Raw genomic sequence first — 70,266 nt, forward strand, 5'->3', positions numbered from 1 at the left:
GACTCTTTAAATATATGTAAAGTATTATATTGTTTACAGTTGATGCAGCCTAAAAGCCATAATGAAAATATTAATTTTTAATAAAAATTATTTTATAAAGAATTTAGTAATCGATTTTAATTTCATTTAAAATTACATTTAATTAATTTATAGTATAATTAACATCAAGTTTAGTATGATTAGACTACATGAATGATCAGTTTTTTGTGTGTTTCTTCAGCTCAAGCTGCACTACAATGTTAAAAGTAAAATATATAATTAATGTACCATGACAGTGATTAATGGTAACCAATTAGGGAGCATCATCCAGTGATAAAGACTTGAGTTTTGCTAACCTTAATTAAAAATTATTGATAATATTTATGAATTTTTATATGTGAATATTATAATTTACAAGAAATTAAACTGGATATATCCCTATATATATATATATTAAGTTAATTTATCATCTTCAATCAAATACATAGTGATCGAGTAACTAACTGTATATTTGCTAGTCTCTAATTTTCCTTTCGAAAATAAATGAAGGGGAAAAAATGAAAGAATAACAGCCAGCAGCAATGCAGCCTAAGTTGCAGGTATGAATGAGGCAGCCAATATCTAGCACAATTTGAAAGGGAAATGTCATTGGCTGCAGCTGCAATCCTCGTTTTCCCAAATAGCTACGCAGACAGACAAAATATGCCTAATTGCGGTTGCCCTTTAAAATATATAAATACACACACACATATATATCCCATAAAAACATGTCAGTTAAATGCTATGGGGACCAACCTATAGCTAATGGTTTTTTTTGGGGATTGATTTTGAATTTAATTGAACTTCAATAAGTTAAATTTAGAAATTAAATTGATTAAAATTAGATGGACTAACATTAATATTAAATCAGATCTGAATCAAGCAATTCAGTTAAATTAAAATTCTTTTTTTAAAAAATTAAAAAATTTTAATTGTTAAATTTAATTAAAATAAAAATTAAGGAGCATTCTACATTCAATTCCAATCCTCTTAATTCAAGTAAATTCTAGCTCACCTTTTCTTGTGTTCATCTAATAGTAGCCCCACACAAGAGAAATGGCCAAAATTCTATAAATTTTGTTTAGTTATAATTACACAAGAAGCAATGTAAAGAGTGCTACTGTTCCCCTTGTCAAGGTGCAATGTATTTATGTGTCCTAAAAGAAGGGCTTGTCCTTTTCATTTAAAGATGAGGGTCTCTGTTTTTGAAGGAGGGAACCTATGAATGAATGATTTGGGGGACCAACATAATTTTTTTTTTTTTTTTATCTAATTATGGCCTATGGTGCTTTCAGAGCCAATGCACTTATCCATAATCTATAGGGATCAAATAATTTTGGTAATTAGGATTAGGGGATGCGTAGATGTGTGGCTCAATCACTCATGCTTTCTAAAGGATTTGATCTTGCTGGATTTGATATGGTATTCAAATATGGCACAAATCCACGTTCTCGCTTAGAAAAAGGTATTGGGATGGGGACTTTGTAGTATGCATGTTCATTACATGATCTAATATTTACACATATCCGAAATCCGTCTTGTGAGGTCTATGTAATCATGTAGAATTTGGAATTACTCTGAACAGTCAAGTAAATGTCAAAATTGATGAATATTATTGAAAGCAAAGGAGACATTGAATGGGAAGTTGTTTCATTTCATGTTTATAGTAGATATAGCTTTCAAATCACATGCTACTACAGAGCCTAATAATCCTAGAATTAGATAGCTAATTTACAAATTGCATTTATGACATAATCATTCACTCGCTATGGGGGTAAACCTTATCATCTTAATTACCTAATTTAGTGGGATTAGGCCATTATGCTTTGCTTTTGTCCTACCTACTAATTGGATGCATGTGTTTTGCCCTTCTCTTTTCTCCTCCTCATGGTTACCACCTCACAGCCTACCTCTCTCTCTCTAGCCGCCCTCCAGATTGCCTTTAGCCAGCCTCTTTTTTTTTTTTTTTTTTTTTTTAAATAAATAAATATATATATATTTATTGGAAATGAGACTTTTTTAACGTTTAATGTCATTTTTTTAAAAATATAAATTAAAGTTTTGTCTCGTTATTAATATGATGATGGTTGACGTCTGATTGAATAATATTTTCTTCTTAAGAGAGAAAATCAATTCATCTTTTCAAGAGAGAATACAAAAATGTTATTACTATTGCCTGCTTTTAATTTTGATTGTACAGTTTTAGGAGCAATGGCGTTAAGTCTTTAGTTGACTCATTGGAATAAAAAATATGCCAAAATTAAAAGGAATAATTGTCTTCTATAGACAGGCGTATTTTTGGAGGGCCATCAGACCATTTCTATTTTCTCTTGAATTGAAATTACTGATTTTGATTTAAAATTTAGAAATTCAAATTGAATTACTTTCAATTTTGATCAGATCTTAATGATTGATTTTATTTTTAAAAAAATTATTTTTTTTTTTAAAAAAAAATTACTTGAAACCATTTGATTCAAGATTAGTTTTAATCAACTATATTTTATTTTTAATTTCAAATTAAATTAAAGTCGATTTGGGATCGTGGCAAGTCTACATACATAATACATTGAATTGAAGGTGAAGTGATGGAGGCAGTGAATTTTCAAGAACTACCATTCATAATTTTTCTTTAAAAAAAAACAGAAAGATAATTGGTTAAACAGTCAAATTGGAAGCAACTTGCATGGTGAACTTCATGCTTACATGACTTGGTTCCTAGTGGCTGTCTTTGTTAAATTTCATATCGAGTAAGGATTATTGTCTTACATATAAACCAAACCATATTTGATGTGATATATAAAGATTCACAAAATGTATTACTCATCAACCTTAACCAATTACTATATTTATTCGCTGTCCCCCTCACATTGAAATGAATTGAAGAGTTGGATGACTACATCACACAGACTCCCCCCCTGAATGCTCATCATATCCTCTGTTTTAAAATCGATTTGGGCCTCTTTCTGGGCTGGGCTTTTTCTATTTGCAAGCTTACGACGCCGTTCTGTGCATGTCGATTTAACTGAAGGAAACACGACGTCGTTGCTGCTTGACCCAGGGGCCTGCCACCAGATAACTGTCTCTGTCCTTTCCCCACCTACGCTCCTGTGCAAGTCTTCTGATCATCTTCCTCTTTCTGAATTCCTAAACACACTGTAGTCAGAAAGTAGAAACTTTAAGCTCTAAAAGACGTCTCTTTGCTTTCATCTATCTTTTATTTATAAGAGAATGGCGTCTTCTTCATTATCAACAACAGAGAGAAGAGGAATACCGGGAGCTCAATTTGTAGAAGATGTCGAAACCTATCTCACCCAATCTGGCCTCGATGTCAACTCCGCTCTTTCCTTCCTCCAAGAAAGGTACTCCTTTTCCTTTACTGTGCTTCCTATTTTCATAGCTTTTCATAGTTTACAGGACTTTTTTTTTTTTTTTTTTTTTTTAAATCCAATCGATTTTTGGGTTATTGTGATTTTGCAGGCTTCAGCAATATAAGTTAGTCGAGATGAAATTTCTTGCGCAGCAGAGGGATCTTCAAGTGCTTACTTCTTAATTGTTTTGTATAACTACTTTCCATTGTTTTCATATTACCTGTACGGTTGCTAGGATTCAGATGAAATTTAGTGGGAATTCTCCCGTTGCTTACCTGATACTAGCTTACCGAGAGAAACAGCGTGTCAAACACCAGAAAACATGCTTTTCCGCACGTGTTTGTGCATTTTTCATCTTACGTATTTTAATGAGGAAATGGCTTGTGTTTTTGTGAAGCTCGGCTAGATCACCCAGCATGACTATGTTATCACATTTGAGAATTTCCCTTGTAAAGTTTGAGCCTTTTATCTGACTTTCTTGAAAGCATTCCACATTTATGTTAAAGTTGTTTTGAACATGACCCACAAGTAGGGACCTTGTTTTAAACATAGATGGGAAATCCATTATCTCATTTGTGGGATTAGGCAAATGTTCAATATCACTAATTGATTCTAGTTTTTGCATCAGCACATGAATGTTTAACATATCCTAGTTTCTTAACAATGCATGTCATTTCCATACTGTTATTGGGATAATTTGATGCACTATCCAGTCATCAGAGACTTGACCAGAAACTGAGTCACTATGCTCAAGTGAACTTTTGTTTTCATACCGTTTTACTTTGTCAGATTCGTAATGATTTTGAATAACATTCTAATCCTATTAATGGTGTCAGGCAAAGATCCCTGATATTGAGAAATGTCTAGATGTCGTTGCAACTTTACAGGCTAAGAAGGGTACTGCTGAGGTTCGTTATTGTGTACAAGTCATTTGTATATTTTGTAACTTGGTTTAGGAATGTACCACTTGCTTGTTTTTGTGAACTTGCTTTGTTCATGTTATCATATTAACTTATTTTTTTTCCCTAGTGCATGCCCATCTAGGCAAAACGCTATTCTTATTTATGTGGCAGATTGTTTAGTAGGGTTATGGGAGAATTTATACTATAGATTAGTGTTCCTGATCTGATCTTAAAGAATTCTGTCTACGACACAGCTCCTATAGGAAGATTTTAGTAAATGGATGTCTTTTTTCAACAATATCTTCCTGATGGATGAATTCTTGTGTTATTAGTTGCACTTGCATAACTCATGCCAATCATTATGTTGGGGAACCAAAATTAATAGAAGAAATGTCACAGCCTTCCTGTAGGATAATCTTCATGAGTTTCCTTCATTGGCTAGAAATAAGCAAGCTATATCCGCATTTAAGGCTTGCTTACTGAGAATGCCTTCCTTTTCTAATTGTCTCATTTGTGCTGTCATTGGTTAGCATGCATACACAATGCATGACATCTGTACTCAGTCTCAATCTGGAATAATATGTATCCTCCTCTTAAGTTGAAGTCTAGGTTTGTAAATCTGTAACTCTACCTGTAATGCAGACATGGATAAAATAATATTCTGGAAGTATTTTTGTATAACTATCAATTTTATTTATTTAAGTTTTTTCTTATAAGATTATTCTTTAGCAATTTTATGTAGTTCCTTTTCTGAAACTCTATTTAAGTTATGGTTTTACTCTTATTTGGACTATTTAGGATTTTCTTATTTAAAGCCCTCAAAAGAGTTGACAAGCCTTCATAAATACAAATGTGGTCTCGCTGTTTTCTGAGGACTTGAATTTGATGAATGCACTGAGATATTGACAATTTAAAAAGAGTTACTTTATTTTGTTTTGAAATAATTATCCTCTCTCTCTCTCTCTCTCTCTCTCTCTCTCTCTCTCTCTCATTCACAAACACACACTTGTGGTGATTTCAACATTGATGCAGTAAACCCCATCAAACTGTTTCAGCTGCTAAAATGATGTGTTTGCTATTTTCCGCATGTTGACTTGTGCTTCATGCAAAAGAGTTGTTGGAATCCCTGATTTGTTGTTGTAGCATATTAGTAGGATTTTATTTGATTATTCTTTCCTATTGTACTATTTTTTCCTATTTATTTTAGTTTTCTTATTAGGATAAATCACTTGTATATAAATACGAGTCATGTATAAAGAATTTCATATATGAAAAATATAGAAATTTCTCTCAAATACATTAGTTTCATCATGGTATCAAAGCTTTCGATTAATTGGGGCGGGCTTTAGTACTATTGATTGGTACTGTTTACATGCACTGCCCACGCGTACTGGTTACAGGGGGTACTGTTCATTGGCACTGTTCAAGCACGTGGACCTCTGACTTTTTCAAATGTACCTCGTGTGTTGCGCTTCTACCCAGCCCTTGTCCTTGATCTGACCACAACCGAATATATCTGAAACAATGGATTACTCTGAAAGAACAAATGATATTGGCATTTTTTCCAATAAAGGAGTTCAATCCCTAAGGCTTTTGTTGTTTCGGCTTGAATCTCAATCTTTCACAATTGGCTCTTCCAATTTTGTCAAATTAAGTAGTGCTTTTCTTGTCAATCTTAATAAATTTTGTTTAGTTATAGATTTTGGAGCAAATAAATATTTGACGAGCTCTTCAAATAAATTCTTTACCTATTCTCTATGCTTAAGAAAAGAAAAAGTCCATATAGCGGATGGTTCCTTAACGATTTCTGGCACAGGTTCTATTACATGCACTGCCAATATAAATCTCACTTCATTTCTTCATGTTCCCAGCTTTTTTTAATCTTTTATCTGTTAGTTCCGTTATCCTAGCTCTTAATTACAAAATTGAATTTTTCCCTACTCATTGCATATTTCAGGACTTGAAAACAGGAAAAATGATTAGCAGTGGTAGATTGCGAGATAGCCTATATTTTCTAGATGACGGTTGTAGTTCCTCAAATCCTGAAGCAAACTAGGCTTTATTAGGAAAGTTTATGAGTGCTAATGAGGAAATTATTTAGTGGCATAAAAGATTAGGACATCTATCTTTTCCTGCTGTAAAAAGGTTATATCCTAATTTGTTTAAAAGTTGCAATTCAGAATTACTAGTTTGTGATGCTTATAAATTTGTTAAACACACAAGGCAATCTTATCTTTCAACAGATAATAGAAGTTTGATCATTTTTATGACTATTCATTCTGATATATGGAGATCTACCCAAACTACTTTTTTGTCTAAATGTAAATGGTTTGTCACTTTTATTAATTGTTGTATCAGGCTGAGATGGGTTTATTTGATGAGAACAAAAAGTGAAGTGTTTTCTTGCTTTTAACAGTTTCACAAAATGATTTGCATACAATTTGATGCTAAGGTTAAAATCTTGAGAACTGATAATGGCACAGAATATGTTAATGGTATTATTTGTGCTTATTTGGATTAAAATGGTATAGTGCATCAAACTAGTTGTGTTAAGACTAGTGAACAAAATGGGTGTCTGAAAAGAAAAATAGACATTTATTAGAGGTGACTTGATCTCTTATGTTTATTATGAATTTACCTACACCTTATTGGAGGAATGCTATTCTTGCTGCAACATATCTTATCAATAGAATGCCTCTAAGAACATTGAATTTTAAGAGCCCTTTAGAGGTTTTACAATGCCATAATTCTTATACTGTTCCTTCAAAAATTTTTGGATATCTCTGTTTTGTCCACAAAATAAATGTTGGAAAGTTAGAACCTAAAGTTCTTAAATGTGTGTTTGTAAGTTGTTTTGGTACTTAAAAGAGCTATAAATGTTATCATCCTCTTACCATGAAATATTTTGTTAGTATGAATATTACCTTTCGAGAATCTGATTCTTATTTCCTTGTCAAGTCACCTCATCAAGGGGAGTATAATGAGTACAAGGCATGGCCATCTCCAAATAAAAGTCTTTACAGATGCAGATTGAGCTGGATCTCTTGATGAAATGAGGTCTATAACAGGTTATTGTACTTTTATCAATAGTAATCTAGTCACTTGGAGAAGTAAAAAGTAAAATGTGATAGCTAGATCCAGTGCAGAAGCAGAATACAGAGTTACGGCATAGGGCATCTGTGAGCTATTATGGTTACAGAAATTGATGGAAGAAATGAAGCTATCAAGTATCAATAGTTTATCCTTATTGTGTAATAATAAGGTTGCCATCAATATAGTACACAATCCAGTCCAACGTGATCGAACTAAGCATACAGAGATTGACCGACACTTCATAAAGGAGAGAATAGTTGATGGAATTTTGAGTGTCTCACATGTGTCCTCAAAAGAATAATTGGTTGACATGTTTACTAAGGATTTAGGTAGCAATTTGTTTCATACTCTAGTTTGCAAGTTTATTATGTGTGATATACAAGAACTAACTTAAGGAGGAGTGTTGGAATCCTTGATTTGTTGTTGTAGCATAGTATTAGGATCTTATTTGATTATTTTTTTCTATTGTACTATTATTTCCTATTTATTTTAGTTTTCTTATTAGGATAAATCTCTTGTATATAAATAGGAGCATGTAAAAAGAATTCATATATGAAAAATACAGAGATTTCTCTTAAATACATTAGTTTCATCAAGTCTTCAGCTGGTTGAGTTGTGTGCTTGTATTCCCGTACTTATTCAATAAATAGGCCCTAGTTAAGCAGCTCATGTCCATTAATAGCTTGGACTACTTGCAATCTCATATTGGTCTTAAAAAATCTTGTCATGGTCTTATTTCTAGCATGCTTTAATGTGAAAACGAGATATTTATATGGGAATCTGAAGACTAACCTTGTGAACATCTGTATATTAGCATGATTGGTGTATTTTAATTGGAGCAATAATGGGCTGTTGTCACAGTAACTTCCTCGTGTCAGACACCAATAGCTCCTTTTACATTAAAAAGGATCAAGTTACTCCAATGGGGTTCCTTCTTTTAGGTGCTTGGCTTCCAGTCAGTCACATCAAATTGGCTGGCCTCAGCTAATCACTTTCCATTCTCTTTGAGGAAACCTACAGTTAAATCTCCTGACAGACCAGACCTAAGCAATGCTTCTCTTTGTTTGCCACATAATTTGAAAAAGGAATACAAGTAACTTAGTTCCATTTAGTATTTGCCAACAAATTTGCTTACAACAACGTCAAAATTTGGTGGCATGCCAAGATTCTCCTTCGGTTAGTTTATAAATAATGTGTCAAAAAGCTTAGATGGCCAAAAAGTAGTCAATTTTTGTTGGCTACATGTTGCTGACTGACAAAGAAATTACCATAGATTTGTTAGATGGTAGGTCCTTTGGGCCATTAATTTTATGACTAGAGACTTTGAGTTAACTTAGATATTCATATTAGCTGTTGAGTAGTTGTACTTTCACACAGAAACTCCTGGGATAGTGCCTTTATTATCTGAGAGATGTTAAAGCTAAGGCAGTTATCTTTTCATTGGCTTTGTTTGTTTGATACAGGCACTTGTTGCTGATTTTGAAGTCTCCCAAGGCATATATTCGCGGGCTTGCATTGAGGCTGCTGATTCAGTATGTTTGTGGCTGGGAGCAAATGTCATGTTGGAATATTCATGTGAAGAGGTTTGTGCCTTTTATTTTCAGCAATGTAAGAAAACCTCTAGTTTTGCCTGAATGATGCAGTCATCTGTAACTTTATGATGCAGGCCACTGCTCTTCTACAAAAGAATTTTAATAATGCTAAAGCTAGTCTAGAAGTTCTTGTGGCTGATTTACAATTCTTGAGGGATCAAGTCACAATAACACAGGTATTATTAATGTTAATATAAAGTTGTTTATCTTCTTCAAGTGATGATTAGATAGTCTAAGCTTGAATAAGATTCTACAAGTGTGATATAGATCTTACACTGATTGGCATAATAATTAATAACAATGTGAATGTTAAACATGCACGAAGCTCAAAATGCTTCAAAACGTTAGATTCATGTATCTTATTCGCCCAGAACAAATTGTCAGGGTTTTTTGCCCATTTGTCAGGTTACTATGGCTCGAGTGTATAATTGGGATGTTCACCAGCGTAGAATGCGAAAAGCTGCTGATACTTCTACAGATTAAGGAAACAAAAGTCTACTGCAGCCCAGATTCAGAGGTGACAATATATATTCTTGTTGAGAATGTTGTCCTAATTTCACATAGTTTAGTTTAGGCGGATGGAGTTGTCTTTTGTATTTTTGGTGATACAAATTTTGGTTCGTGGGTTTCCTGCATCGCTCGTTTGAAATTCTGGATGAAGCTTATTATATTTTTTGTACCAATTTTTGTACATCATAGGACTTCTCTGCTAGAGCAGTAGTGTCTTTGTTTCCCCCGACTTCTAGGTTCATTGGCATGTTATATGTTGTGTATTAGATCCATATGTCCAATAACATGTCCAATTTAGATCCATATGTGCATGTTAAATTTATTTTCTGTTAACCAACTGGCTGTAAGCTGTGGATAAAAAATTGAAAATCTGGGTCGCTTGTGAAATGATTGGATCCGAGCAAGACCCTTGTGTGAGAGAGGTATTGGCAAAAGTTTTATAAAATGAAAGGACAAGGAGTCTTCATCACTGGATCTGTGCTTATGTAAGCATCTTATCCTTCCTCGAAAGGATAGTAGATGTGGATGTTTTCTATTATAAAATTGCATTTTTTAGTCAAAAATGGCATGATCTTAACCTTGGTGTTTGATCAAGTCAAAAATTTGACATGATTCTGTATTTTGAAGGAATCACTAGCAGTGCATTTCACAATTGGGTTGGAAATCTTCTGTTCTATAGATTTTTTTTTCCTGAACAGCTGTTTTAAAAGACTTTGATACATGAGGTTGGTGGGATTATTATGCTTTTTGTTCATGATAAGCATTTTTATTTATAAAATTGCTTCACATGAAGTTGAATGATGCAATGTGGACTAGCAGGGGTGGCAGCTTTGCTGCTCATAACGGCTAGAGTTTTCACACATGAACCTCAAAATCTATAGGTCCATGGATCTGGCAAACTCTAAAGCTCACCACGTGTATGTGTCTGGGAGATGCAACGAGTCCAGCGTGTTCATATTTTCTCACTGCACATTTGTGCTGCCTGTGAACAAGTCATTTTATTACGGCCCATTTTAAATTCCATTTCCTTAGCCCATAGAAGCAAGGGCTGCGGGGCTTCAATATTGATGCTTCCCCATTTATTTGTCGGCTCAATTCTGCTGCATTATTCATATGTCGGTAAATCCTTGTCTAAAATGTCGGTTGTGATGTTCAAAATGTCAGGATTGCATTTTGGTTAATGGGTGGTTCCAAACTGTCACCTAATCCTCTCTTATCTCACACATAAGCATTTCCTTTCCATTACCATCCAAAAACGTAACAATAATCCATTTATTTTCAAGGGAAAAAGACACAGAGATTAAAAAGACTGATGTTGGCCAGTGACCCGCTAAAGCTTCTTTCTTCTAAGCTTCGACATTGAAGCAGACCCAAGAAAAGTGAGAAGAACAAAGACATGGAATGGCAGTCAAGATTAAATTTTTATTGGAGAAGCAACTAACAGATGTCTAATTTCATGCCCAGTTGACTATTGTGAAAGGAACTGGTTAAAAGGGTCCAATACGTTAGATGATGGTTCAAATCTTCCACTGGCATGGCATGTGGTTTTGACATCCTTCAAAAGTCAGCAATGCCATGCATCTCCATTTCTTCCCCTTCTTGTGCTGACATTCTGTTTCTTATGATTTTTTTTTTATTTTTTTTTTGTATATCCAAAATTACTTGTAATAAATCTGTGTATCAATTTTAATATTGAGTTTAATGCTCTTTTATGATCTGATATCCAGATTTCTCTCCCAGTAAATCTGGATTATTGTCACGGGTTAGATTGCTTCTTCCGAGAGAAGAAATTCAATTTATAGTAAACTGTAGTCTACCCAGAAATTAAAATAACTATACAAGTGGGATTTTTGGTTCATTTGTTCTAAACGTAAGCATGTCATGAGGGAATTGATATTTGTAGAATTAGTTAAAATATATATATATATAATCAAGAATTAATGTTCAATTTTAAGTCAATTTGACTCAAAATCTTATTGTTCAACTAGTATTTTTTTTTTTTTTTTTTATGGGGTTCATATTCAACTTGTGCTAATAGGATAACATCTCAACTTGAAGACAAAATATCTATAGACATCATTGACATAGGTTACATATTTTTCTTTAATCAATATCAATACCCATAATGAATTAAATAATGAAGTTCTATGTGAGAAAAAAAAATGATTTTAAACAATTTTCTTAAATTTATTTAGTTTTGATGAAATTTAAAACTTTATAATTTTAAATATAACTCTTTTATATATATTTAAATTGATATTTTATTGTTTTTTGAATCCCAGAGCACGTACACCTGACTTGGATGGAATCATAGCTGTAAGGCGAAAAGGAAGGAGAACGAATCAGAAAATTTTATAGAGACGTGCACGCAAAACGAGGGTGATAAATTATCCTCCACGCAGGCGCAGCGTTGCGATTTTAAAGTCGTTTTGTCCTCTTGTGCATCTACGCGTTTAGCGTTTCAATATTTTAATGGCTAAAAATGTTGACTTTGACTCCCCATGGATGGAATCAATAAACCTAATTAATTAATTAATTAATTCAGTCTCAAGCTAAACAATGGTTTCAGCAGATCACTGTATTATACCCTTCCAATTCCCGCAATCATCGCTCCCTCTTTTCTTCGTTTAGAACAACTGAATTAGTCAACGGCTTTGAGTTTCCTCCTCAACCATTCCATTTAATGAACTCATCTATTTACTCTAAAAATCCATTTATTTTATGAAAGATATTATATATATAAAATAAATATAGACTATATATTAATATTATAACCAAATAATGAAATATATATTCATGGAAAATATTTTTTTAGAAAATAATTTCTTTCAGTAATTAGCCTTTGATTTTTTTTTTTATGTAATTTTACAATTCCATTGGTAAAGGGTTATACGTATAAAATACCCTAATGTCAAAACAAAACTTTGACACTACACTAGAGATTAAGAAATTAATTAAATCCTTGAAGGTGAGTAAGGAGAAGATTAAACAATTAATACTCGTAAGAATTCTTGTAAGTGTCAAAGAAAAAAGTTGGGAGTTGTTGGTTTTTGGGAAAGAAAGAAAGCTATTTCAACCAAACTTTATCTTTGAATTTAATTAAGGTGTTGAGGTATATACATATCATAGTCATAGAAGGTTCATAACACTTGCAAGCCTTTTGCCAATTACGTTTGAGTTATTGACTAGGTCTAAAGCTGCAAAGCTTGAGTAGGTTGACCCTCAAGACTATAGTCTAGAGGAAAGAGAGAGCAGTAATAATAAGATATTGAAGTTGTGAGTATAGGATAAGTTGAGGTCTAAAAGCTATGCATAGTGGAAAGTATAAAAAAAATGGACACTTAACCCCACAAACAAAGGGGAAAATCTAGCCAGGATCTAGGCTTCAGCAATAAAAATTAATAAGATATATAAAAGCAATAAGTGGTTGTTCTCTATAATAATCTAACTCTTTTCATAACGTAATAAGAAGTTGAAACTTTAGTTTACAAACCACCATTAGTGGATCGATGATGTGAACATTAATCTAGAAACAGAATCAATGAAAAAAAAAAATTAATTAAACCAAATAATAACAATAACATAAAGAGATATTATTAACTTTTTTTTTTAATTTAAACCTTAATTAAGTAATGGTTGAGCGATTATCTTATAATAAAATTTTAAATTAAGACATATCTTTAATTACTTTTAAAAGTTAACATATCTCAAATATTTCTTTCTTAAATTTTTTTTCCAAAGCAATCTTAAATTAATGTTTTAATAATTGAGTGTCCGCCATATAATATTAAATATTAAAAATAAGGTCAGTTGAGAGAATCATTGTAATCTATAATTAATTATACCATTTAAATTTGCTAGCTTTAGTGTAATAAGATAAAAAGAATTCTCTTACTGCCAACACGCAAATGATCAAATGAATATATTTTGAAATGAAGAGCAAATGATCAAATGAATATATTTTGAAATGAAGAGGTCGTCGGTGATAAAATATGAAGAACAACAAAAAGATTCGTCATAGAAACCCTAACTGACTGGAGGTAGTTGTGGGCGTTTTTGAAATCAGTCCCACAAAGTCTAATAATGATTCCTTAACCTTTTTAATTTGTTTCACTTCATAATTAAGCTCTACGCATCATAGATTATTATTATTATTATTATTATTATTATTAATGATGGAATTATTAAATTAAAGGGTAAATGGAAAAAAGATTAGGCGAGTGTTATTTTGAGTGGTTTTCAAAAGGTTTGACCAGTGGAGAGTGTTGACCTTATTGCGTTTAGATTCCCAAACAAAAACATATGGATCGCAACAGTTACACACCGTTAACGTTTTATAGGACCCACAGTCCAGAATATTTCAGAGCGGGTGTCTCATCCTCATGGTTTTACACTTGACAACCAACGCGTTATTTTCCTGCTGTACTTACCACTCGCTCTCGTTCTCAGATTACGCTTACGCTGCTTCTGTAGCTAGCGTTGTGAATCCTGGCGCATTACTATTGAAGCCATGGTTTAAGAATATATATATATATATATATATATATATATTTGGTTAAAAATATTAATTAAAAAATTAAATTTAATATATTTTAAATTCCTATTAACATTTAAAATATATGTTTTTTCAAAAAGTATATTTTTAATTTCTTAGATAAATATATTTAAAAATATTTTTTTTTAATAAAAACTTTAAAAATAACACTGAAGAGATAGTAAGAATTGGCTAGTCTTTGTCCAATTATTGTGTTCAATTAGTGTGTTGTCTCTTTCATAGATGCCATACTTTCCCCCTAAGCAACTCATCACACACATCTTCTCCAAATTATGTGTATCCTCCACAGTCTTTATATTGTAAATGAAAAAGAAATAATTAATTATAAAATTTAATTCATTAAGTATATTTTTTTAATAAAAGGGAAGATTAAATGGGTGGTTGGCATGATGAAGTTACATATGAGAAAAGTGTTGTTGGGGTGAAATGACATATAAGTGAAGCAGAGAATGTTATGGAAAAACATTTGATTAAAAGAGAAGAAATGTAATTAATTAGAAAGAAGGTAATATATATATATATATATATATTAAAGAGAAAAGATATGAAGATGAGGGCGTGTTTTGGAAGCAAACCCTAAAACAAGAGAATATACGAAAACCGCGTAAAAGTGCATGTGCTTTGAAACAATGTCCCTGATTTATTATTATTATTATTATGAAATGAAAAGCATCAAAATATAGCCACATTTATTTGGATCCAACACTGGGCTGCTATACAGAGCTTACACGTGCATGTCCCACTTCCATCAAATTGAACTACCTCTGCCCAATCATCATCAAAATCCCACCTGCATTGCACCTCAATAATTTTTCAAAAATAATTTCAATTTAATGGCATAATAATTATAATAAATTATTTATAATAATGAACCGCTAAATCTATAAAAGAAAAATCCCACAATATTTCCTCTCTTTGAATGGATTGATGCGAAAGTTTTTGGAATTATTTTCTCTAATATCCAGGTTGTACCTATTGAAGTGACCACTCTAGCTTTTCATGTACAATCACATGTAATGCAAAAGAAGATAATTATGGGTTATATATATATACACGTATGACATGATGAAGGGCCTACATCATGCACATATAATTTGCTTTCAACAATGTTAGTATCTCTTCACATTAAATTAATTACAGATTAATTAATACAAATAATATAAAATATTGTGATTCATCACTTAATATGATTTTTTTTTCTTTTCAATGTAAAAAAAAAAAATTATAAAATTTGATTATTTTTGCATTTTTTTTTACCTATTGTTGTCAAAATGTTGAAGCAAATTAAGAAGATACTTCATTGATGATTATTGTCAAAAGAGAAATTAAACAAGAGGTGGAACTTCCGCATAGTAAATAAAGGACATTAATTTCCACTAAATCAATTTTAAAATGAATGGTAAATAGCTTTTGATTAAAACGGTGTGGATTGCGGTCAATAGACGGTGTTGGCTTGTCGGGGAGAAAACACAGCTTTGTGACGCGTAGATTGTTTCATGTCAGAAGATGGACTACACGTGCCAGAAACTTCTCTCACACTCTCCAAACACTGTTATCTTTATATTTTTTAATAAAAATTAATTGAACATTTAACAAAATTTACAGTTGCGTTGCACTGCTGAATAATTCTTCATTTTCAATGAAATATACACCGTTATAACATCAAAATGGATTGCAATTTTTTTAATATTTGAAATTTCTTAAAAAAGGAATGAAATTATTAGGATTTAAATTCTTATTTTGTTATATTAAGATAAGGCAGAAAAATCTGTCACTAAACCATATATTAATTTATAACAAAAATGAAATGGAATAATTATAAATTGCAAAATTTTTGTTACATTCAAGTGATTTGACATTAAATGATTTTAGCTCTAGTAATTAAGTAAGGTAATGTTGGAATTTTGGAATCCAATAAAATTTTGACAGATAACAGACTCTAACTTGCAGAATTAAAAAAAAATATATATATATATATATATATATATATATATATGAACCATAGTATCTCATGGCATTTAAAAAATTCGAAGCTTTGCCTAAATTATTGCCACTGAGGGGTATTTGGGTAATTTAAAGTAATAATTTTACCGTTTAAAATAAAGTTAGACGGAGGAGAGAAGAGAGAGCCTCCCCGCCCGCGAGATGAACTCAAAAAAACATGGGCGGTGGCAGCGATCACATGTGGACGAGCTATGGAAACTTTCTTCTCACTGATCTACGTGTCGATTACAGTCAACCGGTGAAAGCAGTCAAAATATCCGCGTAAGAAGATGAGGACACAGCAGCGGTCCACCAGCAATTAATGCAAAACACCGGCCCAAATCCACTACCTCCGTACCAGAGTTAACCGGCAAATGGCGGTCATGAGGCAATGGGAAACCTCATTAATCCAAGCTGTTGTCCAAAATCTCAACCCAAAGTGTCTATTCACACTAGGCCAAAAACAGTCTCAATCGCTTCTTCAGTCTTATTATTATTTTCTTTTTTGTTAATAAAACTTGAAAAAGGAGAAGGTAGAGAAAAGGAGAACAAGTGCCATACTCAAATGAAGAAGCAGAATATGTTCTTTTGATATAAATATAAAGATTGTATCAAATTTCTATGGAGAAGAGAGAGGAGCAAATGATAAAGACTGAGATTTCCATGGCAAATTCCACATTCATCACAGAGGAGATACCCAGTAGTTTTGCTTTATCATCCTCAACTCCAACATCAGCAAGCATCTTTGACATGATGCCATGTGATATTGGTGATAAAGCCTCTTTAGGCTTCACGGACCTGCTTGATGGCAACCAAGATTTTGGCACTTGTTTGTTCGATTGGTTTCAGCCTCCGATTGTTCCTCACCAACCCTTGCCTTCTCCGGCGTCCACTGTTCCCGAATCATCCGAGGTCTTGAACACTCCGGCCACTCCTAACTCCTCCTCCATCTCTTCATCCTCGAATGAAGCAGGAAATGAGGCGCAAGCTAAAGCTGGAGATGAAGAAGAGCAGGATCAAGAAAAGAACAAGAAACAGTGAGTGTGTTAATAAGCATGGTATCAGTGTTCTTTTCTTGATAGAGTTTTTGCTTTATTTGTAGTGTGTTTCGTTAGCTAGTTAGCTATCTACTTTTTGGATATATGAAACAAGAAGCAGATAGCGATAAGTCTATTGCGAGGAAATAGAATTGATAGATGGGTTTTATTCTCTTTTCTGCAATTAAACTTGATTGTGAGTTTTATGGGGTTTTGTTGTTCCACTTTCTGATTCCTTTTGAAGTACTGAAAGTGTAATGTTTGTGGGTTTAGGTTGAAACCCAAAAAGAAGAACCAGAAAAGGCAAAGAGAGCCAAGATTTGCTTTCATGACAAAAAGCGAAGTTGATCACCTAGATGATGGGTATAGATGGAGGAAGTACGGCCAGAAAGCAGTGAAAAACAGCCCTTATCCGAGGTATCAAGGAAATCCCCATCTTGTCCCCTATGTTGCTTTGATATGATTATATATGTATGTAATCGTGTTATTACTTTGGTTGCAAAGTTGCAAGAATATGCAACGCTTTTGGATGATCTTCTGTTAAACAAGTTTGTTAATTTATTACATTTCAGGAGCTATTATCGTTGCACTAGTGCAGGATGTGGGGTGAAGAAGAGAGTAGAGAGATCATCTGAGGATCCCACCATAGTTGTTACAACTTATGAAGGACAACACACGCATCCAAGTCCCATAACCCCCAGGGGAAGTATCGGACTTCTGCCAGATTCAGGTGGTTTCGGTGCTGCAACTTCTTTTGTTGTTCCACAACCTCAGTACCAGCAACAGCAACATGCCTGTATGTATAGCTCATCGCCTTCACTGAACATTAGCACTAGTAGTCGTAGTTTTAATCCCTCATTTTCTCCAAGTTTTCTGCAAGAGAGACGGTTTGGTCCTTCATCAGCTTCTTTGTTCAGAGACCATGGGCTTCTTCAGGACATCGTGCCCACCCAGATGAGAAAGGAAACTACAGAGGAGTAGAAGGATTTGCATGTTAGTTTACTGGTATGTAATTCTCTAACTGACATATGGGGTTCTGTCACTTGAGAAATGCCGCTATGTCAATCACCCAATATTAATTTCAATGACACAGAACCTTATCTTTGGAAAATGATGATGATGATGACGATGATGACTAGCCTTTTTAGCAGCTTATGCAGGGAATAGTTTCCTTCTTTTCTTTTGGTTCTTTTTTTGTTATTCTTTTGTATCCAGATATTATCTGATTATGGAGATACTTGAGTTTTGTATCATCCTTTTCCCCCTTTAGTAGTTACTCAATTTCTTTATATTCTTTCTGGCTTCCTTCTTCTAATGGCCCATTCTTCTTCTTCTTCTTCTTCTTCTTCTTCTTCTCTTTGGCTGAATATGCATGTGTACTGACATGAGTTTATACTTAGGGTTAGGGTTTTTCGCATATATCTAATCTAAGAGAGTCGGCTGAAACTCTTACTTTATGGGACTTTATGGGAACTTGATCCTTTAGCAAATGCGTAAAGATCATGGGATGATATAGGTAGCTAGATATATATACACATATCTTGTGACATGTAACGAGGGTGAGAGATGTAACAATTCATTGACCACCACTAGGCTTAATGAATCATGGCCTTTTCTTCCATTTTAAGGCATATATACAGACAAGAACTTGAGGCATTGAATGATGATGTGAATTTTTGGAAAGAAATGGAGTGTGATTCTTGATTGAAAGGATGGTGAAAGATTTTGGTACAGATATGGTTGCTTTAAGCATTGTTGAAGATAACCTTGTCTTTCTTTACCTTCTGGAGTTGTTAAGTCCTTGTCCATATTGCACTGTCGTTCCTTATCTATAGGCTTGTTTTGTTCATTTTTCATGACATGCCTCATTTTCTACTTATAGCCATACATGATTAGTTTGTAGCTAGGTAACCCATTTGTTATGTCTAATCTATGAGAAGGCTTGGCGAGACAGCTTCATCAATGAACAATTGAATTACTGCACCATCTCCGCCTTTAATTAAGATAATCTCATATTATTCCTATAAGAATTAATTATGCATACACATAAACACATATATGCCTGTACGTATTAACATAAATACAGGTATGAAGATACATATCTATATTAATACATACATACATACATATACATAACGATAAATATTTTATGTATATGTGAAAAATGAAAAAAAAAAAATTGTGACACACATACAAAAAATATAATGTTCAAGAAATGAGATTTTGTTTGCATGCAGATAACGTTCTGATGTATTGAATTAATCAAGTACATAGAAATCTGATAGTGTGAAGAGATGGATTCAGTAAGTCATGTATATGGCTATTTGGCTAATTGTTGGGAATTTCACAATGAATATTTGGATTATAATATTAAATTAACTACTAATTATTTTAATATACAAAATAATTTAATTATTTATATAAATTTATATTAAAATGAAATGAAATTTCTCCAATTCTCTCTACAAATTTAAATCGTAGCTGAAGATATTGCTTCTTGGAATTGTGGAGCAGGATTTATGTTGACAAGTTGCAAAAAGTAATGATAAGGTGATGTGGAAGAATGGTTATTTTTCCAAAATATCTAATCACTGTCCCTAATTTTCCACCTCCTGTGTAAGATTCAGCCGTGGAAAAAATAATTACATATTCAAATTAATTATCAATAATGAAAAGTATATATATATATATATATATATATATATATATATAAATGAATTGTGGGAGCATCTGGAATTTTTGCATTCATTCACACAACATATACCATGTGAAAAGGCCAGGGCAAATTGATCAGGTGGGAATTGAGATTTCAAAAAAGGAAGGTGTCGTAGGAACATATGGGTAGGTTAAATATACAAGTAAAAGATGGATATATTCCTATAAATAAATTTTCCTCTGAAGCAGTAGCTAGTGAATATTATTAAAATGAAGGGAAGAGAAGGAATTAACAAGTGTTTTTTTTTTTCTTTCCAGGCTTGGGTACACCAAATATGACTCTAGATCCTTCCTTCTGCAAGCCAGTCCTTGTCATTCTCAGTGAATCAGACCTATTCTCATCTCTCGTGCTCTTACCAATATTGAATAGTTTTTCATCAGCTGATAAATGTTAGATCATCAGATTCCATTGCATCAATACCTTTTGATGTCTTATCCTTCCCCTTGGCCTCCACAACAGGGCTATGCACCCTTGGTCGCTTCATTTGTGGGGTATCACCCCCTTGAGAAGATTGCTTTTTGTGTTTGGCTTTTAAGCACCGCTTTATTGGAAAAGTGGAAATAAAATGGAAAATTGGAATGTGTTTTGAGAAAGGCGCAATCGCCTTAGATTATGTGAATCCAAGCTAACTTTCTAGCCACTAATTCACTTTTCATTTCCTGTTGTGATTTCGTATCATTTACAATCTTTCTACTTTTTTTTTTTTTTTGCCTTCTTTTTTCTCCCTCATATAATTAACACTCTCTTTATTAACATAATTGACAAATAAATGTACCCTTTTAAGTTATTGATTTAAAAAGAAAAACTTTTTGTTATTTATTCATACCCCAACAAAAAAGTGTACATAGTTTACCTTTTTAATTTTCTTCCTCAATTATTGAAACATGCACGCAAAGAAATAAATCCCATAAATTCCCAAGTCTTTATTAAGACAATTTAATTTTCATATATACTTGTTTTTAGTTTTCATATTTTATTATATGGAATTGTTTACGGTCAAGTAGAATGTCTTTTACAAATTAGATTCCTGAAAATACCAATGGGGTTATAGCATCGTGGTGGAGAGTCGTAGATACTCTTCTTCTACACTATTTTATTATACAGGAATCAATTACTTTAACTCATCATCACAAATTTAGTCCCATATTTCTTCACCAATTAATCTTACAATTGAATTTCTTACATCAACTCAATTCTGGATTTTTCTTCGCTACAAGTAGAACCTTTGCTTTAACAAGAATATTAATTTTTTTTTTTTTCCATTTATGTGAACACATTCTTCTACTCTCTCTCTCTCTCTCTCTCTCTCTCTCTCTCTCTCTCTCTCTCTCTCTCTCTCTCTCTCTCTATATATATATATATATATATAAATGGATCATCCTTGTCAATTCTGATAAATACGTGTGTATTTTTATTTTTAGGATTAATTTGTATAAATAAATAAATAATTCTTAAACTAAATTCAAAATCTGATCCATCGCTAATACTAACACTACTCATAACCACACCATGCCCATGTTTAAATCATTAAATAATAATAATAATAATATGATTATATAATCATAGGTTAATTTTTATGCTTAAATATATATATATGGTCGATTTAGCATAATTATTTGAATTTTTTTTTAAAAGTATCACTTTAAATATATTATTAATTAGAGATTATTAAATTTAATATATTTTAATTATACAAAATCCAACATAATCAAACAATTGAATTAAATAATTTTTTAAATAATATATATTTTTCTAAAAGATAATTTGAAATCACAATTCACTCAGATATCGGAATATATCATCTGGATTTTTTTTTTTTTTTTTTTTATGTTATCCTTCTCTCAAACTTCTAAATAAATTCCCTAAAGAAAAAATCTGAATAAATCTGTTATCTTGCTTGATTTTGGCTCCTTGAAGTCAGATTTCAGAATCCCAAAATGATTATGTCAGTCTTTCTGCCCCTACCAAATTACGAATTAAATTCTTTAGAAAAAAAGGCCCAATATTATTTGAGAAAAGCCCATTTTAAAAATTGGGCTTTAAGTCGGCATATTGTCACCAGATGATGATTGGCGATGGAAAATATTTTGCTTAGTTTCCTTCACATGTATGTTCATGCGGCCTAACTTTTCCTCTTTATCCAAAAGAACTGAAAATAAAAGAAAGCACAAAAGTCTGTTTAGAACAAATTCTGAATGTCAATATTGATAGTCGAAGCTTCTTAAAGCTCTTTTAAGTGGATGGAAACAAGTTCCAGTTTTTAAAGGGTGATAACAAGTATTTATGTTTCCTTAATTCTAAATATATATCTTTTTTTTTTTTGAAAAATTTGTGAATTAAAATATAAATATATAAATCTTATGTATTTTACATGCAAATCCCTTAATACTTAATTATTGTCTTAAGTTTAGCATATCTCTTACCTAAAGATTATGAATCTTGTGAGTTTGTTTGAATGAAAGTGATCCTTGCTAATAAAAAAAAAAAAAATTACAATCAACAAAATACAGACAAGAATTTTTTGTATTTTTAACAATAATTTGATGGTATCATAAATCAATTTTTCTAATAAAGTGCTTTCTTTTTTTAAATTTTATTAGAGATTATGTAAAGTGAAATTACAAAGATTTATAAATAAAAAAGGCCTTGTTCATGCAATTGAATCTTTGTTAATTAACAAATTGTAAACCCTGCAATTGAATATAGATTCATAAAATGTGAAGCAATAGTGATTTGAGATTAATATCATTTATATTCATTTCCATATATCATGAACTTTGCCTATTTGTCAATCAATCAATTATGAATGCCTTAGATGAATTCAATATTGATATAGTTGGCCTTAAAATCGGATCTCATGTGGGTCGATTTAATGCTAAGTCTGATTCATATAAGATTAATTGATGTTGCTGTGAATTTTCAAGTCTCTAAATAAATCTCAGGTCACTTGAAATTAAAAAGAAAATAAGGTTAATAGCTACTTCGATGCTAAAATTAAAAAGTTTTGAGAGCTCAAATAAATGAAACAGTAAAATATTTCAGAGCGTAAAAACATGGACTTTAGTAGGCGCCTTTGATTTATTTATAGTGTTATAAAGACTTTTGACACTATTTTAGGATTCTATTGATAAATGTAGAGATATTGTCTTTCATACACGTACGCTTTTTTCTGTATTTTATCGAATTGTACTATGTATTTTTGGTGAAAATCACGCTCATCGTACTTAATTGTTTTTGTTTTCAAATCATGTCATACCGAGCTTGATTTTATTGTGTTAATATCATGCCGAGCTCTACTTTGATCGGGTTAACATCTTCCGAACTGTAAAATTCTGATCGATCTCCCTACTGAGTTGTCTAAGGTTGATCCATTAAGTCCATATTGGTTTGATGTTGAATCCGACTCACACGAGATCAGTTTTTAGAGCGAACAATATCAAATGGTTTTGTAAACTGCTTATAAAGAAAAAAGGTTTTGTAAACCAAAGTAATAAAGGTCACAAGAGCCGATTTAATTTATTTCCCATATAGTTGATTTTGATAATATGAAATTGAAATGTATGTATATTCATTTCTTTTCCCCACAGAATTTGCAAGGTTCCTTCAAAAGGGACCCAAGAATTATTGTTTCCATGTGGCTCCTGCAAGGAATGAATTCATGAATGGAACAGTTCAAAACCTAACAAGCCTCAACTTCCATGACCTCACTATCTCTTCAAAACCTAACAAGCCTCAACTTCATGAGCTCACTATCTCTTAACAAGAGGGAAATTTTCCATCCCCAACAGCAAGTTTGAGAGAGAGGGATTCTCAGAAAGGCACAAGGAAGCACATGGCATTATGTATGTGATTCGTATATGTGAACTTGACCTCTTCTAAGTTCTCCCATTGCTGTCCCTTAACTGCTCTCTGCTACAATTAATGACATAATCTTGAGTCTATATAACCCAACTCATTACAACACTTGTTATCAGTGCAAAAATGGCAAAGCGCTTAGCTTTCTGTTTTGTAATGCTTAAGGTTGTAATTGCATTTGCAGAGACACCATCCACCTTGAATGAAACATGCATAGATGATACTGGTTTTGTTCTGCAATTTAACATTTACCAAGAAAGCTGCCCAGAGGCAGAAGCTATCATCTTCTCTTGGGTTGAAACTGCAATCTCTCAAGACCCAAGAATGGCAGCTTCCCTACTTCGTCTTCATTTCCATGATTGCTTTGTTAATGCAAGTCATGCTTATATGCCATATTTTCTTCTCTTTAACTGTAATTATAATGGAGATAAATTAAATGTGCATGATGATGAGTTTTGCAGGGCTGCGACGCTTCAGTGTTGCTAGATGATACTGGCAATTTTGTGGGTGAAAAAACTGCACCACCCAACTTGAATTCGTTGAGAGGATTTGAAGTGATCGATGGAATTAAATCCGAACTAGAATCTGTTTGTCCTCAAACTGTATCTTGTGCTGATATTCTTGCAATCGTTGCCAGAGATTCTGTTGTTCTGGTATGTAACATCTTGGCCACTCCCTCAAAGAACAATTAATGAATTTTCTTAGTGGATTTAAAGTCAGTTTAGGTCCCATTATCTTTTAATGATTTGAGCTAATCTAACTAATCTGTTTTCAGTCAGGTGGACCAAGTTGGGAAGTCCAGATGGGTAGGAAGGACAGCTTGAGCGCTAGCAAATCTGCAGCCATCGACAATATTCCTGCTCCAAATTCTACTGTGGCAACACTAGTGACCAGCTTTCAGAATGTTGGCCTCTCACTAAATGACATGGTTGCCCTCTCTGGTATTCTGACAACACTTTGATCAAACATTAACATTTCACTTAACCTACTCAGCTTGGCTTTAATAGGTCCGTCTACCATGTGTAATTAACAGTGATTGAGAAAATATTATTTTTAATGTGGCAGGTGCTCATACTATAGGAAAGGCTAGATGCACAACCTTCAGCTCTCGGTTTCAAAGGACAGCCAACTCCAATGGCCCTGATATTAATTTGGATTTCATTCAGTCACTGCAACAGCTGTGCTCGGAACCCGACAGCACCTCTACGCTAGCACACCTTGACTTGGTGACTCCAGCAACATTTGACAACCAGTACTACCTTAATCTTCTTTCGGGGGAGGGATTACTTCCATCCGACCAGACCCTTGTGACTGATGATGACCAAACACGCCAGATAGTCGAATCCTATGCGGAGGACCCATTCTTGTTCTATGAGGATTTCAAGAATTCAATGTTAAAAATGGGAAGCCTGAGGCCACTGTCTGGGACATCTGGGGAGATTCGCAAGAACTGTAGGGCTGTCAATTAAACTCCTAGCTTATTAGCAAGATGATAATACCTGTAGTCAGGTTCATTGCAAGATCCCTCTATGCTTTGAACTAGGGCAATACAACTTTGATCAAATAAGAGTTATTATTATTATTAACAGTATTTTTCATGGGTATCAATTTGCCATCCAGCAGTTTCCAATCAAGGTGCTAAATGGGACTAACATGCATATTACAACAACTACTGGAAATGTTACATAACATTTGGATTTGGACTTCAACAGAGTGTGTCGCCATTACATGCCCCATGTACTGATGAGACATGCTCAATTTGCTCAGTAACTGAGACAGTAAATCCCAGAGCAATGCGGGAAGCTACAGGCTGCAGAAACCATTCTAGTTCTCATTTCTAGCATTTTGGTTTGCAGTAAGTGCCGCTGTTGCCTTCCCTTGCCTTGTCACTGAGCATGCCACCATTTTCTCACCAGGCATTTGAATAGCAGCAACATTATGCCTCTGCTGCCCTGGAACCCTCTCTTCTGCTTCAAGTTCCTGGAAACAAACATTATAAGATTAGATGTGAAAACAAATAAAAGAAAACCCACAATTTCATCAGGGACTGTTATGAACTCCCAAACTTTGTCACTGCAAGGCTCAATTTTGCAACCATCCTCAGATCCTCCATAAGAATCCACTACTTCATATGGCCGTGTGTATGGTACTGGAACCCCCTTCAACCATTCAAAATTTTTACTAGACAAGTTGGGAGCAATAACAGAAATGCCCTTCATTGCTAGCCACTTCCCAGACTAACATCAAATAAAATTTAAAACCAGATTACCTGCTGCCTTATTCTTCCACATCCACTCCGGAGCAGCCTGAACCCCCTGTGGCAGAAATGACTTCAGAGATAAAAGTACAAACGTAGAATTACAGAAAAGAAATAGGAACATGCACAAAAAAGGGAGGGAAAAAAATGAAAAGAAAAGAGCAAAGAAGATTCCTGAATGCTTGCTGGGTCATTAACTGAATTAGCTGCAGCAGGTAATTGTGTATAACCAAGTTCCTGCAAAGCCAGAAAGATCCAGAAGAAAGATGAAAACCAAGTGTATGAAGAACTCACAACAGAATGAGTTAAGACCCTGTTTCAAAGCGATCATATAATATATTGAAATTCTTCAATCAGGAGTATCTAAATTAAATAGATGTTTATATTAAGTGCTTACTGTAGACAGACATTAGAAATTTTAGCAGACAAAAATCCTAGAAAGGCATTTTCTATATTTTTTTTGAGCACAGAATGCAAACATTTCTTACAAAGATGATATTTTACCTGAGCATCTTGTTGAACTCTAACTCCCGAAGCAGCAAACTGGATTTCCACATAATAGAGTTAGGAATTGAAAACCAACTATTTAAAAGCTCTGAAAATTATATAGATACTGACCAATGAAGGAAAGGAAGGCTGTTGCAACTGCTGTTGGTGGCGAAACTGTGTTTGGAACTGAGCTTGTAGTTGTAATTGTTGTGCTTGTGGCACTTGCTGAGCGGGCAGAACTTGAGGCTGTTGAATTGGAGATTTTTGTTGCAATTGCTGCTGCTGTGGTGCTTGTTCAAATAATGTCAACTCCTCCGGTTTCTCCCACTGTTGACAAACTCATCATTTAGTTTGAACATAAAACACCCACAGTAGAGCAAGTCAAGCAATTAGTTTCTCACCTGGCTTTCTCGAGTTACACTGTTGTAATAGTACTTGAAACCCTCAAGAGAGGTATGCTCTGTCCAATTACATTTTACAGGAGCCACTGGCTGAGTTACTACAGGTGCACCAGAAGCAGAAGTAGATGGAGGCACATCTGCAGCCGGTGCACTAGCAACTGCTTTTGGTGGAATCCCAGGCCACTATGTAATCACAGAAAGGAACATTCTTAGAGGAAACCACAATTTTATAAATTTTTAAAGCAAGACAGCACAATAATGAGCTTAAACAACAGAGAAGGCCATGATTCAAAGAATGAAACATAATATGGGGAGAGAATTGTTACATACTGACATACTAGGTATAGGAAGAAGCCTAGTAAAGAGTCTAATAGAAGTTAGAAGAGAGTTATAATTATGGTTTAGATGTCTGGAGTCCGTTTGGGATGTTGGAGGCAGTTATAGAATTTGTTAGAGAGGAAGAATAGTTTCGTGGGAACAGGATATATTCCAGCTGAATCAGTGTATAAACAAAGTTGTATTGAACACCTGTAATCAATATCAAGAATTCCGATACTATATTCTTTTTCACTCCATTTCTCTCCCAATTCCTCTTTCTACTTCTTCCTATCTCTCTATTTCTAATATCTTCTTTAAAGTCTGTAACTGCTAGTTAGGGATACCTTTCCCTGACAAGAATTTCTACAATGAAGATTATGAGAGATACATAGCCCTAGTATTAGAGCTAGGAGCAAACAATCACCTTTCCATCCCAGCTACTTTGCAGGAAAGAAGAGCTAACCACTCAAACTCCTCCTATCTCCAGTCCTAATATTAAGAGTATGAGGGGCCAAAAGCAAGGTGCTATAGCAACAGCACCTCCTAATGTGACAAATTGGCAGGCAGGTCTTTACCAGATGGAAGTTGACCCATGTCCCAACATCTAAACATGTCACATCCACAAGGAGAAATTAGCATCTACCACTAATAGAATGGACTAGTGAAATTTTATCCCAAGAAAATAATATTAAATGAATACCACATTTTATACCCGATTTCCATGTTTTACCATCACTCAAAATGATGTATCTAAATCATTTTTTAACAATTGCTTCAGTTATCTATGTGCATCAACCTCAGCAAAATACATCATTTTTCCCCCAGTTTTCAATGAAAGGCAAGTAATGAACCCAGGAACCAAACCTAACCAATCCCACTTCTTCACCATTGTGCTAAGCCATCACTGGCCTTTTTCTCCCTCTACTTTCTGTTTTTAAAGTTTAAAATGTGAACTCTTTACCCTCCAATCCAATCATACCTGCTGTTTAGTAGGCTGAGAACTCTGCTGCAATGTTAGACCTTGATTTGATGGTTGCATCATCTGCAATTGTTGTTGAAGCTGTGAGAACACCTGCTGAGATGACTGAAAGGTTGCTTGCAAAGTTTGTGTCTGTTGCGACAGCATCTGAGCTAATTGAGAGGGGGACTGCTGAGGAGGCTGGAGCAGTTGCTGCTGGACAGGAGCAGGCATCTGTTGTTGATTTGTCACAGCAGACACAGAATGAGATTGTAGGTTGATATTCAAAGGCGCTGATAATGGTGTACCAGTTGAGGCACCCTGCTGGAGCTGAGATTGAGAAGCAGACAACTGTCCACTCATACCAAGATACTGCTGTGATGGAGGTGCTTGAGTGAATGGAGTTTGACCAGCAATAAGTGGAGCATGTAATTGACCAACATGGGAAGTCTCTGTCTGTGAATAAGATGTAACTTGAGGATGTAATTGAAGAGGAGGCAAATGCTGGGAAGATTGGAGGGGTTTCTGTAGTGTAGAGATTTGCTGGCTGACTGGTGGAACTTGCTGTAAATGCTGCTTAAAATTCAGGGGAGAAAAAACATCATCATTCTTAAGTCATTCTATGTAGCCATCAACAGACGTTCTTCACATACCTGTTGTGTAGTAGAAGAAACAACATGTCCTGGGGGAGCACTGTCAGAAGGACCACCCTAAGTCCAGAAATCAAAGCATATATCAGATTTTAGCTAAATGGAGCTAAGGGTTGGAGCACCAAGCATCTAAACCAGTATGCAAACAAACAGAACAAATGTAACACAAGATCAATTAAAAGAGCAGGAAAGCACCAAGTTCAAATGTGAACTTGATCAGAACATCAATGTACTATCAAATAGATTTTTTTTTTTTTTCATTTAATTGCAAGATAATATTCTAATCAAACATTAAACCAATACCACTAGCAGCAACAGCAGCAGAGTATCAATGTATCAGATAACCACCCAGTTCTCCTTACCTGATTTAAATGCGTTGCTAGGTTACTAGAACTAGGAAGCAGCTGAATCCCCAAACCACGGACACCTGCATTGGAGGAAGGCCCCACATTTTGAGGACTCATTGGATGCCAACCATTAGGTGGACCTCGATCACCCATTCGGTCACCAAAATTGGGCGCAGGTCTAATAAGAGTGACCATGAAAACCACGGTGTTAAAAAGTAGATGCTGAAGTGAAAAGGCATTAATTACATCAAAATGAGAAAAGGAAAAATACCTGATCCATGGAGCTTGAAATCGAGGGCCACAGCCTGGACCTCCAAACACAGGACCACCTCTGAGAAAATTAAACAGGTATTGGTGTAAATTGCAAACACCGCAAGAAAAAGTACCTATAATCTTATGTTTGATGTTAAAGATACCATATTTAAGACTTTATATGCTTTTCTATCCCCTCTCCTATCCCCACTGAAAAAAGCCAACAAATAAAGAGCAAACACACCAAACTTGCACATAAAGGAAGAAAGATGTTATCAGCCAACAAACCTTGAATCTCCAGGCCTGGGCCTTTTAGGATCAGCAAACCGAACAGTCAATGGTTGATCACAACCCTAAAATTCAGAACAAACAGAAATTAATGCATCAAACTTGGAAGATATTCAGTGAACTTAACTAAATGAAAGTGAAAAAGTGCGCTTACTCTCATTCTGTAGATACCATTAAGAGCATTTATAGCTCTCAGCGCCATTTCTCTATCAGAGTATTTAACAAATCCACATCCTTCAGAATGAATTAAAGAAAAGCAACAGCAACAGGAAAATAGAAACACAATGGCATTAGATTCATGTAGACAAACACCACAAGAAATGAAATTTAAAAGTACAAACTGCTGGCCAAATGAATTAAGAGCTGAGATTGTATGTATTGATCACATTAGCAATCTCATACCTTCTAAAGACTACAATAAGTAGATACCTAGTATTTTGCAAATGTTTTAAGGAAATGAATAATAATAATATTAGAATCAAGCATTTGATTAGTTCACAAATAGCACGGAAAAGAATGCTCTTCTGATTTCGCTTTTGAAATATCACACCAAAGCTTGGCAAATAAATGCAAGACTGAAAATCCAAACCTCCAACTCAAAAACAGGCACATAATATTTAGATCAAAATAAAAAATAATAAAAAGAACACACCGCGGCTTTGCTTCAATTCATCACGCATGAGATAGACATCTTCAACATGGCCATATGGTGAAAAAATCTGAAAAAGGAAAGTTGCTACTATTACAACATTCGTGCCTTTAAATTAGAAGTACACAACAAGCAAGATTTAAATGTATTCCAAATGATGGTCAATGTATCTATTTGTCAAAGCAGATCAGCAAAATTTACTTCTCCACCAGGGGAGAAAAGAAAAGCTTCCTCTGTGACAACTGTAATTTTAAGTGAGGAGAGATGGTGCTGCAACAATGTTAATTTTGGACAGCAGAATAAACCCAACCAATTGACAGATGTGACATACTTCCTCAACTTCCTTTTCTGAAGCCTGTCTGTTCAGTGACCCAACAAACAATTTGAACTCAACTGCACCTATCATGGAAAAACTGAAAGCATTAAGGCTGGGAATTAGAAAATTTCAAGATAAAAGAACCCATATGCATAAATTATTTTCTGTAAAGCTAAAGTTCCAGGAGAAAAAATTTCATTCAACAAAGCAATTAATGATGGAAAAGACTAGACTCTCGATACTATCATCTAGGAAAGAAATACATAATATCACCATTTTATGAAAATTTTGGACTGTTAATCACACATAATTATTGCGATAATGCAACTCTGATATGTACAAGATGACCAATTTTGGAAAACCCAAACACATAGAATAAAATTTCTAGATAAGACAAAAATATCGTATTTCAAAAGCTAACAAGTTCAGCGAGCCATGGATTGTTACCAATGCGTTCTCGCTCCCCATCAGCATATCTTACTTGAATAGGACCTACTCCCTGGAAAAGGAAAAGGAATGTTTAAAATGTGAAACTACTACAATTGTTTTAACTATTAATAAGTAGCATAAGGATAAAACTCACTCCAGGCAGAGTATGTTGATTGTGCAAAGCTCTAATGGCCCTATCAGCTTCTTCAGAAGTTGCATATTTAACAAAACAACAACCTGCATAATTGAAAGGTTTTTAACCTGATATTATTTGGTACATTTCTAACAGTGGCAGAAAGATGCAAATAAATCAAACGCTTATGCCAGCTGCACATGATTAGACAGGCACGAACACCGCGAATAATTAAAACTCTAGACCCACAAATTTGATTGGCTTTTATTATCTGGTCATTGAATATGACAGGCCTTTGTCATGAGAAAGGACAAGGTGCATTCAGAGAGCCCAAATTTACAAATATAAGCTGCTAGGTTATACCAAAATCATTGCAATTTGAAGGATTTAGTGAAGATGACAACTCTAATATTTGAATATAAAAATAAAGATGACAAGATGACATGTTTGAATGAGGAGATCTCACACAGAACCAGTAAACAAGATGCAGTGGATTTCTTTTCCACTGCCTTGTAGCCAGGAATTACAGCTCATAACTAATTCAAAATGCATTTCCCTGTACAGTAGTTTGTGTAAAGATAATGAAGGAAATAACAGATAAACTATGCTAGCAATCCTAAGAACACTATAAAAGAAAGATCAAACACAACCCAAAGCAGCAACACAAGACATTTCCATCTCAATACCTCGCAACATGGCAGATGGGAATGCTCAAATACAAAAACAGAATAATATTGATAAAGCAAGCAATATAAACAGTCCACTGCACCTCTCCTCCCACTTGTATGTCCACAAACATACAATACAACAACTACCAAGTATGTGAATACAATCACCATTGATAGTACATTCTAATGTCAAAATGGGATTGCCCTCAATTAAGCACACACAAATATATATAATACCAAAACAGACAAAATTAATAACAAATTAATGAATTAGAAAATTTACAGAAAATCTTTCACAGATCTTTCTACAGTTTTGCAACCATTAACATCATCAAAAGGAAATGAGATCACCATACAAAGAAGGCAACCATCTTAGCTACATTGTCAAGCTATGTGCACATGAGATAAGCAAAACAACTATCATCTTCGCAAAGTAAAACACAGTTTATAGCATGTATGGATCCCAAAAGGCCAAAATAAAATTAGAGAAAATGCCTATTTGCAAAAAAAAAAAAAAAAAAAAAAAAAAAAAAATTGCCAATATTACTAAGTTTCTAGGTTTTACTTCCAGTGTTCTAAAATTTATATTAGGAAAGACATCCACATACCATATACAACTAAAGTAGAATGGGTAAAAGCTACATTGAGTGAATTTTTGTCGAGGAGAGTAAGAATAATTAAAAACTAACTGGGTTGACTAAGTTGGTATACCTGGATGTGATCCTACTAGATGGAGAGTCATATTTCAATGCCCAGGCCTTTCACTGAAGATAAATGGAAGAAAGGGGCTGTACAGGATGCTAAATGGGGAGAAGGATAGCTCAGTGAGCTATTTACTCTTCGGAAAAAAAAAATGATCGAGTCTCCTGTTGCAACAATCATGCAGAATATTCTCGAAGAACAATACAAGTCACAAACCAAAAACGAATGGCCAATCATATGATCACAATAATTCATGAGCATGGCAGCAAGAGGGATCTCATATACTGCTACTTGACAAAATCAACCCATAAAATAATAATGCTATACACACTCTTATCTTGCTACCCTCAAGGCCAGTGTCCCAAAATTTAACATAGTCATATCAATTTGCCTGTCCCACATTCCTTTAAATATTCTACTTTCTACTCCATTCCATCCACAAATATGCACACCTTAAAATTCAAGCACATATCTCCTGAATAACTAGAGAAAAAAAAATAGAATTGATGTTGCCACCAGAAACTACATATTTGGCAATCACTGCGACATAAAGAGAACAACCATGCTATGAATGACACATCCCAAAATATCGCTGAATCATTGCCAAGTGCCAACCCTGTAAAGCTACAAATACAAATTCTAAAAATGATTTCTAGTGCCCATACAGAACTCAAGCAGATAAAAAGTAGCTAGAATATCATAACATTCCTCATCCATAAGGGGTGCCAACAACCATCATGATCTCATTTCAGATACTAGGTAAATAATAGCTAATTTCACTGGTCTAAAGCAAGGAAAGGAGGCCAGCACATGACTGAAATTGAAGGTCTGCAAATTTGAAAATTAGTTCACATACAAATGAACAAGAAGGCAATATTTGGGATTAAATAAACAAAAAAGTGCACCACTCTATATTCATAAGATTTCAAACTGTACAGCATGGAAACATACGATAATGATCAAGACACAAGTTCTCAAGATAATTTCATCACCACACAAGTTTCTCACATAACATGATAGGCTTCCATAGAAAAGTAAAGCCATCACAGGGAACTTGGGAGAATACAATCTAACAAACATCCAACAAAGAATATATTCATACTCTTAAATAGAAAAAAGAAAGTTATTTGCGACTTGCTATATTAGATATACTAGATCACAAGCCGAGCAAAACAAGGAAAGAGCAATTGGGGTAAACGAAATCATAAGCGAAAAACCAACCTTGGCACCTGCAGGTAAACCACTAGTTACCAAGACTGCCCTCAACCTCACAAGCATTAAGAGAGCTATAACAATTGATAATAGTCAACAAACTTAACCATGCAATTTCTGAGATTGACCAATCACCAATTCTAGCACATAGCCCACACATTAAGATCATAATAAAATAAGAGAACCTAACAGACACTTCTTTCAAAATCATAACCACAGCACACCAGATGAACACATGGGCCACACAAAATCTGTAAAATCACATTTTTTAGCACGATATCACACAACTGTCAAACTCATGGTCAACATTAGTCAAGCCAAACCATGAGGTACAACTATCCTTCTACTACATATCATTGTAAATGAAAAACACACTAAAATCAAGCAGAGAACAGACTCAAAAGCTTCCTTATGTATTAGAAACAAGATAATAATGGAACTCGATATCAATCCCACAAGCAAGAGGCTAACTTCATAAATTGAGGAAAAGAAAGTAATATACATCACATTTCTCAACACCCGATGGCAAATAATCATCATATCCATGCTCAAGAAAAAAGATCCAAACCATGAACTCCAAATTACAAGCATCCTGCCTAGATTTACCAATAAAACACAAGCTTCACATTCCCATTCAAGCACTAGAACTAACTCAACCAACGCTGTGGATAATAAAGAACTAAATACACAACATCCATCCCACAATCAAGGCATTCACAATTTCCAACGCAGCTTTAAAGAACATACAACCCACAATCACCAAGTTGATTAATCCAGTAACCAACCATATAAGACAAACTATCTAACTCTCAATCCATCTCACATCACAGTGTACAAGCTGATACACAGACATTCCAATGCATTCTGAATTAAATACTCCCAGGCTCATGATCTAGAACAAACCACAAAATTCTGTCAAATTACAAAATGTTTAACACCAATTGAAAAAAGCAATAACTTAAGCATTTTCTTTTCCAAGTCACTAAATGTACAAATTTGCCTTAAAAATCCCAACATTAAAGAGCTACAATATGTAAACAGACACTCCTAATACAAATGACTTCTTGGGTAATGCCCCCACTGCCGCAGCCAGCATGACAAGAGGAGGATCTAATCATCTTGAAGTCCCCAACTGCTATACACAAACTGGTTTTTAGTAGGTTTATATGTGTTGCCTTCTTGTTTTGACAGGATGTAGACAAAAAAAGGGGTTGCAACCAAAACCAACAAGCCCCGAAACTTGTTGCAAAAACAAACCGAGACGAAAGATGAGCATACTTTGCTACCATCAGCCTCTTAGAGGACCTGAAATAAGATAGGTTTGAATCACAATTATTTCATTAAAAAAAGGCCTTTATACGTACCTTGTTGCTGTCCTGTTCTCTTATCTTTGATCAAGGCAACCTCTATCACATTTCCATATTGTTCAAATAAGGGGCGAATCTGGCATCAAATGAGAATTGTTTAACAAAACACAGGAATTCAAACAAAGAGCACCTGAAAAATGTAGTAATATATAAGTAGTGTAGAGTTTAGTCAAGCATAGTATTTAGAAATGAAACAAATAGGCTTAGTTGAGTTTAGTATAATAACAAAGACATTCACAAAAGTTTTGTGAGAAAAAAAAAATGCAAGAGCTGATCATTTTAGATACCAAAAAGGAATTCACATTATGGTTTCCAATGCAACTAGATGGCATATTTAAATCACCAGAACTTACTTGAGAATAAACATGTCAGAAAGAAGAATAATAGGCAAGTGAAATTTTAAATCACTCATAAACCAGACCCGACACACATAAGCTTTACCAATGGTTTGGAATCCAGCCACACAAGAGTTGAGAAGGTTGAAGTGTACACACACACACACACACACACACACTTTGAGTTATGAGTCTCGTATGCTTCCATTGTCTGATATAACTTCATAGACGATATGCTCTTGCATACATTAAAAAACTTACATCTTCTTCAGTAGCAGTCCTTGGAACAGATCCCACAAAGAGCTTGGCAAAGCTACCACCATCAAAACGATCTAAAAAAAAAAAAGAGAAAATTAAATTCATTACCACCTCAAGGGAAAAACAAATTGACTTTGAAGAAGCAAATAACATTAAAAACACAATATGATGCAGATCCAAATCAATATATACAAGAAGAATATCTTCAAAAGCCCTTCTGACAAGGAAAAATATCAAACACATGCTTGAAATAGGTGGCAAAAGCAGAGAATTAAATCCCCAGGCAACAGGATAAACAAGCATTTATGTTGCAGAAACACAGTACAAAAAAGATTTATAAGCATGAAAGAAAAGGACAGAATTAACAACTTCACTGAATATTGTAGTGGAGGTTCAAAAGTGTAATGTCAATGGAGAGCAATGAAGCAATTGCCATAATCAAATTTCAAAATTAAAAGAAGACAGAAAAATGTGAAAACATTTAATCCTGCCCTTAAGAACAAATTCATAGCTTAAGTGAGTAATATTCTCTAAGCCCCTAATCCCATTTTTCTCCACACATATGTTGACTGACAACTTTTCTTCAAAAAACGTGAATTAAGCACAGATGGCAGACCTTGAAACCTGTATTCATTTACAAACAAGAATAACTCGCAGAACACTAAAAACACATGCAAGTAGTTACAAGGAAGCTAATATCAGTCAATATTAATACCCAAAATATATACGAAAGCAACACATAGCCAAAATTCCATCAATAATCAATCAATTAAAAAGCTCACCGGGAGAACTTCCGCGGCCAGCAAAAGGATACCCTCGTTTCTGTCCCGACAGAAGCTGAGGCGGATTCAGTGGCGCCTGGTAATTAGACCCAAACTCTCCATCTCCTCTCATTTGCCAAAATCTTCCACTACGGGCAGCACCACCACCCCGTGGTCCAAATCCTCCTACTCCTCCAAATCCGCCAGCAGAAGAAGGATGATGGGGATGACTGTCCAAAGGGTGGTTACTGCCACCACCACCATGATAGTTGTTAGGGCTCCGGTGGTCATAAGTGCTGGAAGTATTGGTACCATCGGCGCCATCGGCGGGAGTATATGAGAAGCGAGAGGGTTGACGATTATGGGAAGAGTCTTGGTTATAGGAGGCGGTGGGATTGTTGGCGGTGCCTCCGTAGCGATCACCCCTGTGCCTATCCATGCAAGTATAAGTCAGAGATGGAAAAGCACCCAAATAGAAATAAATTGAGGTTTTAGAAGATGGGAAGATAAGGAAGCGTATGCTCAAGATAACTGCGGAGGAGAGAAGAAGGAAAGGGGGAGCACGGTGATTGGTGACTTCAGGTGATAGAAGCGTTTGTTTTGTCACTTGGGCTCTTTGCTTTTTACATAGCCCAGCCCATTTTAGGATCAGCGTTTGGGTTAAGGTATCATAAACCCATCAACCTATTCTTTTGGGTTTATCTAGGGCTTTGGTCTCTGCCAGAGAAGCACGAGGAGGAAGACCCAGGGCTGAAAAAGGAAGAACGTGAAACTAGCAAGACTTTATGCGTGCCCTATCCATATGCCTTAAATGCAAAGGCTGCCAGTGAGAAAACGATACCGTGTCATTGGTTTCTTCCTTTCTCTGCAAGTAATTGTGCAAGGGAAATTTCAATTTTCTCGTATTGAAATCACAACAATCTTCGGGCTTTCCAAGAAGCAACAACAATTAAAAAAAAAACAACAACAAAGATTTCAGAAAAAAAAAAAAACGCATAAATTAAACAAAATTCAGTAATAGAAGAGGTAGTGTGTAAGATCAAGCAGCGAGTGCCACATAGAGCTAGAGAGTGTCAGCAGGAGGTCTTTGCCGCTGGACCGAGTCCACAGAACACCGACGCCAAGGACAAGGCGGCCAAGATAACTTCGGAGGCAAACATAATCTAAATCAGTATTGAATTTGTGATTCAGTGAAAATGGTTACATATAAATTTGTACTACATTGTTATTTTTTGTATCAATTTTTCATTTTGTTTGCAATTAGGAAGTGATGGATTAAGATTCAATTTGTTCAATGAAATTTTTTGCCAATATCCAATTACTCTTAACATTTTATTTTGAACTGAATTACAACATAATATTTAACCAAAATATCTCCAAAGCAATCAAAATCAAAACGCTCTCATTCTACCAAAAAAAAAATAATAAAATGAAGAACACTCAATGCCAAAATGTGACAAATCCAGACATAAAAATAAAAATAGTTCAATATGAAAAATAAAATAGATGCATCAAATTCATAAACTGACGTTCCTGTGAGGGTAAGATTCATGCAGCAATCGAAGAACTGTAGCGTCAAGGATCGCTGGGTCTGAGTTGTGATGGATGCGGTGTGGATGGTTCATGGCAAATGCTTTTGTGTTTGGATGAAATGGCCAAATCTCTGCTAGAGAAGCAGGAGAGTGGAGACCCGGGACTAAGCGAAGACCATCATATCGGCAAGATTTTAGGCGTTACATGCGCTATTAATGCAAAAAGATGCAATGAGAAGCTGGTTTTTTTCCTTTCTCTGCAAGCAATTATGCCTTGGGATCTCAATTTCCTCGTATTGAAATGAGGATCCATCAGGCTTTTGACAAGCAACAAACATTAAACAAAAATCAGTCACAAACGAAAAATACAGTAGTAAAATTCAACACCACCAAACTCTTCAAAAACCCTAATTTTTTTTCCACACTTCAAAAACCCCAATTGAACACTAAATAAAGGATTTCATTATATTTGCAATTTCTAGCAAGTTTTACAGCACAATATTTTCATGGATTCTCAGAATCCTATCAAACTCCATTTCCATAAACAAACAATCTGCATATAGTTTGCAAAAAGTGAGATGGGCTTGGCCAGATTCAGTAACAAACACGCAAGCACTCCAAAACACCTATAGCTCCCAAGCACGCAAGTTCTTGCCTATCTCGAAGGCCACGTAAGCATCAACACAAGCCTGCAAAATCTACTCATAAGAGAAATCCTCATCACCCCAATCATTCATGCTGATATGCTTCTCCAATCTCACCCCCTCATAGCCCAAACACTCCTCCACAATCCTCTCTAATGAAGCCCTAGCAAGGCTCTCTCCATAATCAGTCGATACATATCTCCTCAAATCTAAAAGCCTGTCAATCCTCAACTCATGTTCCGACATCCACAACTTCTTCCTGTCCAAGCTATTCCAAACCCCAACAAAAGTGTTGTCGGGGTACAGGAGAAATCGACGAAGAATACTCGGAACGGTAGTGGCCACAGAGAGTTGGAAGATCAAGCAGCGAGTGCCCACTCAAAGCTGAAGAGTGTCAGCGGGAGTTTCTTCACCGTTCCACGGACTCCACTGGACGGCGACACCGACGACGAGGCGGCCAATATAGCATCGGCGGAGGAAGAGAGTGGTGCGGAGCCATTTCCGTACAACGGAGGCGGAGGAAGTTACATTGACGTCGATGGGAGTGCCGAAGAAGTCAACTACATATGAGCTGTGATTATAAGGGCATCCGGTGATGGTGATTTCCGGCGTCATTGTTGTTCAGTGTTTGTTTGAGCAAATGGATTGGGGTTACGGAGAGTGTGTCGTGGCGCGGAGTGGATGGGGGTTTTTATAGCGTTTCCCGCTGAAATGGAGGAACCATAGTTGGGTCGTGGCGTAGTGGGCCTTCTAGTGGGCTCTAAGCCTGTGCAGGTCAACGGACCCCGGCCGCAAAAAAGTTGAATTTCGTTCTGACCCGCTAGGCCCAATTAAGATCAAAATCCAAAATGTGGGTTTTTTTTTCCCTTCTTAAAGAGTTAGCTATGTGCAGAGATGACAAAGTTTTTATGGGTCCCTGATATAATCAAATCAATGAATTTAGATAATGTAGGATCGATTTAGAATAAATTTATATTTAAAAAATAATATTAGTGATAGATATTAAATATTTATTATTTAAATTTATTTATATAAATCTTTAATTAAATATGATATATATATTTTTATAATAATATTTAAATTATATTTTATTTAATATAAATTTATAAATATTATTATAAAAATATATATTTTATGATATTATTAAATTTTTAAAATATAAATTAAATATAAAATAATTTTTTTATATAGATTATTAATAAAAATATATAAAATTAAATGGACTCTATAATTTTTTAAATAATAATAATAGATTTTAAAATTTATTGGAGTAATTGATAATAAATTTTAATTAAATCTTTTGATAAATTTAAATTTTAAAAATATTAATTGAATTCATGGTTAAGGTATGGTATGTCTTATATATAGCCATAAAAATGAATGAATGAGTCTCATGCAGTCATTCCTATGTATAATTATTATTAGAGCATGATAAAGTTTAATTATCTCTAAGATTAGCTATAATTATAATTAAGTTTTTATTATTTTAAAATTAAATTAAAATACGTATATTTTCTTTTATAAATTATAAAGCCCCTTTGTTGATAAATGATTAGTTTCTATCTTTACAAAATTTGAAAATAATAATTTATCCTCACTTAAATTTTAAAAATTTTTCTCTCTTTTATCAAAACTCTTTCATCTTTAATGTTTAGATTTTAATTAAATTTACATAAATTAATGTTTTTATTTCGTAAAAAAATAATTTAAATATGAAAAATATTTTTTAAAAAATATTTTCCAAATAAATATTCGGTGATATTATTAGATTAATAGTATGGTATTTGATTTCAAATGAGTGTTTTTCTATGTATTCTAGAGAAAGAAAATTTTTCTCATATGTGCGTTGCTCTGAGATCACTATTTGTCTTGTTTTTTGTCGATCCACGACTTCCTTAGTCCGGATGGGGCATTTCTCCCTTTCATCTGGGTTTTTTTTTTTAATTTTTGTTTAGAGGTCTCGTGACTTTTTGGGTGAGGGACTAGACTGACAATCTGCTGTGCTTTTAGCCCAATGCCGCTTGAAGTCGACGTAGTCTGGATCTAAGTTATCTCGCAGGAGCGTGCTCTAATCTGGTTGCGATGGATGGCGTCTTTTTAGGAATGATATCTAGGCAGAGATCGCTCCCCCATCGTCATGGGAGTTTGGGACTAAGGTAGAGACATTCTATTTAAAGAGCGGGGCAAGGCGGCACCAGGACTTTTCTCTTTATATTTTTCCATTTTAATTTATTATTATATAAAATTATTTTTTATTAATAAATAAACTATAAATTTAAGTTTCAGACATAATTTAGAAAATGAATTGTTTTTAATAAAAATAATAATATATTATTATACATATAATAAAACATTTTCTTCGTTCCTATCTCATACAATATCGAGATTGAATGAAATTAATTAGATATAGGATGAATTAAATCGAATTTGAAAACAATTATCATCCTACATCTCTAAGTTATACCGTAGGTCTAGTCTATTAGTCACCAACCTCTTAAGTCTCTGTTTGGATGGGATGAGGAAAGGGTAATTAATGGAAGGATAAGAGAGGGTAAGAAAGGGGAAGGGTGAAGAGGTTTATAATAAAAAAAAATCTCATGTTTGAAAATGGGTGAATTAATGGAAAGATAAGGAAAGGTAATGTATATTTTTCATGTTTGGAAAGAGGTGAAAGAATGATAAATAATTATTAGAAGTACAAAAATACCCTTTTTTATTAGATAATTTATTAAATGGTAAACTCATTATGATAAATCTTAAATTTACAAATAATAATTGTCCACTATAAATAAATTATAAAATTAATAAACCAAAACAATAATGCACAAATCTAACAAAGATTGAATAAAAAATAAATTATTTAGAAGAAAAAAAATTATAATTGAAGCATAATAATTGAAGCAAACTATTAAAAGAATAAATAAAAAAATAATAATTGAAGTATAATAATTGCAACAAACTATTTAAAAATAAATGATTGAAAGCAGAGAAATTATGTATGGCCACTTGAGAGAGAAGACATTTATTTGTAGTGGTACGCTAGGTTTATTTTTAATGGGTATAATTGGATTTTTAATAAAAATTTAAGGATACAATAGAAAAATAAAAAATAAAATAATTTTCAGCTCTCACCTTCCCCTGCTTACACCCCAATTTGGGGTGTAAGAAAAATCGAGATTTGAGGGGTAAGGGAGGGTAAGCCTTACCCTTACTTACTCTTGTCCCTTACTAACTCACCTCTTCCCAAACAGGGGTATAATAGTTACTTACCCCTCCTTACTCTTATTTACCCTTCCCTCACCCCCACCCAAACAGAGCGTAAGGGTCTGTTGGGATGAGGGTGAAGCAAGTGACCTGATTCTATGGGTCAAACCGGCACTGATCAGTCTAAAGCGCCCAAGGCCCATAATAAGCCTCACCATTGCCAAACTCCTAATCATGACCAAAATCAAGGCCCAATATATAAACAAAATAAAATAAAATATTATAAATTTGTTTGGGCCAACCCAACCTGATAGTTATCAGAAATCCACTATTATGAGAGTCTAGCTCAATCATGAAACACAGTACGTACAAACTATTTAATATCATTAATTTTTCATCAATTAATATAATATATTCATAAACTAATATTACAACGGAATTCTAGTAATTAGACAAATAGATAAATAAATAAACAAATAAATAGATACAATAAAAACTATTAAACTAAGAAACACCACAACCTACGAAGAAAAATGCAAGTTAGATTTGAAAATAAACTTGCTCCTCCTGCAACCTGAGAAAAATTTTTGAACAGGAGTGAGCATTTGACTCAGAGAGTTTAGATAATGATTATAAATGTAATTTCTATAACTATCTAAAACTAGTGCAATCATACTATAAAATATACATCCATCACATATAACAATTAATTCATTCAATATTCGCGAGAGAAGATAATTCAGAGCTACTCACGCACCTAGTGTGTAACATCAATATATAAATATAGGAGCCGATTCTCCTATACAGCTCTCTCAATTCAAATTCTACCAGCGAGCTCAACCCAAGCCGTACTTTTGCTTAAATCCAAGTATGGGAGCCAACGAGATCAACTCAAAGCCGTGCCTCGCCCCGACTTTTCATAACTATAAGGGTTGGGTTCCAACGAGACTAGCTCAAACAATGACTACCCGTCCAATCTATATCCATATATACTATATATAAATAACACACCTAGCTCCAAATTATCCTCATAGCAGTAATCACAAATAAATAACAATAATTAAATATGCAGCAATCAAAATACTCCTAATATATTAACCATTTATGTGATAATTAAATATTTATGAAATGCATAATCATGTTAGATATATAATTAATATTGAAATTACAAAAATAATCAATATCTAATTCACAGATTGGTCGACCCAATTGCAACTGGTCTGGCCAGAGAGAAGAAAGGTTAGTCGGCAACGATCACCTGTACAGACACAATGACCTCTATTAATTTACTAACAGAAATAACCAATTAATTTAATTAAAGAAGCAGAAATGATTTCTAAGGTCTTTTCGAAATTTCGACAGAGTCTTCCCTATAACTGAACTTAACCCTTTGCAAGAAAATGTAACAACAATAACACACAAGGCCTTAGGCCCATAAAAATAATTATAATACCCATCTAGGGCCTACAAGAAACCTAATATAGGTCCAATCTTCTAAACTTCAGCTTGGGTTTCTAACTCCTCTACAATCTAAATAATTATTTTCAGTACTTGAAAAATTTATAAAAATATTCTTGGAGGTTCTCACATCCTCCTTGTATTAATTAAAGTCATTTTACTTTATTTTACTAAGTCGGGAATATTTTAAAGATTTAACCAGCTAACTTAATCAAGACATAAACTACACAACTTGAGTTAGGAACTACCTTTATAAATTTTGTGATCTAGAATATCTCTGGAATGTCTAAAAATGCTGGAATCGACTGTAATGTTGACTATATTCCGAAACGGGCTGCCAGACATCCGGATTAGGTTGAAAACTCTATCTCGGGAGCCAGTGAGCTATCATCAATATGAGTACAAATCCGAGATCCCCATGAGCTACTGGTGACGGATCCGTTGACAGTTCATCAAAACTCTGCTCTAATTGCCTAATATCAAATGATTTACTTTAGGCCATTTGATAACCATCTTCTTCGTTCGATCTCCGATCAAGGCATAATTAGTGTCAAAACGAATCTTAATGAGTGTAGATCATGATCTCCAGGTCTAATCATCCAAACTGACCACCAATTGGCCAGGATCTAGCCAGAAAGTCATAAAAATCCTAAATTTTTTCTTCCCTTTATCTTACTCATTTGGTGGGGCACAACCATTCCTTTGTTTCTCCATACTTTTCTATGAGATTTAGTACACTACCTACTTTGTTAGAGTATCCTTTATCTGTATCAACACCTATGGGTAATGCAATAGACACTGATATGGTGTATAGGGGATGTATAGTTCACATTGGAGATAGGAATTAGTTGCAGATCTTGTTTCTTTAGATATGTTTGAGTTTAATGTGATTTTAGGCATGGACTGGTTAGCCACTTATCACATTTCATTGGATTGTCATAATAAAGTTGTGTTCCTTAAAATTCCTGAGGACACTGAATTTCAATTTCAGGGAGATCGTAGTATAGCCTCTAGTAATCTTATCTCAGCAGTGAGTGCTAGACGATTATTGCGAAAGAGGTGTAACGGGTATCTAGCTTATGTTAAAGACGTTCAGGTAGAAGGTGCAGGTTTGGAGAATGTTGCAGTGATTAAGGAGTTCCCTGATGTGTTTCCAGAAGATTTATCATGTTTACCCTCAGAGCGAGAGGTAGAGTTTAGTGTAGACTTAGTTCCTAGAACTGAGCCCAAATCTATACTACCTTATCGTATGGCACCTACAGAACTTAAGGAGTTGAAGGAGCAGTTACAGGACCTACTAAATAAGGGGTTTATTTGCCTTAATATTTCTCCATGGGGTGCTCCTGTGTTATTTGTATGGAAAAATGATGGGTCATTGAGAATGTGCATTGATTATAAGCAATTGAATAAGGTGACTGTGCATAATAAGTATCCTCTTCCACGCATAGATGACCTGTTTGACCAACTTCAAGGTGCAAAGTGCTTTTCCAATATTGATCTTCGATCTGGGTATCATCAATTGAGGGTCAAGAAAGAAGACATACTCAAGACTGCCTATAGGACTAGGTATGGATACTATGAATTTCTTGTAATGCCTTTTGGTCTTACCAATGCTCCAGCCGCTTTTATGGATCTCATGAATAGAGTTTTCAAACCTTTCTTAGATCAGTTTGTTATAGTGTTCATTAATGACATTCTAGTGTACTCAAAGAGTAAGGAGGAGCATGAGCAGCATTTGAGAATTGCTTCAGACCTTATGAGGACACAAGCTATATGCCAAGTTCCCAAAATGTGAGTTCTGGTTAGATAGTGTGGCTTTCCTAGGCTATATAGTGTCTAAGGATAGGGTGTGTGTTGATAAGAAGAAAGTTGAGGCAGTGCTTCATTAGCCTATACCAACAACTGTGTCAGAGATTTGTAGTTTTTTGGGTTTTATAGGGTATTATAGACGGTTTTTTCAAGACTTCTCTCGCATTGCAGCACCTTTAACTAAGTTAACACAGAAGAATATGAAATTTCAGTAGTCTAAGGCTTGTGAAAAAAGTTTTCAGGAGCTTAAAACTCGTTTAACTATAGCACCAGTGTTAGCTTTTCTGTCTGGATCAGGGAGTTATGCAGTGTATTGTGATGTTTCTAGGATTGGTTTATGATGTGTTTTGATGCAGCATGGACGGGTTATTACATATGCTTCTCGTCAGCTGAAAAGGCACGAGCAGAATTATCCAACTCATGATTTGGAAATGGCTGCAGTAATTTTTGCTTTGAAAATCTGGAGGCACTATCTGTATGGTGAGACTTGTGAAATCTTCACTGACCACAAAAGTCTCAAATACATCTTTGACCAACGTGATCTTAATCTTAGGCAAAGGAGATGGGTAGAATTGTTGAAAGATTATGATTGCACCATACAGTATCACCCTGAAAAAGCTAATGTGGTGGTTGATGCTCTAAGCAGCAAGTCTTCTGGTAGTTTAGCCCATATATCTACCAAGAGGAGGCCTCTGATTGGTGAATTACATGAGTTGTTAGATCAGGGAGTAGAGCTGGATCATTCTTAGCATATTTTCGAGTTAGGCCTATCTTGATTGATTGAATTAAGGCTGCTTAGAAGAGGGATTCTAAGTTGTGTGAGATTATAGATAGTATTGATCAAGGCCAAGCTCAAGGGTTGATAAATGATGATGGAGTTCTTCGTTATGGCACTAGACTTTGTGTCCCCAATGTTGATGAGTTGAGAAGCGAAATCATGGAGGAGGCACACCATTATGCTTACACAGTACACCCAGGTTCAACTAAGATGTACCGTGATTTAAGAGGCGCCTTTTGGTAGAATGGCCTGGAGAGTTAGAAGAACTCTAGGGTAAACGTGCTCGCTTAAGAGAAATCCTAGGATGGGTGACACCACCTGGAAAGTTCTCCATTTCACCTATGGGACAAAACCGTAAGGCTTATGGCCAAAGCGGACAATTCCTCTAGTAGTTAAAGCTCGACCGTTACATTTAGCCACTAAACGATGCAAAATTGATCCCAAAAGAAAGCTCATAAATAAGCTTTCCAACGACACCAAAAAAGCCCTGATTGAACTTCAGATGAAGTTGGAATTGCACTGGAAAAATGCCCCCTTACATGTGCATTGAAGGAGAAGCGTCTTATTTCTACGCCATACTTCTACTCCAGTTGGCTGAAGGCTTGCCAGCGTTGTTGGGTGGTGGAGCTTCTTCTCCATCCACTGCAGGTGGTTGGAGGTTTACCGGCAGCTGCAAAACAGAGGGAGAAAGAGAGTGACGAGAGGGAGAGGAGAGAGAACGTGGGAGGGAGAGAGAGAGAGTAGCTGGGTTGTTGAATTTTTTTTTTTAGTTTTTAATTACCTAATAAATCCTTAAAGTTTTGTAAGTTTTTCAATTAAGTCCAAACTTATTTTCAATAGGACCCAATATTACTTTAATTAGTTTAAATTAGATTTTTAAGTAAAATAAAACAATAATAACAACAACAACAACAATAATAATAATTTCATTTAATAATACTAATGCTTAACAAGTTCTTTAAGTGACATTAATATTACTAAAATAATATTAAGATAATATAAAAAAAATTCAAAACTTTGTATTTTTTGAAATTCAGGTTGTTACAACTAAACAAAGGTAAGGGGGAGAAAGTAATTATTTTACCTCTATTTAGGAAGAGATGAATTAACGAAGAGTAAGGGTAAGTAAAGGTTAGCCTTACCCTCTCTTATCCCTCAAATCTATACCTAAAATTGAGGTGTAGAGAGGGGTAAGGAAAGAAAGATGAGAATTATGAATATTTTTATTTACACTTCCTTAAATTTCCCCCTATTCACCTCTTCTTAAATATTAGAAGTGAGCATTATTCGGTTCAAACTGAATAAACCGTGTAATACCCCCTTACCCGCTCTACAGTGCAGCCGAGCAAAAAAATACCACATTCTATGCTACAGCACCTAATATTGTCTTATTCAATGGATGATCAATTTAATCAATGAGATTTTAAATAGAAACTGCATTAGTTTTTTCATATTATTAATATTTTACCTGTTAAAAAATTGTCCTGTTCAAATTATCCATATTGAAAAATCTCAAATATATAACAATTTTAAAATTACAACTCATATTTCCTTATCTATTCATATCCATTTCTATACATAAATTTCCTTCGTTATATTCATTTATAAAATATGCACATTTATTATACATCTCAAAATTTAATTACAAACTTTGTGTTTAATTACAATACCTATGATCATGCAAAACTGTGGGCCAATGATCTCTATCAGAATAATGTGCAGAGGTGATAATGACCGCTACTGCAGATCAATCTAAAATCTTTGTCCAAAGTCTACTGGGTCCTATCGTATGGACCTGTGCGAGGAGAAACTATTGCGCTAAGTATTTTTGCTTAATGGTGTACTAAAATAATAAAAATACAATATACAAACAAAAACAATTTTTACGCTTGTATTAAATAAGGAAAAATGCACATATAAATATTCACAAATCATTTAAAAATATATAGAATTTATAACATCAAAATTTTGTAGTCATTTCATTCGTTTAATTACGTAACTATTTTGGATACCTTTCACAATATTTTTCTCTTGTTTTCTCATATTTTCATATTTTCACGATCTTTGAAAATATTTATTTTTATGAGATCTTTCTTTTTCTTTATTTTGATATTCAAATTTATTAATTTATTTCGATGCCCAAAATAACCTTTAACAGAACTGTTTGGACTGGATACGCAGGTTTTACTAGCGCTGGACACTCAGTGTCTAGGGTTGTCATATCATCGGACACATAGGTGCTTGCCGGGTATGCAACATAATTGGGCATAAAAAGCTATGAGAATAATTATATCGAATACTCGGTGCCTACCAATGATTATTCAAAGCAATCATGAATAAGGGATAACCATATCAAACACTCGGTACCTGCCAATGGTATCCGAGCATAGAAGTTATGGCCAGTACTGCTAATCTCGTCCCTTATTGGCATGCCAATCTATCCAACCCTTGCATTACTGTCTAGGCATATTCGGGCTAATTTATTATCATTAGCAATTCAACGTTCTCATTATTTTATCATTTCGTTACCATTCTTTTGTTATTCCATCATCATCTCATTCATTAGGGAAACATATGTCCCAATCACAATTTCACATTTTAAGCAATTATGTTTACATTTCATAAATTCTATATTTTGCACCTCAACTTTCTTAATAGATTTGGCCAAGGTACAGCAGGAATTAGGTCATACCTTCTTCATGAGAATTGTATATTTATGTCCTATATTTATTTTAGCTTTAGAATAATTTAATTTACATTTGTGTAGCTTGAGTTATGGTCATTTCGTCAAAACTGTTCTGATGATCAAATCTCAGTTTTTCAGGTCATTTCTAGAATCCAGGTAGATTTATAGACTCACTTTATCAAGCAAATTTGGATAGGTTATAGTCATAATTTAGCATCATGGTCTTCATATGAATTGTTTCCCTGTGTCTCAGGATTACACAGGTTCAAAAATTACTCAATTTCGAGTTTTGTAGAGGGAGTTATGCTCAATTTAGTACATACTATTCATTTGGTCATTTTTCAGGATTTCAGTTTTGCATTGCCGGATTCCAGCCATTATTCAGGTATCTTTCAGTTAGTTTTAGGTCAAGGGTTCTTCATGAAAATTTTAGTATATTGTCTTATCTTTAATTTACCTTTAGTTTCACATCAATTGGAACTATGTAGTTCAAGTTATATGTATTTAATCATACTATACTCAAGTTGTTCAAATTCACACTTAATGCACAATACCAATTCATTTAATTTCTTCACCCTATCATTAATATTTCTCAATAAATACACATCAAATAATCATAATACAAACATAATAGTATTAAACATGCTTCATACAATGAAAACCCTTATTGTATTAAACTCTAACTTAATTAGCAATAGCTTTCAAAATTCATGAAATTTCTTAGCACTAACCTTGATTATAAGTCCTAATCAATCTCAATCAACCTTCAATTCACCAAAACCTTGACTCTCCTTATTGTTCTCCCAAACCAAAATCCCTTTCTTCAATAACATCCATAATTTCAATCAATATTCATAGTAATCTCCACAATCAATCTTGAATTCCATTAATTCATAACTAACTAAGCTTAAATCATAACTTATCTCAATTGGTCAATAATTATTCTCCACCAATCTTCCAAATTTCTTAGAATCCTTGCTTGATTTCTTCAAATCAAAGCTTAATATAAAGTTTTCTCTTAATTTCCTTTAAAAATTATGGAGGAATTCATGTGTTTAGAGCTTGGAAAATGAAGCTTTAATGGAGGAAAAGAGAGAGAGATGGATGGCAAGGGATGGGAAGAAGAAAATGATGGTGGTGGTGGTGAGGTGTATTAATGAGGTGTCATTATAATTAATATTCTTGTCTTATTTGTTACATAAATATCTAAATGAATATAATTATAATTCTAATTCTAATGATTACAATATAACAATTCAATCAACGTCCTCATTAAAATTTCATACTCCTTTCGGTTAATTAAGTCCCATTTCGATATATTAATCTCACTTAATTTAATTAATATTTCAATCAAAAGTCAACTCTTCAAGTGAATTGATCAAAATGTCATTCATCGGGTTATAGCCAATCTTTTTCAATAATAACGATTACGTCTATAACTCGATGGTCACTTCGGTTTTTATTATGCTTATCTTAATTAATTTCCATCTCATTTTTAGTTCTCAAGCTTGCCTTGAATAATACTATTTACAAATTGAAAATAGCACTATTCAGAGCTCGAAATTCTCGAGACGTTACTAATCGAACCGAACCGCCTTAATTCGGTAATTCGGTTCGATTTTAAAATAATTCGGTTCGGTTCGTTTTATATTGTGAAAAATTCAGTTATTTCGGTTCGATTCACTTTTTAAAAAAGAAAAAAAATCAATTAAACCGAATGAAACTGAATAGTTTTATTGATTTTTAGATTGATTTATTTTTATGGAGAATTTATGAATTATATGTAATTATATATATATAAATTATTTAATTTCATTGATTAATGGTTGTTAGGTTCAAATCAAGGTCAAAATTAGATCAAATAATTTAAAAATTAAGTCTAAATTAAAAAATCAATAAAAAATAAAACTGATATATTTGAATCGAACCAAATCGAAATATAATAGTTTGGTTTGATTTGATTTTTCATCTATTTCGATTCGGTTCAATTTCTAAATATGTAATTGAGTTTTTATTATTTAATTCGATTTAGTTCAGTTCAGTTAGATTTGAACCAAATGCTCACCCCTACTAAATATAAAAAAATATACATTATCTCTTCTTATCTTTTTTCATTAATTTATCAATTCCCAAACATAATTTTTTTTTTTATTATAACTCTCTTTATCTATTCCCTTACTTATTATTTTTTACTTTCATTAATTACACTTCCCCCACCCTATCTAAACAAATCATAAGGATATAATAGATTGAGAGGTCAATTGAAGCCGTGTTTCCTGAGTTCTTTGTTACCGTTTGGAAGAATGTTTCTATGGATGGCTTGAAAGGTTTTTCTTACGTCCTTTCAGATGGCGGAGACTGAAGCTTCCATCTTCGATTAGCTAAGGTTCCCGAAGACGTGAGATTTGGAGCCCATTTAGGTTTTTTGGGCTAACTTGCATGGACCTCAGTATATACATATATATATATATATTTACATTTTTTGTGATTGTGCGGGTTGGCTTTTTAGTCCTGTCGCCCCAACCGTGACGCAGGCAAAGTTGTATTGCTTCTATCCTTAATAAATTTATCATAAAAAAATGGTGTTTGATTCATAATTTATTTTTTTTAAGTTATGAAATATTTTTAAAAAAATAACATTTGTGCAAAATGTAAAAAAAAAAAAATGTAAGTGTTAGGCGTTGTTAAGGATGGTAACAGTTATGATATATATAAAAACTATTATATTTAAATTTAAATTTAATTAATAATTTTAATAATTAAATTTATTTAAAATTTAATTAAAATTATCCTCATTTACTCTACTCTGTTTCAAATTCAATCATTATTATTTAAAAAATATTTGAATTCAATTAATTTTTTATATTTTAATGATTAATCTACATAAAATTTTTTATTAATAATTTATATTTTAAAAATTTAATAATTCTATAAAATATTTAAATTATATTTATTTAAAATATAATGTACACAAATTTATAAATATTATCATAAAGGATAATTATTTTATATTTAATTAATTATTTACATAAATAGATTTAGATAATGGATACTAAATATATAACTCAACTCAACTAAGCTTTTATCCCAAAAATTTGGGGTCAACTATATGGATTAGCTTTTTCCATGATTTTGGGTTAAATCCTCAAAAATTTGTAATGCTTATAGGTCATATTGTTTTACTCTCCTCCAAGTCAATTTAGGTATACCCCTTTTTTTCTTTCTATCCTCTAACCTAATGTGCTCTACTTGTTTAATTGAAGCCTCCGTATGTTTACACTTCACATGACTAAACCACCTCAATCTCCCTTCTCTCAACTTATCTTCAATTAACACCACTTCTACCTTTTCTCTAATACTTTCATCACGGATTTTATCTAATCTAGTATGGTCACTCATCTACCTTAACATTCTCATATCTGTAACTTTTATCTTAGACGCATACCATATAACATATAACATACGACTCATTCAATACTTAACACTCACTACTATATAACATAGCCGATCATATGGCTGTACGGTAAAATTTTCCTTTCAACTTATTGGGAATCTTGCAATCACATAAAACTTATGTGGCACGTCTCCACTTCAACCATCCGACTTTAATCCTATGACTAACATCCTCCTCACATCCCCCATCTACTTGAAGGACTGAACCGAGATATTTAAAGCGATTACTTTGGGACAGTACCACTCCATCCAAACTAACTCCTTTCCTATCACCGGTTTGGCCTTCACTGAACTTGCAATGCATGTATTATATATTCGTTCTACTTAACTTAAAGCCCTTTAACTTTAGAGTATTTTTTCAAAACTCTAACTTTCTATTGACTCTACTCGCGTTTCATCTATCAGAACAATATCATCCGCAAACATATAAATAATTAATTAAATATAAAAATATATTTTTTATAGTAATGTTTATATATTATATATATTATTATATTTTAAATAAATAATTTAATTTTTCAATTTTTAAAATATAAATTATTAATTAAATTTTTTATATAAATTACTAATATATATATATATATATAAATAATGTATATAAATAAATTTATAAAATTATGTTTTTATGTGTTGAAAAAAATAATTTAAATTTTTATCATCAGTTTCTTGGTTGAGTTGTCATTTTCTAAGAATTCGTACTCAAGGAATCTCCGCAATATTGCCAAATTGTGTCAAAACCAGGTGTCATTGACACGTGATGCCTTGTAATCTCATGAAAAGCATGAGTGACGCGTGGAATGGATCATAAAAGCTTAACCTTTTATATTATATTTATTATTATAAATTTTATTCAAGTATTAAATGATTTATAATTATTTTATTTACATATTATATTTAATTAGTTAATTTAAAATATTTTTAATTTATATTTTTATACATATTATATATAAATGAATTTACTTTTACTCTGGCATCTCATTCTTTTGCTGGAAAGTCTACGTCAGAATCTTCGTGGTTTCGACTGGTTAATGATTTCCTTCTTTGACATCTTTTTAAACAAAATTTTAAAATAAAAAATAAAATTTAATAATCATGTCATGGATTGTGTAAAATTTATTGGGATGGATTTATCATATTTTTATCTGTTTGTTTATACATTTGTGTAATTTATAAGTCATTTTTATAAGTTAAAATTTTAATTTTTCTATTTTAATATTTACAAATTATATACTTATAAATTAATTTAATTAAATATTTTATTATATTATAATTAATTAATCTTAAAAATTTTATTATAAATTTTATTTAATATTTCTATTTATTTTAATAATTAATATATTTATAAATTATATTTTTATTAAATAAATCAATTGCTTATTAATTACAAATAAATACTTTAATCAATATATAATTATTTAAAATTTTAAATAATTATAAATTTTATATGTGTATGAGATGATTTTTTATAAGTTAAATTAAATATTTTATTTATTTATTATGAAATTAGAAATTATAAATTAATTCTAAATAATATTATTTTTTCATTATTATAAAATTTACACAATATTCTATATTAAAATATCAAAATTTATTAAAATTTTTTATTTATTTAAAAGTATATTCAATAATTTCTAGGTTAAATATTATATTAAAATTTATATAAAATAAACTAAAATTGTATAAAATAGCAAATATATAAATGTCAAAATGAAAGTTCAATTTAAAAATTAACAAATTCATTACTATATAAGTAAATTTATTAATTGTTACAATTTTTTATTTTATTTTTCAAGAGGAATCATTTCCTTTAACTTACTTTTTAGGAAAAATACATTTTGTGTATGGAATTTTTTAAAATAAATAAGGCAAGGTATTAAAATAAAAAGTGGATTACCTCATTTAAAATAATTTTCCTATTTTAACCTTACCCTGGTAGGTGAAACTTATGAAAACATTGCCATAAACAGTTCAGATTACCGAGTCACAAGCCGTGGTTTAGAAAGGAATTTCCCAATCACTGCAAGGAACTGATTTATCCGTATCTTAATCATTGATTATCTTTTAATCCAGTTCCTAATCTAAATCTATAATTTTCAATTATTATTTTATGATGATAATCTTATCCTAATCATACGTCAAAAGCTAGAATTCTCTCCACCGCAATTTCATTCCTTTTGGTTTTGATACTGTGATCCTTTTCCTCCATAACCAGAGCTTATCAATGGCCAAACACGAGGAGCTTCCAATCCCGATTTACTCTTCTTTGGAACCTGTTTACGGAGACGGCTCTCCGCTCGAAGAAGCTCAGCTTAGATTCGATAGATTGAAGTCTAAGTTTCTCGAAGTCTTTGGACACCCCCCTGATGTCTATGCTCGATCTCCAGGTCAAATATCGTTTTCCTTCCCCCTCTTTTCTCTTCAATTGTCCGTTTGGTGGGTGAGAAAACGACACAAGAAAACGAAATTCTAATTCCTTTATTAGTGGAATTGAAAGCCCGTTATCCGATTTGTTTGCCAATTATTTGATTTTTAAGGGAAAAAAAAAAGTAAAAAAGAGAAACTTTTGTCTGCTAGATGAGAATGTATGTTATCACTTTTTTTTTTTTTCCTCATTATGTCATCTTTATTTTGAGATAAGATGAATAGTAGTGTTAGTGGATTTGGATAGTTGCTGGAAAATTGATTGGTTGGTGATTGACCTGTTTTTATCTGAGATGCAGGGAGAGTGAACTTGATCGGAGAGCACATTGACTATGAAGGTTATTCGGTGCTGCCGATGGCAATCAGGCAAGACACCATCGTTGCAATCCGCAAGCATGACGCCGGAGAGGCTCAAAAGTTTCTTCGAATCGCTAACGTTAATGACAAGTACACCCTGTGTACTTATCCTGCTGATCCTTACCAGGTATTAACCAATCTTTATTGGTGCATATTTCTATGTCTAACTCTGCTTGCTTATCTAAAAATACTGATTTTGGATTTATGTCGCTTCATGACGCGTAGTCCTGGTGTTCTTTTGACTTAATTATTGCCCTTATTTTCACTGTGCAGGAAATTGACTTGAAAAATCATAGATGGGGCCATTATTTCATCTGCGGGTAAGAGTAAAAATCTGCACTTTTTTGTTTCTTATATTGTGTAACTGCTGCAATCAGTGGCAGATCTAATCATGAAAATAGGGGTAAATTGACCCCTCTTTTTTGTTAAATGCTCTTTGTATTTATATATGATTGTATACTTTGACCCTCATAAATTAAATTATTAAACCCTCATTTTGATGGAATTTAAAATTACTTGAGACAAATAAGTATGCTATGTATTCAAAAATTTATTTGCTTTTAAAATTCTATTTGTAACTTTTTCGATAATGAATTTTATCAAAACGAAATAATAAGAATGTGTGATCAGTTGATGAATGACTTTCAATTAACTTATTCAATAATATTTTATTATTTAGATTTTATATATTGACCCTAGAAAAAAAATTTCTAGATCGTTACTGGCTGCAATATGTTGAAATTGATAGTAGTATGATAGTTTTGAGTTTATGTGCTATACAGATACAAGGGTTATTATGAATATGCTAAGTTAAAAGGAGTGGATGTTGGTGTGCCAGTTGGACTTGATGTTCTTGTTGATGGAACTGTCCCAACAGGTGTATACTTATTGAAAGCTAATTGATTACCTATTTCAGTGCTACAAATTTGAGGTACTTCCTTTCTTAATATAACAAAGGCTAATTGGCTTTCATTGGTCTAGGTTCTGGTCTATCAAGCTCTGCAGCATTTGTCTGTTCTTCTACAATTGCAATTATGGCTGCTTTTAGTGTGAACTTTCCAAAGGTATACCACTCGTACACCAACTTTACACACTACACACTACACAGTAATATACTTTATACTGTCTCTTAATACCCTCTCTTTTATTTCTATCCTTGAGTGCTCTAATGTTTATATAAAACATACTCGAGACATTGATCATAAACTGATTGATTAAAGTTATAAACAGAAAAATCATCCATTTTTTTTGCCTTTAATTGTTATGGTCTGTGAGTATGTTGACTGCTGTTTGATGGTGGTGCAATTCAGACTGATATTGGTTGATGCTACTACACATTATACTTATAATATCTCTCCAGATATTTAACTCAATCCCATATCTATGTTTTGGTATGTGTTCTACAGTTAACTCAATCCCACATCTATACTTTGGATATATGTTCTAAAGTCTAGATGGTTGATAATTTTTATTTAAGCAGAAAAGCTAGCAAAGATTTTGGCTGTGCAGATTATTTTCATATATCCATCCACTTACTTTTATTTTCTTTTCATTTCTTTTTTACCCCTCTTCTGTTAAATGGATTATAACATTGTTCCCTCTTTCACAGAAAGAAATTGCCCAGCTTACATGTGAGTGTGAAAGGCACATTGGAACACAATCTGGAGGAATGGACCAGGTCATGAATCTTATATTTTTATTGCATTTTCATGCTGCTGGTACCTGTTCCTTATCAAAAGATTTTCTCTTTTATTTTTATCATTTTAGTATTTGAAATTTCTTTAGTTGAGTTAGGGTGCCTCTATCGGTCAAGGATAAACGTAATGCGTTAGTGTTTGCAATGTTCTGACAGTTCTATGATTCTGTTGTCTCCACTATTTGGGATGTAAGTACATTATAATATATTGCATAGAATTATACTGAATTTGTTTTCCTTGGCAGGCAATCTCTGTTATGGCCCAAACTGGGTTTGCAGAGCTTATTGATTTCAACCCTATTCGTGCCACTGATGTGCAACTGCCTGCTGGTGGGACTTTTGTAATTGCACATTCTTTGGCAGAATCTCAGAAGGCTGTCACTGCTGCTACAAATTACAACAACAGAGTTGTTGAATGTCGACTTGCTGCTGTAAGCTCATTTTCCTGTGTATTCCTTAATGTCTTTAGTTATTGTTTCTTGTTTTCATTTTGAATTCCTCCAATAAAATTTTCTTTTTCTACAAAGAAATATTTATGAGTAGCTAAACTTTGAATTTACAGTTTTAAATGATTATACATGAATTTTTGCTAAAACTATGAACATACTTCATAAAGGAACTCTTCTCACACTACCTAACTCTTTGAAGGAAGAGAAGATATGGGATCCATATGCTTACAACTTGCAAATATTCATAACTTTTGCCCTATATATGAGATGTTCATTCTTACATTGTTTCTTTGGAATATTTCTCCAGATTGTGCTTGCAATAAAGCTTGGAATGAAACCGGAAGATGCAATATCAAAAGTGAAAACCCTTTCTGATGTTGAGGGGTTGTGTGTCTCTTTTGCTAGTAGTCATGGTTCTTCTGATCCTGTTGTTGCTGTTAAGGTATTTGTCATTATGTTATTTGATATGATAATAATGATGTTCCCATGTTGGAGGTAAATTACACATGCAGTACCTCAACTTAGAGGTATGTAACAGCAAGATTCCTAAACTTCAGTTTGTAACATAAAATCCCCCGTTCTTTAATTTAAGTAATATAAAACCCCATATGATCTTTAGTAACCGGTTTCTAATTACTTTTACTGATGTGATACTTGTTAGATTAAAAAAATTATATTCTCTTTATTAATTGACTTTTGTCAGGAAAAAAATTAATTGTTCTCTCTCTACCCACAACTTCGACGATTCAATTTACACAAATCGACACTTCAATAACCCAAAACTTGTTTACATGAAGCTATCAATCGATGAATATATATATATATATATATAATTTGATAAACAACAAAATAACCTAGAAAACGACCATTGAAGATCACATGGGGTTTTGTGTTACTTAAATTAAAGATCGGGGGAGGGGTTGTTTATATTACAAATTAAAGTTTAGGTATCTTATTATTACATACTCCTAAGTTGAGGTACCATCTGTATAATTTACCCTCCATATTGGTTGACGTTAGATAACAGTACATGCTTTCTCAATGCTTATATGATACCTTGTTATTGTGACTAATAATAATTGGTCTATCTTATACCAAATTATTACTATTTTCTTTATGCTGCAGGAGTTTTTAAAAGAGGAACCATATACGGCTGAAGAGATCGAAAAAATCACTGAGGAAAACCTGCCATTAATTTTCAGCAGTTCTCCATCTTCATTGGATGTTTTGAAAGCAGCTAAGCATTACAAGTTACATCAGGTACTATTTCTTTATGTTAGTTGTCATCATCATTGTTTATTTAGAGGTGGCATTATTGATTCATTTTGTATCTTTTTTGAAGCCAATGTTTGTACCTTAGCTCTTTTTAACTCAGATTGTATGTTAAATTTAATTTGCATTCTTTTTCAGAGGGCTGCACATGTTTACTCTGAAGCAAGGCGGGTACATACTTTCAAGGACACTGTATCATCAAATTTAAGGTGTGCACTTAAAACCTCGCTGAATTTCTGATATATGCTTCTTGGGAATGGCTATGCATTTTCTATGAATTTTTTACTATAATGTAAAGCTGATTGTTGATCATACGGACTTAGTTTTCACCTGGTAGAATATGGTACAATTATATTGTTGAAGGAGAAAAAAAAATCAATTCTTACTTTTTCCATTGGATTTATGAGCTCTTTTTGTCACATTTGGTGATCTCACAAATTTATACTTGTGATAGCATCACCTCCATCTACCAAAAAAAAAAAGGAATTGACTCCTGAAAATTTGTTTGGCAGTGATGAAGACAAGTTAAAAAAGCTGGGTGACCTTATGAATGACAGCCACTACAGTTGCAGTGTTCTATATGAATGCAGGTACAAATTCGAAGTTCAAGTTCACTTTCCAAAAATGTGCATGAATTTGTACCGACTCTTTTCATCATAATTCTACAAAGGATGTGAATTTTCCGCATTTGTGAGCATTGAGCTGCCACCTTTAATATGCTTGGGGAGCCAAAAGAAAGACAGAGAAGAGAGAGAGAGAGAGAGGACATGTTATTCTTGGTTCTATGGCTTTTGGCAAATAAAATTGGACATTGCTTAACTGCTATGGGCATTTGGTTGACTTCCACTATTTTTTTTCTTATGTGCCTGCTGCCTAACGCAACTTATTTTCTTGAAAGTCTCTTCTGTAGCATGCTCATTGTGTTTAATTCTGTCTTTCTTTGCTGGTGACAGCTGCCCAGAGTTGGAAGAACTTGTAAATGTTTGCAGGGAACATGGTGCTTTAGGTGCAAGGCTTACAGGTGCTGGATGGGGTGGCTGTGCAGTAGCTTTGGTAAAAGAGTCCATTGTCCCACAGTTTATACTCAATTTGAAGGTAATTTGACATTTTTTAACTGTAAATTCCTACCGGACTCTATTTATGTTTTGTGCCATAGATATTAACATTTCTGAACTGTTGTCAGGAAAAGTTCTTCCAAGCAAGGATTGATAAAGGTGTAATCAATAAGAATGATCTTGGCCTCTATGTTTTTGCTTCAAAGCCATCGAGTGGAGCTGCTATTTTCAAGTTTTAACACCAACCGCTTGTTTGCCCTTTGGCAATAAACATTCAGTTTTTTATTTATGTCAAGAAACATTTGATTTAATCTAACAGAATAAAATTCGATGCTGCCTTGTAAGAACTTTTTCAAAGTAAATAATTTATTTCACTCAAGTGAATAGGAAAAATCGATTACCATATATGGAAAGTAAATAATTGACAATAAACTCTTGCGTGACCCTGATGTTGATCACGGCCTTGCTAATGGGTTGTAGGTCCATTGGAAATGGTCCACCAAGGAGCCAACCACCCTGCATAGCCTATCATGATGGGCCGTAGTGGATTTGGAATCCAACTGCACTCACTTCTGCTTGGAGCCTAATTGTCCATCGTGGTTGTGAGATATCAAACAGAATTGAAAATTCATTCACTTCTCGCTGGCCTTAACTGAAAACAGAAAATATGGCTTGAATCGAGTTCATCGGTATTAGCCTTCAATGACTATTTTCATCAGAACTCTTGCGTGAAGCAGTATTTCAGATAGTTTCTTATATGGTAGGACAGGCTTTAACATGCCCATCTTAGTCTGTTACAACTGAAGGGAAAGCTTTGGCGTGCAATCGTGAGGCGCAATAGCATATCAAAACTCAAATTATTGGAGCCAAAATTCATATATATTGGGGTTTGTCAAAAAGAGGCTTCCCATCTACAAAACAACCAAAGTTCTCAATTAAATTTCATTGGTCCGACCATACCATCAACTCTAACTCCAAGGTTAATGAATGGGGTGATACTGTTGCTGATAAACAACAAGCACCTTTTATTGGAGGAAGCAGGTGCTTTTGTTTTCCATATCCATGTGGTGAGTTTGGTTAACTAGTTCCAATATTGTTATTTATTAGAGTACATTTGGTTAATTATATATCTAATTTTGAATGAATGGATAATAAAAGAAAAATTATATTAACTTCACTTTAAATTTCTTTATATCCAAATGAATCTTATAATATAAATATCTAGACCTATTGAAAGACACTCATCCAAGTCTAATTTGCAAGAAACTCAAGATGATTTATTGTGGAAATTTAATTTGTGGAACTCCTATATTTCCACAGATAAAGACAGTTCACATAGATTTTTAAATGTATGTTGGTGCATTTAAGGAATGGCATTATTATTCAGTTGTAAGATGTTATGCTAAAGCCTAACATGTTTTTATTCTTCATTGAAAATAAAAAATTTCACATAAAAATTCATCTAAAATGATTACATTTAATTGTTAAGAAGAAAACGTGAAAAACAACTGCATTTTGGTACTGCATTCTAATTCCCCAAAAATACGACCAAATATTTTTCAAAGAAAAGTATCACATTAGAATGAGATTCATTGAATTGGGTCCCCTATATTAATATAAATATAAAATTTAATAAATATCGGTAAATTATAAAATAGAAAAAAAAAAAACTTTAAAAAATGAAAAAAGAAGCAAGTGTCGGTGAAGCTTCCATGGAGGACAGCTTCACATGCTTCATTTCCGGTCCGCTGTTACGTTACGTTGTATTTTTATGACACGCATATGGCAGAAAATAGAATAGAGAAACAGAGAGTTCCAGACTTTTGCTTTCTTTTCTTCTCCTTATAATTTTTATTTTTTTTTATTAAATTAGTGTATATATATATATATATATACACATTTTTTTTTCATATTCCAACGTATCAAGTTATCCCCCTTCCTCTACTTGAACCCAGCTGCCTCGTCGTGTTCATTTCTCATCTCTCGCTTCTTTTCCATTCTCTCTCTCTCTTTCCAAAACTGGCTCTTATAGTTATTTATATACTATAATCCATATCTGATTTTGTCTTTTTAGGCTATCATTTTTTGGTGGCCTCCATCTCTGCTCTTGCCCACATCGGATCTGGGATTTCCTTGCTTTGTCTTCAAGGTATTTATCCACTTTTTATTGTTTATTGTTTATGTTTTCCTATTGGGTGCTCTCAATTTTTGTTGTTTTACTCATAATCTGTAATGCATTGTTGTGATGCCTTTCTTCGTGCTTTTGTTTGGCTACAATCTACATTTTGTGGTTTTATTTGAATATGTTTCTTTCCTCTGTTGCTTTTGGAAGCCTCAAATTTTGTTCCTTGTTTTGTTTGTAAGGGTTTACTAATTCTAATGTGAAAGCCGCGTTCTAGGTTTTACCCCTTTTTTATTAAATTATTTTTAATAATGAAACGCTTTTCACATTCTACATTGGTGTGATTGATTTTGTATTTGTATTAATCAAATGCAGGGTTTTGTTCAATCCTGGACTTTTATTTGGAGATTGGCGTTATGGGGATTCGTTGCTGATCTCTAGTTGATTATTAGTGGAAAGGCAGCACAGGCGTGAAAAATAAGTTGCTTTTGCAATTATTGAAGATCGATAAGCTCCATTGCAAGTTAAAACTGGAAAGTGTTGTTTACTTGATGCAGTTAGATATCTTTATTGGTAATGGTCGCCATAACATATAATTTGTCTAGTAAATTTTCAATTTCCTGAATGGGTTGACTTTGAGGATTGAATTCTTTAAATAGTTTGTGAATACATAGGGGCGTTAGTCATTTTGCGAGTAAGGAGAAGGTAAAAAATCAGAGTGGGTTTGGCAGCTAGAAATGGATCGTGTAATTCTAAAAGAGAGAGATTTTGAGGTTGATCTTGAAAATGGAGTGCAAGCTAGTGATGAAGATCAAAGCAAAGACTCTATTTCTGGTGTAAAAAAACAATCGAAGGAGTTGCTTGCTAAGATTTGTGCCATCTTTGCTGATGGAGCAATGAAGAGTGAAGACGAGTTAAATCTATGCCCTCATGCACCGAATTCAAATGGGGTTTCTGTGGAGCAAGTAAACTTAGATGGAGAGAAAACTGTTGATCATGTAGAGAAGAAAGTGGTAAAGGAGAAGCGTAAAAAGATGAGAATTAAAAAGGCTTCCAAACCTCCTAGGCCTCCGAGAGGTCCATCATTGGATGCTGCTGACCAGATGCTGATCAAGGAGATTACTGAACTTGCTATGTTGAAGCGTGCGAGGGCTGAGCGAATGAAAGCCTTGAAGAAAATGAAAGCAGCAAAGGCATCATCATCTAATAGCAATGTCTTTGCAATGGTGTTCACAATTATCTTCTGTTTAGTGATAATCTTTCAAGGTAATTCTTGAATCTTTTTTTATCTCTAGTTATCAATGTTTTAGCACTCACGTTGTTGGCTTGGTTGGTTAAGAAATGGATAATTAACAAATGTTATCCATTTCCACTGTACTCATAGTCGTAAGTCCATGCCTTTTAAGAGTTGACCTCTGATTTGCCTATGGATGTGCAGGATTTCTTTTGGATTTTTATTCTAGTGTACTAGTATACTCTCACTCTTTCTTTTTTCCCCGGTCTTCTTTTAATTGTTTGGTCCTTAGTTTGGGAAAAAAGATGTTCAAATTCCAATTATAGTCACTCTCTCTCCTCAATTTTTTTTTTCCTTTTCTGTGAATTCGTTTTAACAATTCTAAATGATACTCTTGATAATTTTGCTTGTTGGCCACAATCAAACTTTCAAACAGTTTTTTAGAAGCAAGTTCCACTTAATCTCTGTTTCCTAGCTAGAAATCTCAACTGGATCTCATTATCTTGTTCTTTAAGTGATTTTTTTTTTTAATATATTTATCTGATAACTTTTCTTCTTATACTGTTGCAATTTGCTTTTGCAGCAATGTCATCGAGGGTTACACCTGTAAATGTACAAGGATCCCCTTTATCAACAGAAACGGCGGAGAGTGGTTTGATTACAGTGCGGTACTTTGGGAATCCATCTGCAAGTAACCCAAGTGAACATTCTTCCGAGTCTCCACAGTATGTTACTGTTCATATTGACTGGAAAACTATGTTTTGTATCTATGACGTTTTACGTTTTGGTTTGAGTTGTATATTACATTTCTTTTTAGTATTAACTTGAGTGGTTTATATGATATTTTGCAGTTCTATAAAGCCAATTGCTGGTTTTGATCCTCCTGAAAATCTGAGAAGAGCTGTGGGATAAAACAGAGAAAATCTGTAATGTTATAGTCAATCTTACATTTGTGAAAGAATATTGCTAGGTCTTTTAGTTCTCATGCAAGCATTATATGACTTGCACTTTTTGTACCAACAGCCCTCTGAAATCGAAGTTTGGTGGGTAATTTATGTCCTCTATGTACAATTTTTTATATGGGGAGTGAGTTAAATTACCAAATGAGTTTCTTAGTGGATTTTAAGGGAAATTGGCGCCATTTTTATAGGCCATGCTACTTTTATCCTCATAAGTTGCCTCCTCTGCAACTAAGCCAGCCAAATTATACAATGTGTGGTTATGTAAGTTTCTCAGAAAATGAAATTCATAATTGAGTTATTTACCAAGTAATTTGGTGTGATTTGCATATTTTATTCACCTACTTAACCATTTTGTGTTTGCTGAACTGCATGGCATGAGATTGCTAGGGGTCTATGGATATGAAAATGCACCAATCTGCATATTTCTGCATATTTGTGTGCATGTGAGTGAGAAATCCAACCTTGAAGTGGAGATTATAAGCATTTGGTTCAGTTAGATTATGATCATTCAGCATTTGTCTCAACATTTGTTGCTGTTCGCACAGTGAGCAGTGATTGATGTCATGTTTATGTCTCAAGTCTTGGGGAGCTCCCAACTTCCTTCTTAATACTTTTGGATTGCTGTTGGTGAGCAATGGTATGTCCTTTTTACAGAACTTGGCTTTGTTTTTCATTTTAATTCTCTGCTTGTATCATTGGAACAGAGTAGCGCGGCTTGTGGCAATGGTCCATTAAGCCAGCTTTGCACTCTTTAATAAGCATGTTCAATTGTTGATTGAAGACGTGTATTCACATGGAGTATCACGTTGGTTGTTTGTTTTATTGCTGTGGGGTAAAGAACTCCCTTATCTGCACCACGCTTCTAGAGCCTTCTGATATTTACAACTGAAATGAACCGCATCTGAAAGATGAAGAAGTACCTTGGTATTTTCTTATTTAATTTTGGTGGCTTGTTCTTACTATACCTTGAAGTGCAAGATTTAAATAATTGCAGGTGGACAGTGATTCTTTTACTTTTGAGTTTTAAGGGGTTACATAAAATTATGAAAGCTGATATGGACAAATAATCGACTCTGTAGAAGAATCTCTGGAAGACAAGAAAATATAAACGAATACTTAATCAAATATTAAAAAAAGAAAAAAAGAATAAATATCAAATATTTACTGCTCATTTCAGTTGTGGGCAATTTCAGCCCTGAGGCTTTTCTTCTCGCATGCCTGAGCTGCTTCTCCAGCATGAATCCAATACTTTGCGAATCTATAGTGACCATTTGCCAAGGCTTCCATAGCTTGGGGAAGAATGTAAACGAGGTCAAGCGTCGTTCTAGCTCAGGGTCTGTGGCCTGGTGGATAAGCTTTTGTATGTAATTTGGCGTGTTAGTTGCATTAGACAGGGCGATATTACCTGTTATGGAAGCAAGACCCTTAAGGCCTTGACATCCGCATTAGAGCTTTGAGAATTATTTTGCAGAGACGAGACACAAAGAACGTAATAGGGTGTCTTCTTGCAAGTTTCCCTATCAAATTGTCGCTTTCTATCATTGGTGTAAAGGGAAAAAAGAATGAGAAAGGTAGGCAAAGAAGAGACTTAACGACTCTCTTTCTTAAATGAACTAGAATTGGTTGCATGTGTAATGACTATTTGCCAAATATTTCCATGCCATGCTCAGATCATTATAGGTTAGTTTCTGTTAGTATGTTATGCTAGTTTTGAATATTATGCATTTAGGTTAAAAGCAAAAATTGCTTGCATCAGTTGTCAGTAATTTACTTGTTGAATAGACACCATTGCTTAATTATCTGGTTTACGTTGTTCCATCATTAAAGATGCGGACCCTTTTGTCTGACAAGTTATGTGGAGCTGATTCAAATGAAACAAGTGACTAAACATTACTTGAAATAAAACAAGGCCAATGAATTACAAGCTCTTTTTTTCTTTTTAATTGGTGTCTTGTTTTTTGCTTGAAATCTTCTGGAGAGCTTAATTGCCTGCCTTTCCGAGTTTCAGGTACTAGGTCGTCCGTATTAAATAGGCAGACTGTTGTCGTTTGGCCTGTTGGTTTTGTACACGATTTTGATTCAAGACAAATATATTATACCCCTGGCACAGGCACTACCCAGAAGGGGTAAACAGTGATCCTGAGAAGAGAATCTTGCTTTTGGCTTTCATTCTTGATGATGTTCTCTCTTAAGGAATAAAATGAATTTAGAGATTCCAGGAGGAGATAAGCAAAGATGAGGGAAAGAGAATCTTATGGCGTATGCCATTAGATGTCTAAGAAGTGGATTGGCTTTAAGATAAAAAGATGGCTTACAGGATAGCAATAACTTGAAAGATGGAAGAGACATCAAACTGCTTTATACATGATAATCTTGGATGATGCCTATGCTACTGCTATTTGCTAATACCCTAATACGAAATTTGTTAGATCTCTGCATAATATAAATATGCTTTTACTTATTTATTGGTTTGTTGTTTGAGAAATCCAACGCTTCTAGCTGTTTTTATTTATTTATTTATTTTATCAATATCAACCACCCGATTCTGTTTGTGGCCAGCTTTATATTCTATTGTGGCCACTTCTTTCTTTCCAAAATATGAACTTGGCTCGATGGCGATGGATAATTCCTTCTCCTTCTAGTCCCTGTACTTTTCTTATTTCTCTTTTTGGATTCAAGGTATTAAGGCTTCTGGGAATAGTCCAGAAGAGGCAGAGCTGGCCTGTACTCTAATGCACATGTTGATCCAATGCCAGATACAGAATTAGAAATTAAACTTAAACCAGATAATATTACTAGGAAAACGTAAAAAGCAGCAAATTCTGCAGTAAAATTCAGATAAAACACCCTTAATGGTAAGAATCCACTTCTGGGATCCAATTACGAGAATAGGCTTACTTAAGAAGATGATACAGATTAAAGATACTAAATTGCTAATCCTACGTTTGAAACTACTGCTCCAAGCACAATATCTTAGGCAGAGACATTAAGACGGTGTAGTTTAATTAATTACCTATAAAATCCTGCAAACTACATTTAATCAGCCCTTCTGCAATAACTTGAGAATGGCCACAGCAACATCACAGAGATTGCTCAAAAGCTTGTTCTTTTCAGTTAACGGGGACTGACTTGAGCCAGAGAAGTTCTTTTCACAGTCCTGAGCTTGTTTGCCAGCATCAGATAATAAGTAGCTGGTGAATCCAAACCGACCTCTCATCAAAGCGTTGATAGCTTGAGGAAGATTGTACTTAACAACTGGAATATACAATTCAGCGCAATCGGCCAAAGGTTTCTGGAGCTGCGGGTCTGCTCCTTGCTTGATTAGCTCTTGAATATAGCTCAACGTATCAGTTGCATTGGACAGAACAAGATTAGTCATTGTAGAGGCCAGAGCTTTGACATCTGTGATGGGATTTTGAGGGTTTAGAGACGAGAGACAGAGGTCATAAAAGGGTGTTTTCTTGCATATTTGGTTGACGAGATCAGAACATTGGAATACTGATAGGGAAGTAGAAAGGAGAAGAATGTAAAGAAGAATGATGGGTGGTGAAGCAATAGAGGCTTTCATTTTTTGCAGAAGCAGAGATGAGGAGAAGAGGGAAGGAAAGATTGGTTAGTTGGTGGTTAAGGAAGTGAAGCTTTTGTTGGCAACTCGGTATGCCTTAGCAAAGCATATTAATACAAGTGACACGAACTCAAGTAATGTACAAAATCTGTGGGTGGTTTCTGTTACCAACCTTTGGTAGTTTGAAAAAGGAATTGTATTCACATTTATGGGTTAGTTTTCTTTTGTTTCTGACCATATCTCAGTTTTTATCATTTGGAAGCAATAAATAAATCAAAATCACATTCATGTTTTTGAGAATTAGGGGTCGCCATCAGTTCAGTCTGGCAAGTTGAAAGTAATTAATTTAATTTCAAAAATTTAAGGAAATTAGAACTAGATCGTAGGATTCCTTCAATTTCATCAAATTTAAAACGTCAATTAAAATAGACCTATTAATTTTAATTTAATTTAAAATTAACTTCAATTAATTATTAGTTAAATTGATTTAATTTCGATTTGATTACGATTTTAAAATCGAAACATAAGATTGTGAGAGTTTTGAACCGTTCAGGGCATTGGGGAATTAATAATGCCAGATGAGGCAAAGATGTATGTGTCAAAAACCTGGGAGAAGAGGCCAAAAGTGAGTGCATTATTATTATTATTATTATTATTTTGGTTTAAATTAAGATAAAGAAATTACTAATCTCTGTTATTTACAATATTCAAAGTTAAAGAGGATCTCATTGGGTATCTAAATCTCGACCATTGTTTGAGTTTGTGGTCTGTAATTCATCTTCCTTTTGGGCTCTTTGTCTCTAGCGCTTGGCAATGTTTGGTTTGTGAACTAAAAAAACAAAGGTATTTCTAAAACCTGGCTCGTGAACTTCTAGAATCAACTAGCAGTTTCCGCATCTTATGCTCAGTTCAGAGCGCACAGTGCCACGACGCCGTTTTTGCGAAAAGAACAGTATGGTTGTGACAGACTTGAGCCTCAAGCTCATTGAAGCCCATAACAGAGGGCCATTTCAGGGAGGAAAAGAAAAATAATTTTATAAAAATTTAATTTAATTAATTTTTTTTACTCAGCTTTCATGCGTATAATAAATAAAAAATTCAATTCTTTATCCTTTATTTAGAAATTAAAATTTTATAATAATTTAATTCAATTGATTTTTTTGGTAATTTTCATTTTTAAAATAAAAAATTTGTTAATTTTAAAAAATTATTTTAAAAAAATAAAAATTAAATATCATTATATAATAATTTAATTAAAATTTTTTTTATTGCATCTTTAATTTTTAGCCGTGTTATGGATGAAAAAAAAAGGGTTGAATTTGATGCGATTGTGAAGAGGAAAGTCTTGTGATTTAGCGATCTAGATGTTTGTATCGGAAACTTGAACAAGTCTACAGATGGATTGAAAATCCAGTGTCGGGGGATTTTTTTTTTTTTTTTGAAAAACAGTGTCGGAATTGTTGTTGAATAATATCTTATTATTATTATTAAGTACGAAAAATATTATTTTACTTAACACTATTAAATTATAAGTTAGTTGAGCTAAAATTGAATTACGAGGAATTTTTAATTTAGCTATTGGTAATTGATGGATGTTTAAATAATTAAATTAAAATATTTAATAAAAATAAAAATATGTAGTTAATAATTGATGAGCGACTAATAAGTATTTTATTAATTATAATTTATATCAACTCTAATTATAAAATTATTTGCGGATAACATTTTAACTTTTTTATTGTTTAACGAAAATAACTTTTACCTGTACACTTAATGTCACAAAACACAATATATATATACATATATATATTGCAACGCTGCATGCATCAACATATATTCACAATACAAATTTAAGACTTGTGATGAATCTTCAATATTGTTTATGGCATTTAAAAGAAAAAAAAAATCCATGTCCATGTTTTTTTAATAGTTATTATTTATGTGTTATTTAAATTAATTTATCATGTATTGTAATTTATTATATAATAATAAATCAATAATTATGTATTTATTTTAATAATAATAAATAATATAATATAATAAATTAATAATTATATATTCATTTTAATAATAAAATAAATTATATGATATAATAAATGAATGATGTTATATTTATTTTAATATTTTTATTAATTATTTTATATATTAATAATAATAATTAAATATAATTTTATTTAATATTTAATATAAATTAATTATTATGAACTATCAATAGCGACATTTATCGATTAATAATGACAATTATGCGTAACAGCTAAATTAAACATGCCTTAATAGTAGGACTACGTCAATTATTGTGTTAACTTTAAGGTCTATTTAAGGCATGGCAGTTAGGCACTATCCTCACACACTTTGATGATGACATGTGTATCATGCAATGGTGCATGACCCTCATTCTTGTCAGCTTTCCTTAAAGGTGTTGTGCTGGCAACAACCCTTGCTTACATCATTCTCCAACCATCTCTTTCTCGCCAATATTAATGCCTCTTTCATTTAATGCATTTTTTTTCTTTCACTTCAGATGTGAATATTGTTAGATGTTAAACTGTTTTTACATGACTAATCGTTTTGAATTGCCAACTTAATCATACAAGTTGCTATTATACAAGACTCTTTTTCAAAATTTACATTCCCTAAGGGAGAGATTTATTCAAAACAAGCTTTTATTATTCAACTGGTGTTCATCAAAGAAAAAAGATATTCAACTGTATATATCAAAGCAATTGCTGGACAATGGCAGAAGCTGTGGCCGAGGTATCATGCACCACTTTGTTGAATTTGGTGAGGGGCGATTTTCCATGGAAATTGGCTTCACATAAATCGGCCTCATTTGCTGCATCATTTGCTCCATCTTGGGCAAATTTGGGATCACCTTTCTGCAAAGCTTCAACTGCTTCTGGGATATCTGCCGTTAAAATTGCGTCGTAATTATCCGCACAATAACTCAAGGGTTTCTTTAGCCCTGGCCTCCTCTGAATCAGCTGGTTGATGAAGTGAAGTGACATGGTTGCTTTTGCCTTTACTATGTTGACCATTATGAGCGCTAGCCCACGGACGTCTGCTTTGAAGCTTCTAGGGTCTGAGCTGAGACAACTGACGCACAGGTTGTAGTATGGTGTCTGCTTGCAAGTTTGAGATATCATATTGGCA

General features: G+C 33.4%; 8 protein-coding genes and 1 pseudogene across 19 annotated transcripts in view; 5 read left to right on the forward strand and 4 right to left on the reverse strand.

Annotated features, from left to right (window-relative positions):
- Positions 1-3,032: 3,032 nt before the first annotated feature.
- On the forward strand, positions 3,033-9,952 carry LOC110669419 (prefoldin subunit 3). Of its 3 annotated transcripts, none has more exons than XM_021831086.2 (6): positions 3,033-3,377; positions 3,496-3,553; positions 4,223-4,294; positions 8,845-8,964; positions 9,048-9,149; positions 9,379-9,952. In XM_021831086.2, the coding sequence occupies exons 1-6, from the start codon at positions 3,247-3,249 to the stop codon at positions 9,454-9,456; spliced, it is 561 nt and encodes a 186-aa protein (XP_021686778.2). In that variant the 5' UTR covers positions 3,033-3,246; the 3' UTR covers positions 9,457-9,952. The 3 variants fall into 3 exon arrangements, with proteins under 3 accessions (XP_021686778.2, XP_021686779.2, XP_021686780.2); XM_021831087.2 differs by having other exon boundaries at positions 9,295-9,441; XM_021831088.2 differs by lacking the exon at positions 4,223-4,294.
- Positions 9,953-16,472: 6,520 nt separating this feature from the next.
- On the forward strand, positions 16,473-20,445 carry LOC110669417 (probable WRKY transcription factor 48). 6 transcript variants are annotated; one of them, XM_021831084.2, is made up of 5 exons: positions 16,486-17,058; positions 17,332-17,475; positions 17,631-17,854; positions 17,928-18,063; positions 20,032-20,445. In XM_021831084.2, the coding sequence occupies exons 1-4, from the start codon at positions 16,643-16,645 to the stop codon at positions 18,014-18,016; spliced, it is 873 nt and encodes a 290-aa protein (XP_021686776.1). In that variant the 5' UTR covers positions 16,486-16,642; the 3' UTR covers positions 18,017-18,063; positions 20,032-20,445. The 6 variants fall into 6 exon arrangements, with proteins under 6 accessions (XP_021686770.1, XP_021686776.1, XP_021686775.1 ...); XM_021831083.2 differs by lacking the exon at positions 20,032-20,445 and adding an exon at positions 18,152-18,347; XM_021831081.2 differs by having other exon boundaries at positions 16,487-17,058; positions 17,631-18,063.
- A 3,279-nt stretch (positions 20,446-23,724) lies between these two features.
- LOC110669404 (peroxidase 40) lies at positions 23,725-25,215 on the forward strand. Its single transcript, XM_058136925.1, has 4 exons — positions 23,725-24,001; positions 24,091-24,282; positions 24,405-24,570; positions 24,695-25,215. The coding sequence occupies exons 1-4, from the start codon at positions 23,756-23,758 to the stop codon at positions 25,096-25,098; spliced, it is 1,008 nt and encodes a 335-aa protein (XP_057992908.1). The 5' UTR covers positions 23,725-23,755; the 3' UTR covers positions 25,099-25,215.
- On the reverse strand, positions 25,184-37,006 carry LOC110669403 (flowering time control protein FCA). Of its 5 annotated transcripts, XM_058136924.1 has the most exons (19): positions 36,441-37,006; positions 35,662-35,732; positions 35,063-35,141; positions 31,138-31,220; positions 31,002-31,053; positions 30,570-30,637; positions 30,242-30,308; positions 29,744-29,823; positions 29,590-29,654; positions 29,321-29,380; positions 29,065-29,227; positions 28,706-28,762; positions 28,074-28,661; positions 26,777-26,959; positions 26,505-26,702; positions 26,391-26,429; positions 26,060-26,123; positions 25,899-25,943; positions 25,184-25,609 (listed from the first exon to the last, which is right to left on the reverse strand). In XM_058136924.1, the coding sequence occupies exons 1-19, from the start codon at positions 36,856-36,858 to the stop codon at positions 25,602-25,604; spliced, it is 2,388 nt and encodes a 795-aa protein (XP_057992907.1). In that variant the 5' UTR covers positions 36,859-37,006; the 3' UTR covers positions 25,184-25,601. The 5 variants fall into 5 exon arrangements, 1 of the variants encoding a protein (XP_057992907.1); XR_009144320.1 differs by having other exon boundaries at positions 25,899-26,123; positions 28,074-28,616; XR_002497678.2 differs by having other exon boundaries at positions 25,899-26,123; positions 28,074-28,628.
- Positions 37,007-38,390: 1,384 nt separating this feature from the next.
- On the reverse strand, positions 38,391-39,388 carry LOC110669424 (uncharacterized; annotated as a pseudogene).
- A 14,599-nt stretch (positions 39,389-53,987) lies between these two features.
- On the forward strand, positions 53,988-59,612 carry LOC110669400 (galactokinase). Its single transcript, XM_021831059.2, has 13 exons — positions 53,988-54,367; positions 54,704-54,888; positions 55,035-55,081; positions 55,544-55,638; positions 55,743-55,825; positions 56,371-56,439; positions 56,703-56,888; positions 57,214-57,348; positions 58,032-58,166; positions 58,317-58,387; positions 58,691-58,768; positions 59,132-59,273; positions 59,362-59,612. The coding sequence occupies exons 1-13, from the start codon at positions 54,205-54,207 to the stop codon at positions 59,470-59,472; spliced, it is 1,500 nt and encodes a 499-aa protein (XP_021686751.1). The 5' UTR covers positions 53,988-54,204; the 3' UTR covers positions 59,473-59,612.
- Positions 59,613-60,988: 1,376 nt separating this feature from the next.
- On the forward strand, positions 60,989-63,861 carry LOC110669398 (uncharacterized). Its single transcript, XM_021831056.2, has 4 exons — positions 60,989-61,382; positions 61,731-62,621; positions 63,173-63,314; positions 63,441-63,861. Exons 2-4 carry the CDS (start codon positions 62,093-62,095, stop codon positions 63,499-63,501), a joined length of 732 nt encoding a protein of 243 aa, XP_021686748.2. The 5' UTR covers positions 60,989-61,382; positions 61,731-62,092; the 3' UTR covers positions 63,502-63,861.
- Positions 63,862-66,357: 2,496 nt separating this feature from the next.
- On the reverse strand, positions 66,358-67,301 carry LOC110669399 (cell wall / vacuolar inhibitor of fructosidase 1). The gene has a single exon (XM_021831057.2). It carries the CDS (start codon positions 67,117-67,119, stop codon positions 66,592-66,594), a length of 528 nt encoding a protein of 175 aa, XP_021686749.2. The 5' UTR covers positions 67,120-67,301; the 3' UTR covers positions 66,358-66,591.
- A 2,460-nt stretch (positions 67,302-69,761) lies between these two features.
- Positions 69,762-70,266, reverse strand: part of LOC110669407 (cell wall / vacuolar inhibitor of fructosidase 1) — a 706-nt gene continuing 201 nt past the window's right edge. Inside the window, exon 1 of the mRNA XM_021831067.2 lies at positions 69,762-70,266. This exon is cut by the window's right edge and continues 201 nt beyond it. Within this exon, the coding sequence (XP_021686759.1) occupies positions 69,831-70,266 (436 nt within the window). The 3' untranslated portion in view covers positions 69,762-69,830.

The sequence above is a fragment of the Hevea brasiliensis genome, chromosome 15 (assembly GCF_030052815.1).
Source record: "Hevea brasiliensis isolate MT/VB/25A 57/8 chromosome 15, ASM3005281v1, whole genome shotgun sequence".
In the NCBI taxonomy this organism is placed as follows: Eukaryota; Viridiplantae; Streptophyta; class Magnoliopsida; order Malpighiales; family Euphorbiaceae; genus Hevea; species Hevea brasiliensis.

What these genes read in the sequence shown, in the direction of transcription:
- LOC110669398 (XM_021831056.2), top strand. Translation starts at nt 62,093, where the DNA reads ATGGATCGTGTAATTCTAAAAGAGAGAGATTTTGAGGTTGATCTTGAA. An exon ending in TTTAGTGATAATCTTTCAAG is followed by an intron (nt 62,622 to 63,172) that starts GTAATTCTTGAA and finishes TTGCTTTTGCAG; the next exon opens with CAATGTCATCGAGGGTTACA. An exon ending in CATTCTTCCGAGTCTCCACA is followed by an intron (nt 63,315 to 63,440) that starts GTATGTTACTGT and finishes GATATTTTGCAG; the next exon opens with TTCTATAAAGCCAATTGCTG.
- LOC110669400 (XM_021831059.2), top strand. Translation starts at nt 54,205, where the DNA reads ATGGCCAAACACGAGGAGCTTCCAATCCCGATTTACTCTTCTTTGGAA. An exon ending in TTAGTGTGAACTTTCCAAAG is followed by an intron (nt 55,826 to 56,370) that starts GTATACCACTCG and finishes CCTCTTTCACAG; the next exon opens with AAAGAAATTGCCCAGCTTAC. An exon ending in TTGAATGTCGACTTGCTGCT is followed by an intron (nt 56,889 to 57,213) that starts GTAAGCTCATTT and finishes ATATTTCTCCAG; the next exon opens with ATTGTGCTTGCAATAAAGCT.
- LOC110669403 (XM_058136924.1), bottom strand. Translation starts at nt 36,858, where the DNA reads ATGGATAGGCACAGGGGTGATCGCTACGGAGGCACCGCCAACAATCCC. An exon ending in CAGAAAAGGAAGTTGAGGAA is followed by an intron (nt 30,309 to 30,569) that starts GTATGTCACATC and finishes TTCCTTTTTCAG; the next exon opens with ATTTTTTCACCATATGGCCA. An exon ending in ATGGTATCTACAGAATGAGA is followed by an intron (nt 29,655 to 29,743) that starts GTAAGCGCACTT and finishes TCTGAATTTTAG; the next exon opens with GGTTGTGATCAACCATTGAC.
- LOC110669399 (XM_021831057.2), bottom strand. Translation starts at nt 67,119, where the DNA reads ATGAAAGCCTCTATTGCTTCACCACCCATCATTCTTCTTTACATTCTT.
- LOC110669419 (XM_021831086.2), top strand. Translation starts at nt 3,247, where the DNA reads ATGGCGTCTTCTTCATTATCAACAACAGAGAGAAGAGGAATACCGGGA. An exon ending in CTTTCCTTCCTCCAAGAAAG is followed by an intron (nt 3,378 to 3,495) that starts GTACTCCTTTTC and finishes GTGATTTTGCAG; the next exon opens with GCTTCAGCAATATAAGTTAG. An exon ending in CTAAGAAGGGTACTGCTGAG is followed by an intron (nt 4,295 to 8,844) that starts GTTCGTTATTGT and finishes TGTTTGATACAG; the next exon opens with GCACTTGTTGCTGATTTTGA.
- LOC110669404 (XM_058136925.1), top strand. Translation starts at nt 23,756, where the DNA reads ATGGCAAAGCGCTTAGCTTTCTGTTTTGTAATGCTTAAGGTTGTAATT. An exon ending in CCAGAGATTCTGTTGTTCTG is followed by an intron (nt 24,283 to 24,404) that starts GTATGTAACATC and finishes ATCTGTTTTCAG; the next exon opens with TCAGGTGGACCAAGTTGGGA. An exon ending in TGACATGGTTGCCCTCTCTG is followed by an intron (nt 24,571 to 24,694) that starts GTATTCTGACAA and finishes TTAATGTGGCAG; the next exon opens with GTGCTCATACTATAGGAAAG.
- LOC110669417 (XM_021831078.2), top strand. Translation starts at nt 16,643, where the DNA reads ATGGAGAAGAGAGAGGAGCAAATGATAAAGACTGAGATTTCCATGGCA. An exon ending in CAAGAAAAGAACAAGAAACA is followed by an intron (nt 17,059 to 17,331) that starts GTGAGTGTGTTA and finishes TTGTGGGTTTAG; the next exon opens with GTTGAAACCCAAAAAGAAGA. An exon ending in AAAAACAGCCCTTATCCGAG is followed by an intron (nt 17,476 to 17,630) that starts GTATCAAGGAAA and finishes ATTACATTTCAG; the next exon opens with GAGCTATTATCGTTGCACTA.